At 40.8% G+C, this 72,089-nt stretch overlaps 1 protein-coding gene across 3 annotated transcripts; it reads left to right on the top strand.

Moving 5' to 3' along the window:
* The first annotated feature begins 37,464 nt into the window (after positions 1 to 37,464).
* On the top strand, positions 37,465 to 71,241 carry PGAP6 (post-GPI attachment to proteins 6). 3 transcript variants are annotated; one of them, XM_063430700.1, is made up of 14 exons: positions 37,465 to 37,487; positions 42,508 to 42,661; positions 56,278 to 56,455; positions 57,068 to 57,275; positions 57,623 to 57,756; positions 60,697 to 60,965; positions 61,164 to 61,486; positions 62,131 to 62,224; positions 63,363 to 63,486; positions 63,952 to 64,088; positions 65,261 to 65,439; positions 66,129 to 66,275; positions 67,863 to 67,979; positions 70,566 to 71,241. In XM_063430700.1, exons 2-14 carry the CDS (start codon positions 42,589 to 42,591, stop codon positions 70,860 to 70,862), a joined length of 2,280 nt encoding a protein of 759 aa, XP_063286770.1. In that variant the 5' UTR covers positions 37,465 to 37,487; positions 42,508 to 42,588; the 3' UTR covers positions 70,863 to 71,241. The 3 variants fall into 3 exon arrangements, with proteins under 3 accessions (XP_063286770.1, XP_063286769.1, XP_063286768.1); XM_063430699.1 differs by lacking the exon at positions 37,465 to 37,487 and adding an exon at positions 38,719 to 38,789; XM_063430698.1 differs by lacking the exon at positions 37,465 to 37,487 and adding an exon at positions 41,193 to 41,228.
* The last annotated feature ends 848 nt before the right edge of the window (positions 71,242 to 72,089 follow it).

The following is a 72,089-nucleotide window of genomic DNA, read 5'->3' as shown; positions in this document are numbered from 1 at the left end:
AAATAAAATAAACTTGGGGTCATACTGCCCAGAAACTCTTATTCCTAGTCTGTGTCTAACAAACTCAGGGAAATCATAAAACAACTTATAACAACGTATTCATTGGATACCGTCATATCCAGAAACCTAGTCTCCCTAGTCCATACCTTTATAGACTTGGGTCAAATATAATTGTGTACTATACTCTTAACTAAACTCAATTCAATTCCTCTTGTATCTCTGAACTCTTATATCCAATGCATTCTTAATGTATACCATTACTTAATATTAATCAATATAAATTATCCTTCCTTAGTTTTCTTCCTTATGTTACCATTGTTTGTTTTACTTCACCTCGATATAAACAAATTACTCATTATAGTTAATCTATGAAATACTATTGAACTCAATCTTTGTAGTATTAAGTAACCAGAAAGAAAAAATGAAAAACACAGAATGATACAGCCGCACAAAAGACGGGTGTATCTGACTGCATTAGTCTGGAAAAAATAAAGTAGTCACACAAACATAAATGGATGAAGTAATCTTAATCTCCTTGTAATGAAGAAAGATAAATAGATAGGCCACGTCTATCCCGATTCACCAGTATGGAATCTAGGTATATAGCATAAGACACCAAGGGTGAGCTTTAATAAATAGTGCTCAAAGGTGTCTCTAGCAAAACCAATACCTCAATGTCAATAAGGTAAGGAATAGATATAGGGGTATAAATCCCATTAGAGTACCACTATGTAAATCCTCAGAGAAATATAGATATAAAGTATCAGATATATGGAATAAATAGGAGGATATAGATATCGTGGAGCTTAGAATGCCCACGGCATAGCTATAGACAGGACAGGTTAGTATACATGTATATGCAGAGAAAAAGTAGCATAAAAATTGCAAAGCTAACTTGGTAGCAGTCCAAATGTCAACAAAGTTTAAATATAAATATGTTTGCAAGAGATCTATGAGCCAATAGGTGTCGTCCAAACCGTGTGGGGCGTGCCTGAGTATTTCCCGCGCAAATCTAATCAGATCCACTCCGTCGGCAGGAGTGGGACGGACATGACACGTCATCAGGACAAGACTCCTCCCACTTTACCTCCGTGATCGGAGAAGTTGTATTTAAATATACAACAGGTTATATGAACTTAAAAAACGCGGTATAACAAAAAATAAGTATGTAAACACATGGTATAAGGGTATGTAGATTACCTAGTGTGTTTATACATGTAAGTATTAGCCCTAAGATTAATCAGGTAAAGGTAGACACAAAATGCCTATATATCATTAATAGGCTATACAGATACTATCATGTTATAGCCAACCCCTTGAATTGTGTCATCATAAATTTAGCCATACAGTGACAGTAGACATATAGTATGGATCAAAGGGATGTATTAAGCTGGAAGATACACTATGATTAGTATTTAAACTCATAGACCGAGATATAGTGAATATATATATACGGTACACATATGCACTGCTCCTTCCAAAATAGACAATTGTAATAGTAGATAGCCAAAAATGTATTTGGCCATATTTAGTACTTAGTCTATTACAGGTTACCGCAAAGTAAAGGAAAAGTATTCTCTTGCGGGAACTGAGATGGCAAGTTTAAAGATTAAGTATCTCAGTAATATAAAAGGGTATGCTCAGATGTTAAAGACAAGCAAAATCGGATCAAGTTAGTGATCCATAAAGTAAAGGAGAAAGAAAACATAAATCAAAAGTAAATAGAATAATAAATAGTAATATATAAAATTAAAAAAGAGACTACTATAATATAATGAATAGTGAATCATGGCAAGAAGTTTCTAATCAGAGATAAAAGGTGTGAATGAGAACCCCTCATTCAGTCCCACAGGGGAGAGTGTTTTTAATCTGTATATCCAAACACTCTCTCTTTGTAGGAGTTTTTTATCTAGGTCACCTCCCCTCGGACCGAGTGTGACGTTTTCAATACCGCAGAAACGTATATTTTCTGTGGACCCTCCATGATGGAGTTTTAAATGCTTAGAAATAGGAGTGTCAATTAATCTCCTCGGGTTTACAGATGTAATGTGTTCTCGGATCCTCTGTTTGAATGCACGGATCGTCTTTCCTACGTACATTTTTTTACACGAACAGGTTAATAGGTAAACTAAACCAGTGGTTTGACAATTAAAGAAAGTTTTAATGTCAAACTCTTGTGTATTAGTATTAAGTAACCATGATCCTTATTTTATCAACTTCCTATTTTATCTACCTCTGATACTTCTCATTCTATGTATAGGTAATAATGTAATAGTTATCTTCATAATACTATCCTTTCATACACATTTATAAGTACTCTCTTTTGGTATTAATACTCATAACTGTTATATAACTTTTCATTGTCCGTTTTCTTTTCCGTTAATATTTAGGAATTGATATGTATGTTAGTGTCAATCTTTTATTTCTTTGTAAGTCTGTTAATCTTCTGTATCAAATTAACTCTGTAGAATCTTCCATCACAGTTTGCAGATCAGATGAAAAGTCTCTTTCCAACAGTCGATGTCAAGTTGTCTGAAGGAATTCTTTCCTAATTTACTGCCACAAGGATCTGTCACGCTTTACCAGATCAGTTATTTCTGTCTAATTCGTTGCTTCATCCAAACAGCTGCGTAGTTCTGGGTTCGAATCTGGACGCTTGCCAATCTCTGCCACGTGCTTGCTTCTAGAATTCACGTTGTATCTTGTGCTGTCTCAGTTGTAGAAAATAGTCTTGTACAGTCTTTATGTTTTGAAAACTTTCTTTTTCTTACAAACCACAGTTCTTCTGTGACAGTCTAGATTATTTTTTTCTCTTCAAGTTTGTTTTCCCACTTCCAAAACAGCTTTGTATCTCGATTCTTCTCTCTCCCCCCTTGAAGTGGGAACAAAACTTGAATAGAAAACTGGCTGGCTAGCCAATGTTAAATGTAGCTTGGAATCGATCGTCAACATTAAATATTCTTAATTTCTTCTTCTCTTCAGTTGATTGATATACACGTCTTTTGTATATATAGTCTTGGGCCAAATTTGCTCGCCATAATTAATATATGTCTATATTAATGAAAAGTACTAATACGCAATCTGACTTACGGTTTCTTCAGGTTTATTCTTAGTTACTGATACATAATAAAAAACCAAACGATCTTACAGGATAATGGACATTTAACAGCAGATGGTAATTGCTGGACTCCTGACGGGAGAGTTACATCCTTACATCTGTACATCGAGAGAGAGACAGAGAGCCAAGAGGGAGAGAGACCTCGTGTCCCTCTGTTACTATATAGATGTGCCCATACTGACGTCAGAGTTTAACTCTAGCCATATAAGGACAAGACCCCCAAATCCACATCCCAGAGCTCTCAGACAAAGAAAGCCTTGTGACTTAGACCATCTGTTACTTATGCCAATCCAGACATCCATAAATAATCAATAGAAACATAGAATATGCAATATTCTACATCTGCTAACTACATGCAAAATTCATGATGTTTCATGAGAACAGTCTGTGGGACTTGTGCTAAGAATGTCAGATTTTAAAATCTGGCGCCTTAATGAGTGCATGAGAAGTTTCCATAATGAATTTAAAAATGGCACCAACCTTTAGCTTCTTTTTAGTTTGCACCTGTCTAGAAAATGACATTTGTCTGATTTTTTTTTTGTATTGTTATTTTTTTTATTCCATTTTTTTATGAATAACTGTGGCATTTGGCACTCCTTGTCTTGGACGTTGGTGTACGGCCTTGGGGATTATCTTCCGCATACTTTCGCATTTTGTCATATCTCTACATCTTGTGAAAATAAGATGTTGTTGCTTTGTTGACTGGTTACAGACATTTTTTTTTCTGCTCATGTAGATTATGGTTTATTTGCTAAACTGAATTTTAAAGAAATAGCAAGAGGAAATACAAATAGAAATGAACTGATCAAGAAATCATACATTCTCTAATTGCTTTATTATTGATGTTACCATTAATAACTACCCCAGCTTACCCTTTCTGCTCATCACAATATCATGATGAGTTGGGCTTTGGGGTTTTGTTAAAATACTACAACAAGCTGTAGGGGATATGGTGTTTATAATGTCTACCGTACATCACTCGGCTTATCCCCTTGTATTCCACAGTATACTTCTGTGATCAAGTAATATATTTTAAAGAAATCTTTAATAGGAGTGAAATCCTTTGCTGTGTACCAAGCTGTAGATCTCTCCTAATAATATTGTTCAATGCAAAAGTAAAACATAGTTGAGATTAGTTTACGTGGTTAGAACGGGAGTGTTGAATTCCTCAAATACTGGATGACTACAATCCTCATCAGACTTCGTCAGTCGTTAGGTTGCAGATAAACTGTTTGGGGATGCAGATCATCACCATGGGGCTAGAATGATGTTTTTTTTTTTGTTCCAACGAGCTTGAGGCTGTTGATTGTGTTGACAACAGTAAATTACAGGTAGTCACGCATATGGACTCTTGTGGGCAGTGAATAGTATGAGAGGTAACTGTACATTTTAGAGAACAGGTTTGTGTACGTGGTTATCTAATTCAAATTTTTAAAAAATGCAGGAAGCCCTCAAAATAAATAGAGGTGTGGGTAAATGTATTTTGACAGGGCATTCAGACTGACAGGTTATGCAGCAGAAATACCTGATTGACAGGTATTGTTTTTGTGTTGTTGGGCAGTCGCTGCCTATATATATATATAAACCTAGTTTATTCTCACTGGTACATGACAGTTGGAATGAAGAATAGATTCGACTCGTTTGTGTTCATCAAATGCGTAATCCGAAGGTGAAAATCCCCGAGTTCAAGCTCTAAAGAAATTACCGAGAAGAACTCTTTTTCTGACCCAGAATTACTTCATTTCTGTTATTTTGTTGTCACTATTTGTTTTCTTTCATCCTTTCTGGGAGTTAGTTTAAGGTAGCCATAGAATGGGTGATAAACTAAGAGTTAAGGGAAATAGAATGAAGAGTGAGATTCTACCTGTGGCAACTTTATGGAATCAGAAGGTACAGTGAGCCAAGGCTATTCTAGAAGGTTCATGTTAAGGTGCCTTGAAAGAAGGCATTTTACGTTCTAATATGGAGGGTTATGATTCAGGGAAGTTTTTTTCTAGATACACTTTAACTTTTTGTAGTCATTAAAAGGAGCTTTGAACAAGGTGCCCAACTAGCTTACATTTCTACTCAGTCGTCGGCTGATTTACAGCTGATCGAGGTGGGTAATCTAGTATTGGTCAGTAGGGAAAAGCAGGGTGATCAGACAGAACAGCAGTTTAAAAAGGTGTTATCCATTCTATATTTTTCAATCTATTTGCAGCAGATTGTATGTAAAAATATATGTACATATGGTCTGTAAATTATGTTAGAGCAGAGATAAGTATGTTTATTTTTATGTCAGTATACATAACCTCTATCAGAAGGGAATGTGTTTTCTTATTCAATATCAGCTGGTAAGCTTTGATTGAGAGAGAGGAAATATGAAATAGCCCCTTCCTTCAATGTCTTCAATAATTTACTAACATATCGAAGTCGGTAAATTATTGGGCAACGGTTTCATTGAAATATATAAATACAGTTATTAAGGAGTAAACTACACATTTTTACCGGATTTTAGTTACATGTGTTTTATTAGTTAAATTTAGTGTTACTAGATTAGGCAACCTCTGTCTTATCTGTCTTGTGTTGGTCTGTTATTGGTCTATCTGTCTACATATAGAATATGTGTCTGTCTATCTGTCTTCTATTTGTCTGTAATTGGTTGTCCTGTCTATCTAAAATGTATCTGTCTGTTTAATCTTACCTATCTATCTGTCTGTCTAATATATCTATCCGACTGTCTAGTATGTATATATGTATCAATTTAATATATATCTTTATAGATAGTTTCTTTTAGATTGTAATATTTTCACCTACTGTTCCTATATGTCAGGCATGTTTTGCTAGTATTAAATGTTTCAATTGTTTACCTATTGTACAACGCTATGGAATATGTAAAAATCATTGTATCTATCAGATGTGATGTATGTAGAAAATCTTTCTCCCTTCATGTTGCTTCATTTTTACTTACCAGACTATGACACGGTTCTCTATGTCCATTTATTTGTGTCCTATCTATCGTATATCTCTTCTTTCTCCACTATCTCTTATAGCTCTCAATCTCTCCATATCATAGCTATCCATCTGTGTGGTCACATATTTGTAATTTATTTATTTATTTATTATTTCTCTCGCTCAGTTTATAAAATGCAATATATACACTCAAATACGTTTTTATAAATAAGATATCGCTGTGTTTAAAAATTAAAATCTTTGTTCACAAATAAAAGTCTAATATTGTTTATTTGGCCTTTTGCATTTATTTGTTTTTGGAAGGCGCCATGAATTAATAAGTATGTGACCACTTGACTCTAGTAGCAAAAAAAATAATAAAACTATGGATTTAAGTGCTGATTATAATATATATAGAGTGTATACATACACCTTACAAATGTTAAATCATTCCAACAAATGATATTTGTTTTGTGTTTCTTTTTTTGTCTCTGAGACGTTTTTAAATAAAAGTGGGAAATCCAAGAACTCTCTTATTTGAGCAGACACATACACTATAGATATTTGCAGTGCAGCCCAAATGATTGTTAAATATGTTATACAGAACTTCACTAATCATTAACTTCAACCTAACAGAAAAGGGATGTTTCAACCGTCTATGTGTCTTCTTTAAGGTTCTAGAACACTTGTGCAGTGTTAACATGTTGCCATTTTTTTTTTGGCCTGAATATGAAAGTATGTGCTGTAACTTTAGTTTCTGGTTTTAAACACGTGTGGGGAGGAGTCATAATAGTTGTCTATTTCCGACTTGAGTTCATACAGCTCATTTATTATTACTTAGAAAAAGGAGTTGGGAGAGATTGGTTCGTACCTAGTAAATCCACACTCCATCCTAAATGGCTATCAGATTTGGAAACGGGTATATCACCTATGCCAGAAGGGTCTTCCAGATGTCCCCCTCATCACAACAAACCGAGGTAAATGGACCAGGAGGTTTCCAGCGTACTGTAAAAAGGCTATTAATGGGAGTGTTAACAAGGTTTAGAGATCGGGGGAACAATAAGTGCCTGCGTAAAACCCTTCTGCACCACCTGAAATGAGATCTATCATTTAGATTGCTCCTGACTGTTCGAAAAGTATTTAATTATGATTTGATATGGCTGAATAATAAGGTTCACTAGCAATATTTTACTTACGCTGATTTGCAGAAAGAGAGGCTGTGTCTGTAATTAAAGGGGGTGGGTCCTGCCACGAGGTCAGATATTATAGTCAGACACACATCTTATAAATGGTTTAGTTTATATTGAATATAGATTTTCTTGCATAATGATGAGTTAACGAGCGACCGTACAGTACTTATAACATATGGTCATTGTTTTGCTGCATGTGTGGAAGATATATGAGAGTTTCTATCATCGGCCATTGTATGTCTGAGCATGAGTATTGCAGCCACTCCCATTCAGCCATTTTAGATCTAAACAGTCATTAAAATGTCCTTAAATGGTTGTCTGGTTGTCAACATGCCTTTATTTACCGGCATTTAGGTGACAAAAACATTATTAAAAATAACTGTATTTATATATCATGTGTTTTTTTTTAACAGATATGCCTGTTTATTTACACTTACTGGCAAGATAAATACAATGTTCATATGTATAAACCGTATAACCATGGTGTTTCTTTATGGTAATGGGCTTGTCTAATTAGAGATCTTTAACAATGATCATATCGCTTTTTCCATAAAATAATAAAAGTGGAGCAGAAATATACTACTATTTTTAAAATAAAAAAAAGACAACATGATACTCTATTTGGATGTATTATTTAGTTTATTATATATTTGGGATGGTAGCAATGTGAGAAAGTTACTGTTATTTGGCCCCTTGAATGGCCACATAATAACTAAGAAAAGAGTGGTATGAAGAGATTCTAATGTGGTGCTTCACCGATCTCTCCTCCACCCTTCCTATAAACAGACTGTTCCGTTGGAACACACCGGTCAAATTCATGTATCACCATTGTTCTAACCTGGGTAAATCATTGGGAGGAACAGATATCTCTACGTGTATTAGTTTCAATGATCCCAGTCCCAGATACCCTTCCTACATACACAGTCCAGCATCCTACATATAAAATTATTATTTATTGTATGTCCTGCAATAAAACTACAGTGAACATATACTTAACATTTGATGACTGGAAGACAGCCACTAGATGTGCATTCAGAACTGCAATAAAAAAATGTGCAGGTCTAAACCTTGGTACCTTTAGTTATTTAAAACAATAAAAATAAATTATTCATCAGAGATTGGTATTCAATGTTTTGCACTTGCTTATCCATCCAGGAATAAAATAGAGTACCAAAACCACCATTTGTTATTTTCTATTCTTTTATAACTTACAGTACTATCAATATTAACCACTCATTTATAAAGTACACCTTACTGTTCATCCGGGGAAGATTGAAGTTTTTGTCAAAATAATATTGATTATTATTTAGATACTTTTTCCCCATCCTTCATTCCTCTCATTCTAAAACCATTTGAATATTTCAAATTATATTAGATGTACATAGGGTTTCTACAACATTCATTCAAACATATACTCCATAGAGCACTTCCATTGGGGGACACACCTAACAGGGGCAAGGGGGGTAATAGTCTCTAGGCCACCGACATACGAAGTTCAGTCTCCCAGGGGTTCCAAATCCTATAGAACAACTCTAGATTTTTCTCCATTAGTTGCTGGAAATCTACCTGAATTTGGATTTCAGTCCAACAAGGATTAACTGTTGTCTTCCAGCGTCTAGCAATGCATGTTTTTGTGGCCGTTAAGATCTGCATCAGTAGCATTTGAAAGGGTTTATTTAATCTGGGAATGTCCAAATGCAAAAAGGAAATTCTGCAGGGTTAAATCGTAAGAAGAACACATCTTATTTCCTATTATAGTTTCTAGCTTATCTTTTGGTGGTAATAGTTTTATACAGTCCAACCATATATGTTTAAAAGTACTGGTAGGTATTTTGAGTATTATTTTGAACTTTAGAGATTGTAGCAGGGACTAAATATAATCTATATCAGTGTTTCCCAACCCAGTCCTCAAGGCACACCTACCAGTCCAGGATTTAAGGATTACCCAGTTTTGTCTAAGGTGTTTTTAGAAAAAAAAAGAAAAAACACCTTAGACAAAACTGGGTAATCCTTAAATCCTGGACTGGTAGGTGTGCCTTGAGGACTGGGTTGGGAAACACTGATCTATATAATATCTTGATGCAATTCTCGTATATATTTATATTGGGAATTGTGTTTTTTGGAAGTTTACATATCATTTCCCACTCTTCCTCTGGGAATTCAACCCCAATTTCCTGTTCCCATTTTGCAATACTGTTTAATTTCCCATTAGATTTATATTAATTATTGAATTGAGATTGTTATTCCCCTCCAATGAGGGAATAGTATCAAAGATACTAATACCTACCTTTTAATGACTTAATAATTTTTTTATTTTTAAATATGTTAAGAATTGCGGTTTTGAAAGGACTTCCCTTTCGGCATTTTTTTTTACGGGGTGAATGGCTGGTCTATCTGGAGTACAAAGCTATGAGCACATGCTGACTGCAGTTTATTAACTCTGTGAAGGTTAGCGTCGGTTACAAACCTTGCTAGTACTAATGCATTGGCATATTATTTTATTTGTAAATGTATGATCTCACCTAGAAAATGGAAAAGTCATGTTTTAGACCATCGTATTACACAAAAGGGCATGTCATCTATGCCCACAATGCAGTACGGGAACTTTTAATCTTTGTCAGATGGGGACTTATATGTTTTAGTCTGATTACTGGGAGATACATTCCTTCATGACAGCTGCTCCTTACAGCTATTTGTGTCTTAACTATCGTATATTTCTTCTTTCTCTGCCAATCTACCAGTAAGGGGTGAATTAATGGAGGCGGTGTATTTTACAATACTCTCAAGCAGACTGGGAGATGTATGTACTGCCCTGAGTTTAAAGGCACACTCCGGGCATCATAACCACACAACTACAGCCCATGTCTTTATTAAACTGTGCTCATCTGACACAACCTACTATCACAGCCAGATATTATTATTATTATTATTTTATTATTTATATAGCGCCAACAAATTCCGTAGCGCTGTACAATGGGTGGACTAACAGACACATAATTGAGATCAGACCACTGGACGTACAGGAACAGAGGGGGTTGAGAGCCCTGCTCAATGAGCTTACATGCTAGAGGGAGTGGGGTATAGTGACACAAAGGGTTAGAGTAGGGGAATTAAATAGTTTGTTAGAGAAGGGTTTATTGAGTGCTTGGTAGGTCATTTTTGACAGTTGCAGGAAAGGAGTCATGGGGTGGGGGATGAGAAGCCTGCTGACAGTGTAATTGATACGCTTTAATGAAGAAGTGAGTTTTCAAAGATTTTTTTGAAGGAGTGGAGGCTGGGTGAAAGTCTGATTGTGGAGGGAAGGGAGTTCCACAGAATAGGTGCAGCCCTGGAGAAGTCTTGAAGGCGAGCATCAGAGGTGGGGATCCGGGCAAAGGATAGGCGTAGGTCTTGGGCTGAGCGCAGGGGTCTCGACGGGACATACTTGTGTATGAGGGAGGATAGGTATGTTGGAGCAGCATCATGTAGGGATTTGTAAGCAAGCGCCAGAATTTTGAATTGGGCCCTGTATCTAACTGGAAGCCAATGCAGGGACTGACAGAGCGTGGAGGCGTGGGAGGTGCGACCGGACAGGAAAATAAGCCTCGCAGCCGCATTCATTATAGATTGCAAGCTGGGAACATGTAAGACCGGTGAGAAGGGGATTGCAGTAGTCGAGGCGAGAGAGAACAACAGCATGAACCAGTACGTTAGCCGCGTCCGGCGTTAGATATGGGCGGATGCGCGCTATGTTCTTGAGTTGGAAGCGACAGGATTTGGCTATCGATTGGACATGAGGAGTAAAAGAGAGGTCAGAATAAAAAAAGAACCCCTAGGCAGCGAGCCTGCGAGGTAGAGGTGATAGTAGCGCCGTTGATTTGGATGGAGACAGACACAGGAGTAGCAGCACTTGAGGGAGGAAAAACTAGAAGGAGGCGGTGTATCTTACAATACTCTCAAGCAGATATCACTGGTATTATTTCATATGACACAAGGTTTGTAAATGGTTTCACAATGAAACTAGGGGTGGCTGTTGCAGTGGTTGTGGTGCCTAGAGTATCCCTTTTAAATACTAACCCAATCACAAATTATTTTCCCGTAATCAAGACGTCACCTTTCAACCCTGTCTGAAAATAATAGCACGGCTTGGACTGATTAAATGATGTCCGCTAATTCCTAGACTGGGTAGTGCATATTGCAAGAAGCTACAAACCATGAGGATTTTCACTTACATATTTTTACTGCAATATCTATACAATACAATTAATATAATGGTCAGCTCTAATCTGGAGTGTCCCTTCGAAGCATCTAATTAAGTAAAAGTATGTCCTGTATAAACTTTTACAGATCAGAGGAAACTGCTGATTTTTTGTTTTGTTTTATTTTGCAGGGAAGATCATACGTCATAGAGAAAATGGGCAATATTGTCTCTTCTTTGCAAAGTAAGTATTTGATTGCATTTTGCCGTTAAGACCTAGTTTTTAATATACTTCCCTCCACCTCTGGCAGAGTCATTGTGGTGTCATTAGCCAGCCCAGAACAAAAGCCTCTGTGAAGTTCAAGAACAACATGCCAAGATCGCAGGGCTAACAGCAAACAAAATAACCAGTTTGCATAAATGTAAAAAATAATATACCAAAAATAAAAACACCAGAAGCCTTATTAGCAGCAACCTTAAAGGGACACTATAGTCACCAGAACAACTAGAGCTTAATGTAGTTGTTCTGGTGAGTATAATAGCTCCCTTCAGGCATTTTCATGTAAACACTGCTTTTTCAGAGAAAAGGCAGTGTTTACATTGCCCCTAGGGACACCTCCAAGTGGCCACTCCTCAGATGGCAGCCCTGCCGTTCAGCGTCCCCACGCTCTGCATGGGGATGCTGAATTTTTCTGTTTAGAGATGCATTGATTCAATGCATCTCTATGAGGAGGTGCTGATTGGCCAAAACGGCGTTTGGCCTTGCCCCCTTGCCGATTTTAGCCAATCCAATGCTTTCAAAGCATTGGATGGCTAAAAATCTGCTATTTTGATGATGTCTCTGAACTGAAACAGAACTGAAAATAAGGTGAGTTTTAACCCATTCTGAGGGGGGGGGGGGGGGGGGGGAGCAAGGGAGGACAGCCACCTAAACTGTGTGTTTTTACTATAGGGTCAGGAATACATGTTTGTGTTTCTGACCCTATAGTGATCCTTTAATAAGTGTCTGTATACAAAATTAACAGATCCAGGCACAGCGTAGCAAAATCATTTTCAGGCTCCCATGAGCCCCTTTATTAAAGATTAGTCAAGAAGCCACAACTGACACGTTTTGCCCCAGAAAATAATGACACAATCATAGACACTCTCCATGGCTGGTGAGTCCATGTAAGCTGCAGACATTTTTTTTTTTTTAATTTTACTATAATTTCTTTGCAACTGGAGTGATGTGGAATTCCCTATAGCATGGCTAACCTTAATAAGTGCAATAGCTCAAAAGCACTCTAAAACAAATATTATACATATAAGGTGCACTGTGCCTTTAGACCAAAATATTCAGTGTTTGTGCAACACAATATATAATATTCACAAACATCTATACTTATGAAATGCTTTTAAATTTATGAATATAGTGCACTGTGACTTTAACACACAATACCAACCAAACTACGCGTTTCGCTGAGTCTATGATTTCATCATAGCTTTGTGTCTTTTCCATTGCTTCATATTTATGTCCACCTACGGGTGCATGCATAAATTATAATTCCGAAAAACATATTTTTTCCAAACCTCATCTATATCAAATACAGACATAAATAATCATACACCTAATGACTAGACAAAATAATAGACTATTCTATCTACAACTGAAATTGCATGTAAACCAATTCGCTAAATATATTACTAATACAATACAAAACTTGTCACAAATTATTTATATTTAAAAAAACATTAATGAGTTATTAAAACCTACTCTTAAGAGGAAGGAATAGATAGAAATATTAATACATATATAATTACATATATAATTACTGTACAAAATTGAACAAATCAAATTCTATAGTTAATCCATAAGGTTCCAAAGTCCTCAATTTATGTATCGATCTGATTTCTTTCCTGCCAATATTAATAATATGATCACCCCATCTCCAATATTCAGTATTTGGATAACTTAAAGGGACACTCCAGACACCCAGACCACTTCTGCCCATTGGAGTGGTCTGGGTGCCAACTCCCACTACTCTTTTATAAACTGCAATAATTACCTTGCAGGGTTAACTTCCTGGTTTCTAGCACAGGAAACCTGTGCTAGAGTGTCGCTGGACGTCCTCACGCTGTGTAAGGACCTCCACTCATTTCCCTATAGGAAAGCATTGAAATGCATTTTCAATGCTTTCCTATGGGGAGCGCTAATGCACATGCGAGGCACTGCCGCGCATGCGCATTAGGTCTCCCCGGCCAGTGGGCAGGATCAGTCTCGCCCACCGGCCGACGCAATCAGAGGGAGGAGCGGCGCAGAGGAAGAAGCAGCGACGTGGGACATCGTCGCTGCCTCTGGTAAGTAACTGAAGGGGTTTTCACCCCTTCAGCAACCAGGGATTGGGAGGTGGGAGGGAGAGGGGACCTGCAGTGCCAGGAAAACGGATTGTTTTCCTGGCACTGGAGTTTCCCTTTAACAAACAAGTCCTCTAGGACTAAACTGTTTATTCCTGAAGCTATAGTGCCCTAGTTACATTTAGGTCCCCCTCCTCCCCCCACCTTGCAAGTGTTTAAAGTTAACTCCTCAAGAGTTAACTTACTTTTGATTTCATGCTGAACTGCTGTGTCTGCAGCTGGTCCCGCCTCCTTGGCTGAGATCTTCGAAATCAATTATCTCAGTCATCCCATTGCTTTCTTTGTAGTAGTTTTTTTTTGCTCATGCACATTTTTTAAATTTGATAATATTGGGGCTATTTGTTACCTTGTTTTAAAATGTTGTCAGAGGGTTATCAATCTTTTTGATTGTTGAGTTCTGTATGGTCAATACAGCTTTCTTACTAGAAATTAAAAGGTAGGAAACAGCTGTTAATGTGTAGATAATTGTGAAACAATAGATTGTCAGCTAGAGTCCTGTAGTAATTCCAGAAAAGCAATTATAGCAGAATAATCAACTATGTGAATTGATGATATTCATTAGGAACCTGGTGGCATTTGTTGGGAATGCAGCATCCTAAATAGGCCACCAGATTTTAAAGGAATATTTTAAGCACCATAATTACTACAGCTTACTGTAGTGATTTGTGATGCCAAGGATTTGTTGTGTCTTGTCACCTTGTCTTCTTTCAAATTGCTTTTGATAGTGGAACTTGATAAATTGGCACCTGATTTGAATCATTAAGACAAAAATATCAGACTGGAAAATCGTGATTGTAGCCTTTGTCTGAGAGCGTTCCTACATCGGTTTTCTTTGCTATATAGAGCACAACCATGCTAAAACAAATCTTAACGTGGGATGGTGCCTGGGGTCAGGGGCCCCTGTTACCATAACTCATACAACAGACTATAGTGGTTATGTCACTTGGAGGGTACTTTTAAGTAGGACGGCTTTTTATGTTTCCATATTATGTAATGTAAGCAATATAAACATGATATTGAGTGATCCTTGTACATCAGTAGGGTGTGCTGAAATTTATTATATTTTCTTTCCATAGATCGTGTATGCGGTTTTATCCGGAAGAGAAGTAAGTATTTGATGTAAAGCTTAACTGACTGTGTATATCACTGTCTGCCAGGACGCATGGTGTTTAATTTCACTTGGTACCATACCTGTTTTTCAGCTTGTGGGTATTTTGTGTTAACATTTTAAAATTGTATTAGCAACAGCTTCTTATCAATAAATATAAAAAAACAACATATAAATTCTAGCTAGCTTTTCCTTTTCCTTAGACACACTATACATTCACGCTTCTCAGAGAGTTCAAAGAACTGTTTCCTGTTTCCCATGCAGTGGAAGGCTGAGAGCTGCTATTTTCAGATTCTGATCACATGCTGTCAGCAGCCTTGTTTATATCTGTTACTGAGGCTTTGAAAACTGTGATGCAATTCCAAGATGGCCACCTCCATGCTGATGCACAGACAGGTTTTCACGTGGTAAATACAGTAAAGCCTACTATAACGTGGACAAATCAAAATAATCTAGTGTTGCATGTTTTGATTCGCACAAACAAATCTTTTAGTGACAGTGTTGCTTTAAGTGTATCAAGTTCAAAGTTTCATGCAACCTAAGTGAATCATTTTTAAGTGGAGAAAGGGGGGAAATTATCATTGGATTAATAATTCCATTCAGAGCCATCCAATAATCAATGAGCTACTATTGCTTATATTAATATTTATATTGTGGTATTAGAGACTAATGTTTTTGTTTTCACAGCTGGAAAAAAAACAGGAGTGCCCATTCAAGATACCGAAACCCAAGACTGCAAACACGCAAGGACTCAAGGACGCACTCATACATGCAATCTCTGTAAAGGCTACAAGCATGAGTAGACTATGGTCATCATCATTTTTTCTGACCTTGTTGAGGTTGTTTCAAACTGAAAGCTACACATACAGGCTCCAAGCACCATGACTACATCAAGTCTTTGAAGAAAGATTAAAATACTTGGAATCATAGACCTGTTGCTTTTAGAAGAATTGAAAGAACTCTAAATTATGGAGGAGCAACTCCTATACAGAGCAATACTGTAACTGTAAATTGTGTTATGGTTGCTTCCTTGGAATGTAAGCATGTTTGCACAGAACCATCCTCAAGTCTTGTTTATGTTTCCCTTAACCCCTTCCCGCCGTTATGACGTGCTATGCCGTCACGCATTTAGTGGGCTTTAAAGCCGTTGTGACGGCATAGCACGCCGTAACGGCTTTAAGCCCTGGAGCGCCCGGGATACTTACCTTCCCGGCGCTCCGCTTCGGGAGGACTGCCTCGCAGCCCTCCCACGGCAAATCAGGCCCCCGGGGGCCATGTGATCGCTCTCAAAGAGCGATCACATGGCCCCCTATAGCTGGCTGTGGATCTGCCAGCAGGGGGACTGTCTAAAATATCAGACAGTCCCCCTGCTGGTAGGTAGTGTAAAAAAAAAAGATTAAACGTGTTTAAAAATAAAATAAATATATTTATATATATATATATATATAATATATGTATATATATTATATATATAATATATATTATATTATATATATTTAACGTCATACATAGTGTATTTTAATACTAATATAAGTACATATATTAGTATTAAAATACACTTAGAATGACGTTACATATATAGAATATACATATATTATATATATATAATAGATATATACACATATATTATATATATAAATACGTATAATTACAATAATAAATAAATAAAATAATAAAATTAATAAATAAAATATTGAAACAAAATGTAATATAAATTATATATCCATATGTAATTTCATTCTAACTGTATTTTGTTATTAATATATATATATTGGTAACAAAATACACTTAGAATTACATTCTATATATATCTATCTATATATAAAATGCAAATAACCGCAAATATATATATATATATATAGATAAATATAAATACATAAAAGATTACATTAGTATACACGTAGAATTTAAATACCTATAAATGCATATATATTAAAATTCTACATGTATATTTAAGTAATCTTTTAACATAATTAGGTGATTTGATTAATTAAAATTTGATTGACATACCTGACAACACAGGGAGAAAGTGCAGAGAATTTAATTCGCATGCACTATATTTGACCCTGTAACTCTCCAAGACACCATAAAACCTGTACATGGGGGGTACTGTTTTACTCGGGAGACTTCGCTGAACTCACATATTAGTGTTTCAAATTGGTCAATTGTATTACAACGATGCTATTTTAAGTAAAAGTGACATTTTTTGCATTTTTTACAAACGAACGGCACTTCTATGGACTATATTATTGTTGTAATATGTTTTACTGTTTTAAAACACTAATATTTGTGTTTAGTGAAGTCTCCCGAGAATAACAGTACCCCCATGTACAGGTTTCATGGTGTTTTGGAAAGTTAGAGAGTCACATATAAGGCTTGCATTTCATTTTTTTGACATTGAAATTTGCCAGATTGGTTATGTTGCCTTTGAGAGCGTATGGTAGCCCAGGAATGAGAATTACCCCCATGATGGCATACCATTTGCAAAAGTAGACAACCCAAGGTATTGCAAGTGGGGTATGTCCAGTCTTTCTTAGTAGCCACTTAGTCACAAACACTGGCCAAATATTCGTTTTTTGCTTTTTTAACACAAAAACAAATATGAACGCTAACTTTGGCCAGTGTTTGTGACTAAGTGGCTACTAAAAAAGACTGGACATACCCCACTTGCAATACCTTTGGTTGTCTACTTTTTCAAATGGTATGCCATTATGGGGGTAATTCTCATTCCTGGCTACCACACCGTCTCAAAGGTAACATTACCAATCTGGCAAATTTCTATTTGAAAATGGAACGTTCTATATTTGACCCTGTAACTTTCCAAAACACCATAAAACCTGTTAATGGGGGATACTGTTGTACTCGTGAGACATCGCTGATTACAAATATGTGCATTTTTGTGCAGTAAAACCGTATTATGACATTCACAGGTAAAATGTCAGACGGAAATACAAATTTAAAAAAAAATCTTATTTTCTCACAATTTTTTTAAATTTTATTCATAATGAATTATGTTCCATATATGAATAGTTAATGATAAATTAAAGCCCTGTTTCTCCTGAACAAAATTATATATAATAAGAGTGGGTGCATATAATATGAAAGAGGGGAACTACGGGTGAACAGACATATAGCGAAAATTCCAGTTTTTGTTTACGTTTTGTTTTGATTAGAACGTGCACTATTGACTCCGTCCTGAAGGGGTTAATTTGTTCATTTATTTGTTTTGGTTTTTATGTTTCCCTTGTACTGCCCTGCATTTTTTCACAGCATTTCTTTCTCTTGGATAGTTAGAAAGGGATATATAAAGGTTTGATCTTAGCCTACCTGTGTCATCATATCAGGAACATTGTTCAGCACATGGTAAGCAATGTTGCCTTACGCTGCAGAAATTGAAGGACAGCACCATGAGATTTCAGAAACTATAACCACTTTATTGATGTGAAGAAGTAAAAGTGCCTGCAGGGTTCCTTTAATAGTATTTTATTTATTCTCTTTATTTAACAAATCTGTATTTTTCTGATGTAAAAAATAAAATGACATGAAGAATTACATACTGTTACATGTACAATTAGGCTCCGCCATCTTAACTCCCTGCAAATCATTGTTTTGAGCTCTGTCCTTTCACGTGGCTGTCAGCGTAGTGAGTGCATAAAGACAAGATGAGAAATTAAACAATGTTTGTTTTTGCACCTTGTTTTCAATGTGTTGCCTGTCTGTGCTGGGATTGAACTGGACAGAGATGTTAATTTATTACATCTTACATTTACATTTTAAAATTGGCCTCTTTAATGAAATGTCAATAGCAAAAGCTTGTCGCTTTCAAGATTTTTCTAAAACAGCAACATTTATACGAAAATCCTTTAACCAGTTATTTGCACTTGTGTCCAATCACCATTTTCTTAGAGAACCGTTGGGACACACCAACCATGCTTCTCATAGATAAGCATTGAACCCAAGCACTTTTCACTTTGAACTATAGTTCAAATTAAGTGAAGAAGGACACGTTCCTGACAGTCTGCTTCTCTTAAAATTTGCACTAATTATCCCCGCTGGGAGAAGCAGCCAACCCATAAAGCACTTCAGGCTTTAGAGGACTTGAGTGTCCCTTTAAGAAAGCCTAAAAAATCGACTTCTTTAGGAAGTGTCAATTAACCCCATTAACCTTTTTCAGTTTCTTATTATAAGGTTGTCCATGTTTGTTAGCAGTTATGTACAACAGATAAAAGGTCACCCACAGAGACTGCAAGCAATGCATTTTTGCTTATAGCAGAGGAAAAGGTCTTTGCAGTAAAACAACGATGATATAGAATATATATATAGATTATCTTATCAGATTCTGTAGATATTTTTAAAATAGGCTGTATGTTATTTTTGGAAAAACAGAATAATGGATATAATTAATATGTACGTGAACAGTTTGTTAATCCAAAGAGAAATGATTGAATACATACACAACCATTTATATTAGTTTTTCTCTAGTCATTCTAATAAGAAGCAGAATTATGACGCAACATAGTATTAGCAAAAACAATGCATTGAGACATCTGTGAGAAATTTCTACTAAAATTCTCATATTTACTAAAGCCAAATACGGTTGGAATTCGGTCTCCCCAAGCAAATATGTAGCAATCACCCAGATGCATTTTGTGTACGAATTCAAATTAATGCTTTTCCTTCAAGATCCTATACAAAGGAGTATTGAAGCATTAGCATGTAGTAGTGATTATATGGTTCAAGTTTATATCTCAAGCCAAAATTAGTGGAAAAAGGTGTCTCGATGCTCGGGAGACAAGAAACACGTGGGGGTTTCCTTTAGCTTGTAAGCTAATTTGAGCAGGACCTTTAGTAACTCGTTTCTGTCATTAATACTCATGTTATTGAATTTTACTTGTATGTATTTTAACGAATGTTGAATATGTATTTATAGAACCACAAAACAATGTAAATAAATTAAATTAATATAAAATGTAATTTTTAAACAGTGATATTCTGTGTTCCTTATTTTGGGAATTAAAATGTTAAGTGACAATGTAGGAAATATTTTTTAATGGTAATATTTTATATATTTTTTAGATGTTTGTGTCACATACACAGACACTTTTTACACATGAATAGAAAAAGTGAAATCAACATAAAACATAAAAAAGAACAATTGCCACATTAACTAAGTAGTTTATTTTAGGTGCAACACAGTCAAAAAAAAGTTAGACACTTATAAGAGGACATTAGGCAGGACAGTACATGATGGAGGAAAAGAAGGGGAGGGCTCTTGCGCCAATCAACACCATCAGCTACAAATCCGATGACCATATGTGAGGGCAGACATCATTTCATAAGTAGTGATGTCGCGAACACGGAATTTTCGGTTCGCGAACGGCGAGCGGGAACTTCCGCAAACGTTCGCGAACCGCCATTGACTTCAATGGGCAGGCGAATTTTAAAACCCACAGGGACTCTTTCTGGCCACAAAAGTAATGGAAAAGTTGTTTCAAGGGGACTAACACCTGGACTGTGGCATGCCGGAGGGGGATCCATGGCAAAACTCCCATGGAAAATTACACAGTTGATGCAGAGTCTGGTTTTAATCCATAAAGGGCAGAAATCACCTAATATTCCTAAATCACAATGGATATGGATTGACACCTGACATATGACATATTGACACCTTGACATATGGATGGACACCTGTCCTCAGAGACCCTGATACACACTGACACAGAGCAGAATAGGGACTATTCCCCCTACATAGGGTCACTTGGCAGATATGGATTGACACCTATCCTAAGGATCCCTGATACACACTGACACAGAGCAGAATAGGGACTGTTCCCCCTACATAGGGTCACTTGGCAGATATGGATTGACACCTGTCCTCAGAGATCATGATACACACTGACACAGCAGAATAGGGACTGTTCCCCCTACATAGGGTCACTTGGCAGATATGGATTGACACCTGTCCTCAGAGATCATGATACACACTGACACAGAGCAGAATAGGGACTGTTCCCCCTACATAGGGTCACTTGGCAGATATGGATTGACACCTGTCCTCAGAGACCATGATACACACTGACACAGAGCAGAATAGGGACTGTTCCCCCTACATAGGGTCACTTGGCAGATATGGATTGACACCTATCCTAAGGATCCCTGATACACACTGACACAGAGCAGAATAGGGACTGTTCCCCCTATATAGGGTCAATTTGCAGATATGGATTGACACCTATCCTAAGGATCCCTGATACACACTGACACAGAGCAGAATAGGGACTGTTCCTCCTACATAGGGTCACTTGGCAGATATGGATTGACACCTATCCTAAGGATCCCTGATACACACTGACACAGCAGAATAGGGACTGTTCCCCCTACATAGGGTCACTTGGCAGATATGGATTGACACCTATCCTAAGGATTCCTGATACACACTGACACAGAGCAGAATAGGGACTGTTCCCCTTACATAGGGTCACTTGGCAGATATGGATTGACACCTGTCCTCAGGGACCCTGATACACACTGGGGGGACCTACTGTCCTCCCCCCGCCCCCACCCCTGCGCGGTGGGTGGGGGCCATAAAAATAATGAGGGGGGGACCTACTGTCCTCCCCCCCGGCCCCCACCCCTGCGCGGTGGGTGGGGGCCATGAATCACAATGGGGGGAGGACCTACTGTCCTCCCCCCACCCCTGCGCGGTGGGTGGGGGCCATAAAAATAATGAGGGGGGGACCTACTGTCATCCCCCACTGGCCCCCACCCCTGAGTGGTGGTTGGGGGGCCCTAAAAAAAAACAATAAGGGGGGAACCTACTGTCCGCCCCCACCCCTGAGTGGTGTGTGGGGGCCCTAAATAAAAATTCCCCACCCCAATCAAAGGTGACTAGGGGTCCCCAATCCCCTAGTCACCCACCCCCAAAAATGTTACCCCCTACCTACCCCCCTCACCCTAAAAAATAGTGAGGGGGGAATAAAAAAACTAACCTGTAAAGAAAAATTCAGCTTACCATTTGACATCATCTTTTTTCTAAAATCTTATTTTTTCAGCCCCCAAAAAAGGCCAAATAAAAAGCCATAAGAACCGACACAATTAAAAAAAAAATTAAAAAAAAAAATCCATCTTCACCCATGGAGGGCTCCGCGCAGACTGAGCTCTGCAGGGGGGGGAAAGGCTTATAAAGCCTTGCCACGCCCTGCAATTAGGCTAAGAACACTCTGATTGGCTGGTTTAAGCCAATCAGAGTGCTCTTTGTCATTTTACACAGCGTGGGAAAATTCCAAAGAACTTTCCCACGCTGTGTAAAATGACACAGAGCACTATGATTGGTGGGCTTGGAATCTAACCAATCACAGTGCTCTGTGTCATTTTACACAGCGTGGGAAAGTTCTTTGGAATTTTCCCACGCTGTGTAAAATGACACAGAACACTCTTATTGGTTAGATTCCAAGCCCACCAATCAGAGTGCTCTTTGTCAATTTACACAGCGTGGGGAAATTCCAAAAAACTTTCCCACGCTGTGTAAAATGACACAAAGCACTGTGATTGGTGGGCTTGGAATCTAACCAATCAGGGTGCTCTGTGTCATTTTACACAGCGTGGGAAAGTTCTTTGGAATTTTCCCACGCTGTGTAAAATGACAAAGAGCACTCTGATTGGCTTAAACCAGCCAATCAGAGTGTTCTTAGCCTAATTGCATGGCGTGGCAAGGCTTTATAAGCCTTCCTCGCCCTGCAGAGCTCAGTCTGCGCATAGCCCTCCATGGGTGAAGATGGATAAAATTGTTTTGCGCTCGTTTTTTTTGTTTTTTTTTAAATTGCGTCGGTTCTTATGGCTTTTTATTTGGCCTTTTTTGGGGCTGAAAAAAGAAGATTTTAGAAAAAAGAAGACGTCAAATGGTAAGCTGAATTTTTCTTTACAGGTTAGTTATTTTATTTCCCCTTCACTATTTTTTAGGGTGAGGGGGGTAGGTAGGGGGTAACTTTTTTGGGGGTGGGGGTGTGGGTGACTAGGGGCATGGGGACCCCTAGTCACCTTTGATTGGGGGGGGTTATTTAGGGCCTCCACCCACCACTAAGGAGTGGGGGCTGGGGGGGGGGAACAGTAGGTCCCCCCCTTATTGTTTTTTTAGGGCCCCCACCCACCGCTCAGGGGGAGGACAGTAGGTCCCCCCTCATTATTTTTATGGCCCCCACCCACCGCGCAGGGGTGGGGGCCGGGGAGAGGACAGTAGGTCCCCCCTCATTATTTTTATGGCCCCCACCAACCACGCAGGGGTGGGGGCCAGGGGGGAGGACAGTAGGTCCCCCCCCTCATTATTTTTACGGCCCCCACCCATTGCGCAGGGGTGGGGGGAGGACAGTAGGGCCTCCCCCCATTGTGATATATGGCCCCCATCCAATGTGCAGGGGTGGGGGCCGGGGGGGAGGACAGTAGGTCCCCCCTCATTATTTTTATGGCCCCCACCCACCACACAGGGGTGGGGGCGGGGGGAGGACAGTAGGTTCCCCCCCAGTGTGTATCAGGGTCCCTGAGGACAGGTGTCAATCCATATCTGCCAAGTGACCCTATGTAGGGGGAACAGTCCCTATTCTGCTCTGTGTCAGGGTGTATCATGATCTCTGAGGACAGGTGTCAATCCATATCTGCCAAGTGACCCTATGTAGGGGGAACAGTCCCTATTCTGCTCTGTGTCAGTGTGGATCAGGGATCCTTAGGATAGGTGTCAATCCATATCTGCCAAGTGACCCTATGTAGGGGGAACAGTCCCTATTCTGCTCTGTGTCAGTGTCTGGGGGAAGTATCTGCAGTAACACAGGGTGTCTGGAGGGAGTATCTGCAGTAACACCGGGTGTCTGGAGGGAGTATCTGCAGTAACACCGGGTGTCTGGAGGGAGTATCTGCAGTAACACAGAGTGTCTGGAGGGAGTATCTGCAGTAACACAGGGTGTCTGGGGGGAGTATCTGCAGTAAAACCGAGGGTCTGGAGGGAGTATCTGCAGTAATACATGGTGTCTGGAGGGAGTATCTGCAGTAATACAGAGTGTCTGGAGGAAGTATCTGCAGTAACACAGGGTGTCTGGAGGGAGTATCTGCAGTAACACATGGTGTCTGGAGGGAGTATCTGCAGTAACACAGGGTGTCTGGAGGAAGTATCTGCAGTAACACAGAGTGTCTGGAGGGAGTATCTGCAGTAATACAGAGTGTCTGGAGGGAGTATCTGCAGTAATACAGAGTGTCTGGGGGGAGTATCTGCTTTTAACATTTATATGCACAAAAAAAAATAATACATTGAAAAAATAAAATGGTTGCAGCTTCCGAATGAATCTAAAATGGATGCTGTCCAGTAGGTGGGAGGGTCTGCTAGGGAGGGTGTGCTGCTGATTGGCCGGAGTGTGTCTGCTGACTGTGAGGTACAGGGTCAAAGTTTACTCAATGATAAAGAATAGGGGGCGGACCGAACACCGCATGTGTTCGCCCGCGGTGGCGAACGCGAACATGCTATGTTCGCCAGGAACTATTCGCCAGCGAACCGTTCGGGACATCACTATTCATAAGTATAAATGAGTGGTGGGACAACAGTTACTCTTCCAATTTCAAGCTATTTAGGACGTGGCTGCCAGGAGGACATGGAATGCCAGAGACCTTCTATTGGAAGCTTTGAAGTCCAGCCAAAGGTCTGTAGCACCTCCCATGCCTCACCCTTCTGTCAGTCCCTACATTGGCTTCCTATAAAATATAGAGCTCAATTTAAAATTCTGGTTCTTGCTTTCAAATCTCTACATAATGCTGCTCCCACCTATCTATCCTCCCTTATACACAAGTATGTCCCGTCTAGGCCCTTACGATCTGCTGAAGACTTGCGTCTATATTCTGTCCGTACTCCCACCTCTGATGCTCGTCTTCAAGATTTCTCGAGGGCTGCACCGTTCCTGTGGAACTCGCTTCCCTCCTCCGTTAGATGCTCACCCAGTCTCCACTCCCTCAAAAAATCCTTAAAAACCCACTTCTTCCTAAAAGTGTATCAATTAAACTGTTAATAGCTCCAAACTGATTCCTCTTCTGCAACTGTCACTAGTCTAATACTATCCTTACCTTTTGTGTAATTTTACCCCACTCCCTCTATCATGTAAGCTCATTGAGCAGGGCCCTCAACCCCTCTGTTCCTGTGTGTCCAACTTGTCTGGTTACAACTACATGTCTGTTCGTCCACCCATTGTAAAGCGCTGCAGAATTTGACGGCGCTCTATAAATATCATAATAATAATAATAGAAAAATCTGATCTGCTCCAGTGTACCCAACATTGCTTTAAATTTGGTTCGCCAACCGAGCTTGTCAACTAAAGAATCCCAAATGGTTAGCGAGGCCTGTGTAGTGGGGAGTAGCAAGGAATATGATTTCCGCAGTGATGAAGAGGTCCTCATGTAGTCTGTAAAAGTGGTATCAGGAATCTGTATAAGCTCCATACTTAGCCATACAGAGGATCATCAAGGTGCATGCAAATGAGTCACATGTGTGATTAGTGCTGCTCTATAGTACATCAGTCGCTGCAACAGGATCTTGGTCAACCTAGCTTTCCCTTGTAAAATACAATTTAGATATTGTAATTGGGAACACTATAAAAAAATGTAAGAGCTTCGGGAGAGGCATCATTTTGTCTGTGTTTATGGGGCCAGCCCAGGTAAGGCTAACATCCTATCAGTTTGAGAGTACTTCCCTAATAGTTCCCAATAATGGGATAAAGGAAATCAAAACCATTATGAAAATAATTTCACACTTAGGTCCAACACAAACATATATAAAAAAAAAAACAATAAACTTTGTCGTCCTTTGCTTATTGTAAATATTCGTTGGTTCATACATGAATAGCATTGGATCCATGCATCCAGCTATGTGTCTCAGATATTTTCTTAAAGGGAAACTATAGGCACCCAGATCACTTCATCTCATTGAAGTTGTCTGGCTGAAGTGTCCCTGTTCTCTTAATACTGCAATGTAAAACATTTCAGTTTTCGAGTTTCAATCCCGTCGCGGAGTCTGCCCATATGGATACAGTGTATGTGTGTAGAGTGGATGCAGAGTGTGTGTATAGTGAATGCAGAGTGTGTGTGTATAGTGGATGCAGAGTGTGTTGTGGATGCAGTGTGAGTAGTGGATGCATAGTGTGTGTGTAGGGGAAAGTTTTTTTTGTTTTATACCCCCCTCCATTCCTCATTACATTACACACCCTGGTGGTCTGGTGGCATAGTGCAGGCTGCCAGGTGCTCTGTAGTGAAGAGCACACCATCTTCCGCTTCCAGAAACGGTCTCCAACTCTTGCAAGCCTGGGTTCTGCTGAGAGTTGCCAAGGTAACCTGATAGAGTTAGAGAGAGCTTCAGGAAGCTATATATGGCTTGTGTGCTGGGCTCCCTCTTCACTGTACAGGCTGCCGGGGTCCGCATGGGCTCACATATATAGCGATAATCACTATGTCTATATGCACACAGTGAGAATGTGGGGTCTGGGCCATCCCGACTGTCAGGCCCACGACACCCATCATTGTTGTAACGCCCTGATGGCGGCCCTGAATGTTAACACTGCCTTTTCTCTGAGGTAGTTCTGGTGTTAATAGTGTATATGTTGGGAATGTATGGGTGTGATCCGTGCTATTAAAAAAAAAAAAAAAGTGGTGGGATTTTAACTTGACTTGGTATGGTCTGAGAAGGAATGCCACCGAAGTGACTCAGTGGTGTAGAGTGAATAGTGGCACCTGTGATCTAAATACATTATTCCATCATGGTTTCTTCATCCCCGAAGACACAAGTCCCAAATGTGTTTACTGACAAAAAAGAGAGTCAAACAGTGTGTGTTGCACTAATAGGGGATACCTGTGCATCATAAGGAAATGCTGCCTCATCCATTGGTACCAATGCTATAGTATATATAGGAATACTAGCTATTACTTCTGAATTCCAAAGACTATTAAGAAATAACTTGTAATTCCAAATAGTAACCTTTATATTAGAATTCACCACTAGAGGGCACAAGTACACTATTTGTGAATGTATTTCTCTTTTTCTATCTTCCTTTGTATAACCCCTCCTCCTTCTCATGGAAATTATCATTATGAACAGAGCATTCCTACAGTATTAGTCAATTACTCTGTTATATTATAGACAAACATATTAAATGTTGGGTTAAAATGGGAAATTATTCATATGTGATTTAATGAATAGAACACCATATTGAGATATACAGGGACCAGCGGAAGAGAGATGAGTCCCTTTCATAGTTCATGGTCAATGGTGTCGGATCCAGTGGGATATTCACAAATTTTAGCCCCTGTCCCGCCAACCTGTTTTTGACCTCAATAGTACTTGTCACATAGATTGCCCTGAGTGGCGCTAGCCAGGGGAGCTAACAGTCAGCCTGACATGCAATAATGACCAACTCTAATTAGATTGTGAGCTCGTTTGGGCAGTATCCTCTTCAGCCACTGTTCTCGTATGTCATACATGCTTTGTTAGAATTAAATGTTTGTCTTGTTTCCTATTGCACAGCACTGCAGAATATGTTGGCGCAATATAAATAAATGTAATTTTAATCATGTCACAACCTTCTTACTCCCTTTGGACCAGCTCCCTGTCCTGAGTTCATACCTCTCATTGTTGAGAGGTATCCTATAGGTAACAAAGGGTACTTAAAGAGAGAGTTGTAATGGTTGATAGTTGCTTGGAAATGCCTTCCAGTAGAGGTGGCAAAGACTAATAATGTTCAGAAAACGCTTGTGAACGACACAAAGGTGTCCTGAGCAAAAACACAGCCACTAAAACGGGGCCTTTAGGTAGAAAAAGAACCTGCCTGTTTTTATTTGCAGGGTACAGACCGTAAAGATGTGTAGACGGGACGTGCATTAGGTTACTGTAAGAGCTGTCCCATTAATCTATTACCTGAGAGGAAATATCATACCGATAGCTGGAGGACTGGGCTTTATTGAACCTATTCTGGAGACAAGCCTGTATGTTTCCTGCACTGCAGATCCCTCTGGGCTCTTTACAAAGCCAGGTTACAAGATTAGCTTGGAGCCATCATCGTTCAATACAATTTTTATTAAAGGACCACTATAGTGCCAGGAAAACATACTCGTTTTCCTGGCTCTATAGGGTCCTTGGGTCCCCTTCACTCTCGGGGGCCCCCTCCCGCCGGGCTCTAGGGTGAGGAAGGGGTTAATCCCTTATTCGGCGCTAGCGACTCTCCTCCTTTCCCTGTCATCGACTGAATGCGCATGCTCGGCAAGAGCCGCGCGCACATTCAGCCAGTCTCAGGACAGCATTCTCAATGCTTTCCTATGGACGCTGGCATCTTCTCACTGTGAAAATCACAGTGAGAAGCGCGGAAGCGCCTCTTGCGGCTGTCAATGAGACAACCACTAGAGGCTGGATTAACCCATTTGTAAACATAGCAGTTTCTCTGAAACTGCTATGTTCACAGCAGAAAGGGTTAATCCTAGATGGACCTGGCGCCCAGACCACTTCATTAAGCTGAAGTGGTCTGGGTGCCTATAGTGGTCCTTTAAGATCAACCTCCTGTAGACATTATTTGTTCACAAAGCCAAACTATAGTCTGTTCAGGTCACTGAATGTTCCCTTAACGGTTACAATGCAAAAAGCAACACTGTATTCCTACCGACAGAGAATGAATTGAAGAGTACCCCAACTGGCCCACAAGGTACAGTTTCGATAATCAGCATCTTCTGAAGACCCAGAGCTCCCTCCATAGTTGTCGCACCACAACCATGATTCACAGTTCAGCAACTCAGGAATGAATTAGCCAATAGGCATCTCCCTATTTGTGTTTGCCTAGTGGGGGTATATTCCACGATTACAAACTGTAGAATGTAAGATCATTTGAGTAGGGCCTTCGACCCCATCTGTTTCTGTGCGTCCAACTAGTCTTGTTACAAATACTTGTCTGTTAGGCCACCTATTGTAATGGTGGCACTTTATAAATATAAATAACAATTACAAATGTGTATTTCTTTTCTTTTTTCTATTTGCTCTTGACTTACTTTTTATATTATAATGAGTAGATAGTCCTTTCTTTTCCCTTGTGGCTTTCTTGTGTGTCATCCAAGTCACGGAGCAAGTGACATAATGCTCTGGAGCAAAGAGAATTGAACTTCTTGTGGTTGGTAGGGCAACTGAGTTGTAAAGTTGGCCCTGAATTAAAACAATAAATAAAGAAGGTTTTTTTATTTGTCTGGGCGCCAGCTAGCTGGTTAGATATGTGACTGAGAAGGTAATTCATTAACCTTGATATAGTGTCTGCAAGTGAGCAGTGATTGCACATTTAAAGCCAAAACAAGCCAAGCAGGAAAAACGGCTAATTTTATTCTCGAAACAGTAAACCGAGACAAGCTAAAACAGAACTTGCTAAATTTAAGATCAAACAGGTAAGATGAAAACAGGAAAAGAAAGAAAGCACAAAGCTACCTGTGAACAATCACGATGTGCCAGAAACGTAGCTGCTGTCTAATAATTTATATATATATTTATTCTATGTAGATTTGATTGCTCGTCAATGATGTTTGTACTATAAAAGCACAATTTGTTTTTAGATTGTTGTGTCAACTAAAACTAAATGGTGAGCAGGGCCGGCGCCACCTGTAAGGTGACCTAGGCGGCCGCCTAGGGCGCAACTTAGCAGGGGGCGCCGGATCCCTGCACCCGGAATCACCGGTGCGTCTCCTCATGCTGCGCCACCTGAGCGCTTTAGCAAGCCCCAGGCAGGAGGATGGAGGGGGGGACACTAAGGACCACTGGGGGAGGAGGAGGGGGGACAAAGGACCACTGGGGGGGAGAAGGGGGGACAAAGGACCACTGGGGGAGGAGGAGGGGGGGACAAAGGACCACTGGGGGAGGAGGAGGGGGGGACTAAGGACCACTGGGGGAAAAGGGGGGACTAAGGACCACAAGGGGGGGGTGGAGGGGACTATGGACCACTGGGGGAGGGGACACTAAGGATCACTGGGGGATGAGAGGGGGGACACTAAGGACCACTGGGGGAGGAGGGGGGGAGTAAGGACCACTGGGGGAGGAGGAGGGGGGGACTAAGGACCACTGGGGGAGGAGGGAGGGGGGACACTAAGGACCACTGGGGGAGGAGGAGGGGGGGGCAAAGGACCACTGGGGGAGGGGGGGGAACTAAGGACCACTGGGGGAGGAGGAGGGGGGACTAAGGACCACTGGGGGAAAAGGGGGGGACTAAGGACCACTGGGGGAAAAGGGGGACTAAGGACCACTGGGGGGAAAGGGGGGACTAAGGACCACTGGGGGGAAAGGGGGGACTAAGGACCACAAGGGGGGTGGAGGGGACTAATGACCACTGGGGGAGGGGACACTAAGGATCACTGGGGGGATAAGGGGGGTGGAGGGGACTAATGACCACTGGGGGAGGGGACACTAAGGATCACTGGGGGGATGAGGGGGGGGACTAAGAACCACTGGGGGAAGAGAGTGGGGACTAAGGACCACTAAGGGGGGAGGGGACTAAGGACCACTGGGGGAGGAGGGGTAGGGGACACTAAGGATCACTGGGTGAGGAGGGGGAGACACTAAGGACCACTGGGGGAGGAGGGGGGGAGTAAGGACCACTGGGGAAGAGGGGGGGTAGTAAGGACCACTGGGGAAGAGGGGGGGGGTAAGGACCACTGGGGAAGAGGGGGGGGGGTAAGGACCACTGGGGAAGAGGGGGGGGGGTAAGGACCACTGAGGGAGGAGAGGGAAGGTCCACTAGGGGTTTGCCAGAGGGAGGACCACTAAGGGGGGAAGAGGGGAAGGACCACCAAAGGGGGGGGAGGGAGGACCACTGAGGGAGGGAGGGTGGACCACTAAGAGGGGGAAGGGGGGGGTTAGAAGACCACCAAGGGGGGGCTGCAGAGGGACAGGGGGCCAAGGGAGAACACTGAGGGACAGGAGGGAAGGGGAAATCACTAATTGACAGGAGGGGAGAGCACTATAAAAAATGTTTTTTAAAATAAAGAACTGCTCCCCTCTCAGTCCCTATCCTACCCCACAAACCCTCTCTTTTACACTACACACATACACAATTCATCCCCCCCCACACACACACACAGAAACATACAATGCATCCTTACACACAGACACACCCGAAACACACAATGAATCCCTTACGCTCACACAAACACTCATTCTCTTACACACAGAAACAAAATGCATCTCTTACACACTCAATGCACCCCTTACAGACACACACTGTATTCAATTACATACACAGAAACACACCTTGCATCCCTTACACACACACACACACACAGAAACATACAATGCATTCCTTACACGCAAACACACACTGCATCCACTATACACACACTACATCCCTTACACAAATTGGTATCCCTATACACTACATTCTATAAGAACACACACATTACATCCTCTACAATAACACATACAACATCCCCTACACACATACACTCCACTACCTGTGAGAGAACTCATGGGTGGGCCATGTAGGTGGATTTATGTGTGGGTATTGTAGGCATACTCACGGTCAAGCACTGGGGGCCCAGACTTGAGCTGTGTAAGGGGCCCCAAAAAATGGCGCTGCTTCCTGTTCTACACCAGACCTGTGGAGCCAGACTGAGCCCATCATCAGCCTATTGTCCTCATCTGGTGGTCAGGGCTGGATTAAGAGCCCAGTGGGCCTGGTGCTGATAATTATGATGGGCCTAATTACAAAATCTCTTTGACCAAAAACACTAAAACAGTCCTACCTCCTAAGCGTCATGTATCTGATGGAGATGATGCTGTAGGGAAACTCATAGGATGCAACTATGAGAAAACACATACCCTTTGCTAATCTCATGCTTTCATCTTTCAAGTAAACCCATACCCCCTAACAGCAGTGTCCAGTAAAGCAGGAAGTCTATGGATGCGGTAGAAGGGTGGGCTACTGACACAAATCACATAACCAGAACGGCCGAAAGGGCGAACATACACAAGAAGGGGGAATGTCTGTGTCCCTATGTCTCCCAGTCCCTAAGTGTTTGTGTCCTCATGTTTCCCAGTGTCCCCATGTCCCTAGGGGACATTGAGAGACATTGGGACACTGGGAGACATGGGGACACAGATACTAGGGAACACTAGGAGACCTGGGAAATCTGAGACTCTTGGGGACACTGGGTGACAGACACGAGGGGACACGGGGAGACATGGGGCACTGAGACACTGTGATATATAGGGGACACTGGAGGGTTAATAAAAACCTGGGTACAGGTCAAAATGTTGCGGTATCCAATAAACCTGCTTAAAGCTATCACAGTGAGTGCCTGAGATTTTTTTCTTTTATACTAGGGGACACTGAGACACTACGGGCACAGACACACTACGGGCACAGAGACACTATGGGCACTGAGAGACATGGGGCACTGAGAGACATGGGGCACTGAAACACTGATACATAGGGGACACTGATACATAGGGGACACTGATACATAGGGGACATTGGAGACTTGATAAAGACCTGGGTACAGGTTGAAACGTTGCGGTGTCCAATAAACCTGCCTAAATCTATCACAGTGAGTGCCTGAGATTTTTTCTTTTATACTAGGGGACACTGAGACACTAGGAGACATGGGGACACAGAGACATTGGGAGACTAGGGGACTTTGGGAGTCTAGGGAACACTGAGACACTAGGGACACTGGCACACTACAGACACTGAGAGACACCAGGGACACATGGGGATACTGAGATACTAGGGACACTGGTTGGGAGACATGGGGACACTGCCATGTCTCCTATGTCTCAAAGTCGCCCAGTCTCCCCATGTCTTCCTGTGTCTCCATGCCTCTCAGTGTCCCCATGTCGCCCAGTGTCCCCTAGTGTTTGTATCCCCATGTCTCCCAGTGTCCCTTAGAGTCTGTGTCCTCATGTCTCCCAGTGTCCTGATGTCACTAGGACACTAGGGGATACTTAGAGACATGGGGACACTGGGAGACATGGGGCCACTGAGACACTAGGGACAGTGGCTGGGAGACATGGGGACACAGACTAGGGGCCACTGGGAGACATGGGACCACTGTGTCCCTAGTGTCTCAGGGTCATGGGCGTCCAAATGGGGGGGTAAAGGGGGGTACTTGGCCTCCCCCCTCCCCCCGGATATTTCAGCTTGTGCTGCTATTTTTCATTTTAGTGTGAGAATACAGTGCGATACCAGCGCTGGCCAGTAGGTGGCGCTGTGAATGGAGAAAGGCAGGAAGCTACAGCTTATCCCTGCCTCTCTCTCATGACTGAAACCGCAGGGGAGCAGCACAGAGGCAGCCTACAGAGCAGGTAAGTGAGGGATGGGGGGTGGGGGAGACCGCATAGAGGAAGGTAAAGTAGGAGCAGAAAGGTTCTGCAAGGGGCAGGAGGGGTCAGCAAGGAATAGAAAGGGACAGCAAGAAGCAGGAAGGGGTAGAAAGGTTTTCAAGGAGCAGGAGGGTAAAGTAGAAGGAGCAGCAAGGAGCAGGAGGGGTCAGCAAGGAGCAGGAGGGGTCAGCAAGGAGTAGAAAGGGTCTGCAAGAGGCAGGAGGGGTCAGCAAGGGGCAGCATGGAGTAGGAAGGGGCAGCATGGAGTAGGAAGAGGCAGCAAGGAGCAGGAGGGGTCAGCAAGGAGTAGAAAGGGTCTGCAAGGGGCAGGAGGGGTCTGCTAGGAGTAGTAAGGGTCTGCTAGGAGTAGGAAGGGGCAGCAAGGAGAAAGAAGGGGCAGAAAGGAGTAGGAAGGGTCTGCAAAAAGCAGGAAGGGTCTGCAAAAAGCAGGAAGGGTCTGCAAGGAGCAGGAAGGGGCAGCAAGGAGCAGGAAGGGGCAGCAAGGAGCAGGAAGGGACAGGAAGAATCAGAAGGAACAGAAAGGATCAGCAAGGGGCTGCAAGAAGCTGGAAGGGGCAGAAAGAAGCAGGAAGGGCAGTAAGAAGCAGGAAGGGTCTGCAAGAAGCAGGAAGGGCCATCAAGGAGCAGGAAGAGCCATCAAGGAGCAGAAAGGGATCAGAAAGAGAAAGGAGCAGAAGGGCGCAAAATAAGCAGAAAGTAGCAGAAAGGTAAAGGAGCAGAAGGAGTCTCAGAAGACAAAGAAGACTGTGTCAAATAAAGGAGAAGAAAATTAGATTGGAGCACTTCATTCTGGACACCACATCATAAGGCGTTGGTACCTGGGCCTGGCAGGGAAACTTTGGACCTTCTCATCTCCCCAGGTAAAAACAAAGAATATCAGTGTTAATGTGTTCACTTTTATTTACTGAGTGTCAGGAAACACAGAGGGCCGCTGGGTAGGGGTGCCGCTGATTGGCTAGATGGGTCAGCTAGCACTCTAAGCCAATCAGTAGCTCCCCATTCATAAAAACGTAAAACATTTTTATGAATTGGGAACTAGCGATTGGCTTAGAGTGTCAGCTGACCACTCTAGCCAATCAGAGGCACCCCTACCCAGCGTCCCTCTGTGTTTCCTGACACTCAGTAAATAATAAACACTCAGCACGTCAATCTGCACTTTCTGACACTCTGTTTCAGAAGTCGAATACCACTGAGGGACCTGGAGATCTGCAGCTAAAGGAAGCCTTTGGGGGTAAACCATTTGAGAGCGGTTTCACCCCTTCAAAAGAAAGAGCACCCAGGGGCCTCCTTGCATCACAGCATTTTCATTTAGATAAAGTTGTTATGGTGACCAGAATGTTCCTGTAATTTGATGAAAGGAACACTATAGTGTCAGGAATACAAACATATATTCCTGACACCATAGTTGTGAAAACGCTATTCATCCTTGCTTTATGTGAAAATGACTATGCTCCTTCCCTTTCATGACACTGTCAAAAAGGGGCCAAGCATGGATGTCATTACAATTATGCCCCCCCCGGAAAAATTCCTGCGGACGTCCATGCTCAGGGTCCCCATGTTGCCCAGTGTCCCAATGTCTCAGCGTCCCCATGTCTCGGAGCTGCTGTCTGGACTCTCTGTGCAGAGCTGCTCCCCCGTGGATCAGTGAGTAGACAGGCAGGGAGGGAGATGCCGTAACTTCTTATCACTGCCTCTCTCCACACAAACAGCGACCCCTACTGGCCGGCGCTGGTATTGCAGAATAATCTATGTTTATATTGAGACAGACATTTGTATTGCTGGTATTACTGCAATACCGGCACCGGCTAGGCAGCCTCAAATACCTGAGAAATACTTCTAAGAAATACCTGGCAACCCTAAGAAATACATGAGAAATACCTGGCAACCCTAAGAGTAGTGTGTAAAAAAAAAAAAAAAAAATGTCAAAAAAAAAAATTTTTTTTTTTTTTTTTTAAACCAATGGGCCTATTCCATGGGCCTGGGCCTGGAGCTGCAGCTCCATCAGCCCCTATGTTAATCCGGCCCTGCTGGTGGTAAGTAGGCAATCCAATATATTATTAGTGGCACTAATTTTTAATTTACCTCACATTAAATGGATACTATAGTTACCAGAAGCACTACAGCATAATGTAGTGGTTCTGGTGTATATAGCCTGTGCCTGTAGGCTTTTTAATGTAAACACACTGTCTTTTCAGATAAAAGACACTTTGTGCAGACTGACGTTGGCCCATATGGCAGAGCATATGAGCGGGGCATTGTGATGTCACATGGTGGGCAGGACATATGGGGGGGGGGGTGGCAAAAATCCTTGCACCGGCCCTGATGGTGAGTTGCGGTGAGCTGTCAAAAATAAAAATAAAATCTACTTGTTAGCAAAGTTGACGATTTTTAACAGTTAGGCTATATAGGTCTAAACATTTCAATTTATTTGTAAATTCACTGGTTAGTGAATAGCCCACATAAGAGCTAAATAAAATAAACACGCAGAAAGTGAGCTTTTGATGCAATAAATTTAGGTAGAAATAATATTTTACATGATTTGCAGCCCCCCAGCTATATTCCTGCTGTTAAAGAAACACGGGTGATTCTCTGCAAACTAGGAGAATAGGTTTCTCATTGTCTGGTGGGGTGAATGTTTGGGGGAGACAGGCACTTTTGGAGAAACAGAGACCCTGTAGATTAGAGCAATGTTTATATAGGGAGGGAGAGATTAAAAAAAAAAAGCGGTTTTGGAGAAACTGATTCATGTAGGTTTTTGGTAGAGATGTTTGGACGGTGACCGTTTTGTCTCCAAGGTCAGGGTTTCTTTGTGTTATGCTGGGTAAAAAGGTTCTCTGGAAGTGAATAGGACAGGTCCGTGGGGGACTGGCAAGGGTGGGTATTGTCCTGCTGGGCAACCAGTTTACAAAGTTTGTGGGCTCCATCCAAAGAGCACCATTCTTCTACTGATTAAAAGAAGAACAGGCCTCCCAATCAATGCGAAATGGGCCATCCCAGATTTTTTTTTTACCAGGTGTCCCGCTGGGGTTACCGGTGTGATTGGCAGGCAGACTGGCGTGCATTCATGGCAGGCTGACATGCCAGTTCTTCAGGTGCACCCACCCCCATTCTGTCCGGGTTTGCCCCATTTGAGTAGTGCCAGAGATGCAATTCAGGAAACTGGCACAGATATCCAGATTCACTGGATACCAATAATGGGGGGTATGGAAGCGAGAGATGTTTTTGGGATGTCTTTTTCGGCACACATTTTAGAGGACGTTTGCCATCCTGGCCATGTGAGGGTTTAAATACAAAGAAACTAGTCCTGCGCTCAAGCTCCCATTACTCCTGGGCGGCAGCAATGACCATAGTACACATCAGCCAAAATACATATTGTATAAACCAAAGAAAAAAAAGTTACCTGCGCTCTTTCCACATCCCTATGTATTTTTTGTGTGGGTTTGTGCATGGGCTGGTGGCCCATGCACTCAATGCTCTCCAGGTCTTGACTGGCCCACAGAGATATCTGCCATCGGATTGCATGGTCTGGAGTTTGTAGTGCTGCCAGACTATGATATGTGTGTACGGTGTCCCTGGTGTCTGCCTGGTGAGATGAGCCAGTGACCATGACACACGCTGGTGTCTATGAGTGGTCACTCATGTCACAGTGATGGAGGGTGCAATGATTTAGGAGTTTGCATATGCAGTGTCAACACCATCCACACATCTGGGAATTAAGCACAAGGTATCTAGCAGTTTATACTTGGAGGGTCTCGTTTCCGATCAGATGGGGGGTTCAGTTAGTCTTGCATGACCTCTATTCCTCAATGATTGTTGGGGGATTCAGTGTTGGATAGTAAATCTTTAGAAGGAGTGACGACGGGGCATCCTGAGTGAGTGTTAGAGGACTAGAGTTGAGTATTTAAGAAGTAATTGATTTTCAGGTGAAGGAGAGAAGCATGGCAAATGTGGATTGATAAGGAAAGGATGGGATCAATGAGTGTTATTTTTCTGGAGAGAGGTGCTTCCTAAGTATTTTGTGGGGATTATGTGACTGAAAGAGGTTCAGTGAGTGTTTAACCCCAGCACAACATTCCACATTATCCAGCTGGCTAGTTAAGGATTACGGGAATTGTTATCCACCTTCAGCTGATGGTCAAAGTTGGTGAGAGAGGGACACTCAGTGTTTGGAGTTACCTGTTCACCTAAGAGTGAGTGAAGAAGACTCAGGGAGTGTTTGGTGAGGGATGTACACTCACTGTTTGGATGAGTGGCCTGTTTACCTGTAAGTGAGTGAAGAACACTGAGTTTGGTGGGGAGGAAGGAGAGACACTCCATTTTTGGAGGAGTAATCTCTTTACCTGTTAGTGTTTGAGGAAGAGGGGACACATAGTGATGTGAAGGCTCTGAGTGTTTGGTGGGTGAGGGAGGGAAGAGGACACTTAATGTTTGGAGGAGTGATCTTTTACTTGTGAGTGAGGAGCATACTCCATGTTTGGAGGGGTAACCTGTTTACCTGTGATTGAATGCTCAGTGAGGGAGGAGGATATTCAGTGGAGGGGTAACCTGTTTACCTGTGAGTGAGGGAGGACATTCAGTGACCTGTTTACCTGTGAGTGAATGCTCAGTGAGGGAGAAGGACACTCAGTGTATGGAGGGGCGTCCTGTTTACCTGTGAGTGAGGGAGGAGGACACTCAGTGTTTGGAGGGGTGACCTGTTTACCTGTGAGTGAATACTCAGTGAGGGAGAAGGACACTCAGTGTTTGGAGGGGTGACCTGTTTACCTGTGAGTGAGAGAGGAGGACATTCAGTGTTTGGAGGAGTGACCTGTTAGTCAGTGAGTGTCTGGGTTAGGCTGTGAGTGAGACTCAGTAAGAGAGGAGTGACCTGTTAGTCAGTGAGTGGCTGGGTTATGCTGTGAGTGAGACTCAGTGAGAGAGGAGTGACCTGTTAGTGAGTGGCTGGGTTAGGCTGTGTGTGAGACTCAGTGAGAGGGGAGTGACCTGTTAGTCACTGGGTTAGGCTGTGAGTGAGACTCAGTGAGTGGCTGGGTTAGGCTGTGAGTGAGACTCAGTGAGAGGGGAGTGACCTGTTAGTCACTGGGTTAGGCTGTGAGTGAGACTCAGTGAGTGGCTGGGTTAGGCTGTGAGTGAGACTCAGTGAGTGGCTGGGTTAGGCTGTGAGTGAGACTCAGTGAGTGGCTGGGTTGGGCTGTGAGTGAGACTCAGTGAGTGGCTGGGTTAGGCTGTGAGTGAGACTCAGTGAGTGGGAGGGTTAGGCTGTGAGTGAGACTCGGTGAGTGGGAGGGTTAGGCTGTGAGTGAGACTCAGTGAGTGGCTGGATTGGGCTGTGAGTGGCTGGGTTAGGCTGTGAGTGGCTGGGTTGGGGAGGGTCAGGCTGGGATAGGGAGGGGCCGAGCTCCATGTGCATCCTCGGGGTTTCCTGCTGAGTTGGTCCGGAGAGGGGGAGGTGCTGCCGGGTACAGTGTGTGTGAGCTGCTGACAGCGAGCAGGTCTGTGTGTACCAGTCTTACTATAATGGCTATTAATGATATATTATCTGTATGTACTGTGCATTAACTATGTATACTATGTATTGACTGTTTGTGTGTCTGTACTGTGTATTAACTATGTATACTGTGTGTTGTGCATTAACTATTTATACTGTGTGTGTGTGTGTTGTGCATTAACTATTTATACTGCGTGTGTCTTGTCTATTTACTATATATAATATGTGTGTGTGTACTATGTATTTACTGTATGGTGGGATCTATATAGACTGTGTGTCTGTACTGTTATTAACTATGTATACTGTGTGTGTGTGTGTCCTGTGTATTAACTATGTATACTGTGTATTAACTATGTATACTGTGTATTAACTATGTATACTGTGTCTGTACTGTGTATTAACTATGTATACTGTGTATTAACTATGTATACTGTGTCTGTACTGTGTATTAACTATATAGACTGTGTGTGTACTGTATATTCACTATATAGACTGTGTGTGTACTGTGCATTAACTATATAGACTGTGTGTGTGTGTGTACTGTGCATTAACTATATAGACTGTGTGTGTGTGTGTGTGTACTGTGTATTAACTATATAGACTGTGTGTGTGTGTGTGTGTGTGTGTGTGTACTGTGTATTAACTATATAGACTGTGTGTGTGTGTGTGTGTGTACTGTGTATTAACTATATAGACTGTGTGTGTGTGTGTGTGTGTGTGTGTGTGTGTGTGTGTACTGTGTATTAACTATATAGACTGTGTGTGTGTGTGTGTGTGTGTGTGTGTGTGTACTGTGTATTAACTATATAGACTGTGTGTGTGTGTGTGTGTGTGTGTGTGTGTGTACTGTGTATTAACTATATAGACTGTGTGTGTGTGTGTGTGTGTGTGTGTGTGTGTACTGTGTATTAACTATATAGACTGTGTGTGTGTGTGTGTGTGTGTGTGTGTGTGTACTGTGTATTAACTATATAGACTGTGTGTGTGTGTGTACTGTGTATTAACTATATAGACTGTGTGTGTGTGTGTGTGTGTGTGTGTGTGTACTGTGTATTAACTATATAGACTGTGTGTGTGTGTGTGTGTGTGTGTGTGTGTACTGTGTATTAACTATATAGACTGTGTGTGTGTGTGTGTGTGTGTGTGTGTGTGTGTGTGTGTGTGTACTGTGTATTAACTATATAGACTGTGTGTGTGTGTGTGTGTGTGTGTGTACTGTGTATTAACTATATAGACTGTGTGTGTGTGTGTGTGTGTGTACTGTGTATTAACTATATAGACTGTGTGTGTGTGTGTGTGTGTGTGTGTGTGTGTGTACTGTGTATTAACTATATAGACTGTGTGTGTACTGTGTATTAACTATATAGACTGTGTGTGTGTGTGTGTGTGTGTGTGTGTACTGTGTATTAACTATATAGACTGTGTGTGTGTGTGTGTGTGTGTGTGTGTACTGTGTATTAACTATATAGACTGTGTGTGTGTGTGTGTGTGTGTGTGTGTACTGTGTATTAACTATATAGACTGTGTGTGTGTACTGTGTATTAACTATATAGACTGTGTGTGTGTACTGTGTATTAACTATATAGACTGTGTGTGTGTACTGTGTATTAACTATATAGACTGTGTGTGTGTGTACTGTGTATTAACTATATAGACTGTGTGTGTGTGTACTGTGTATTAACTATATAGACTGTGTGTGTGTGTGTACTGTGTATTAACTATATAGACTGTGTGTGTGTGTGTACTGTGTATTAACTATATAGACTGTGTGTGTGTGTACTGTGTATTAACTATATAGACTGTGTGTACTGTGTATTAACTATATAGACTGTGTGTACTGTGTATTAACTATATAGACTGTGTGTACTCTGTATTAACTATATAGACTGTGTGTGTGTGTGTGTACTGTGTATTAACTATATAGACTGTGTGTGTGTGTGTACTCTGTATTCACTGTGTATACTGTGTGTGTGTGTACTGTGTATTCACTGTGTATACTGTGTGTGTGCCGGGTACAGTGTGCGTGAGCTGCTGACAGCGAGCAGGTCTGTGTGTACCAGTCTTACTATAATGGTTATTAATGATATATTATATGTATGTGTATTAACTATATATTACCTGTATATACTGTGCATTAACTATGTATTACCTGTATATACTGTGTATTAACTACATATTACCTGTATATACTGTGCATTAACTATATATACTGTATGTGCTGTGTATTAACTACATATTACCTGTATATACTGTGTATGTATATACTGTGTATTAACTATATATTACCTGTATGTGCTGTGTATTAACTATGTATACTGTGTGTGTGTGTGTGTGTGTGTACTGTGTATTAACTATGTATATTGTGTGTGTCTGTACTGTGTATTCACTATTTATACTGTGTTTGTGCCGGGTACAGTGTGTGTGAGCTGCTGACAGCGAGCAGGTCTGTGTGTACCAGTCTTACTATAATGGTTATTAATGATATATTATATGTATGTACTGTGTATTACCAAATATTACCTGTATGTACTGTGTATTAACTATTTATACTGTGTGTGTCTTGTCTATTTACTATATAATATATATATGTGTGTGTGTGTGTGTACTATGTATTTACTGTGATTTATACATACTGTGTGTGTGTGCTGTGTATTATAACTATGTATACTGTGTGTGTACTGTGTATTAACTATTTATACTGTGTGTGTCTTGTCTATTTACTATATATAATATGTGTGTGTGTACACTATGTATTTACTGTATGGTGGGATCTATATAGACTGTGTGTGTCTGTACTGTGTATTAACCATGTATACTGTGTGTGTCTGTACTGTGTATTAACTATTTATACTGCGTGTGTCTTGTCTATTTACTATATATAATATGTGTGTGTGTACTATGTATTTACTGTGATCTATACATACTGTGTGTGTGTGTGTACTGTGTATTAACTATGTATACTGTGTGTGTACTGTGTATTAACTATGTATACTGTGTGTGTACTGTGTATTAACTATGTATACTGTGTGTGTACTGTGTATTAACTATGTATAGTGTGTGTGTACTGTGTATTAACTATAAAGACTGTGTGTGTCTGTACTGTGTATTCACTATGTATACTGTGTGTGTGTGTCTCTGTACTGTGTATTAACTATGTATACTGTGTGTGTGTGTCTCTGTACTGTGTATTAACTATGTATACTGTGTGTGTGTGTCTCTGTACTGTGTATTAACTATGTATACTGTGTGTGTGTGTCTCTGTACTGTGTATTAACTATGTATACTGTGTGTGTCTCTGTACTGTGTATTAACTATGTATACTGTGTGTGTGTGTCTCTGTACTGTGTATTAACTATGTATACTGTGTGTGTCTCTGTACTGTGTATTAACTATGTATACTGTGTGTGTGTGTCTCTGTACTGTGTATTAACTATGTATACTGTGTGTGTCTCTGTACTGTGTATTAACTATGTATACTGCGATACTTGTTAGTGTGTGTAAAATAGCACTGGTGGTGCGATACTCTGTTAGTGTGTGTGTGATTTTGCTGGGTATACAGTCTGTCAGTGCTGGTAGTGAGATACTATGCTATTATGGTGTTTACATGTCCTTATACAGGGTAGGATACACCTCTTGTGTATCTGTGTACCGTGGTAGTTGGTGAGGGAGTCAGTATTTACTTTCTGAGCTGCTGTGTGATATCACACTGTATGTCTTTCTAGGAGGTGCCAGTAAGGAGGACGACGATATGCCCGGAGTGAGTTAGTGTCAGCAGTTCCTGATTATCACCCACGTAATACAATATGGGGCTTCCTACAGCCTTGCTCTCCCTGGGACTGTTCAGCTTTCTCACACCAGCTTCAGGGGTTCCTAATGGTGAGTCCACCCCAAACGTTATTGTACAACGCATTCAATTTTTCATGTTGCTACATGTGGTTGAAAGGAGTGTACAGCCTTTGTTTTAATGTTTAAATTGTGAGCAATTTAGCAATCACTATATTTTTGGGGGGCCTTTTGTTTTATTTATGTTTATTATAAAAGCATTTCGATTCACATTTGTGTTACAGATTTAAAACAAAACAAAAAGATCTCATCAAATTATTTAAAGGGACACGATAGTCACCTGAACAACTATAGCTTAATGTATAATACAGCTTATTGTACAGTATACAGCTTATTGTATAATACAGCTTATTGTACAGTATACAGCTTATTGTACAGTATACAGCTTATTGTACAGTATACAGCTTATTGTACAGTATACAGCTTGATGTAGTTGTTCTGGTGAGTATAATAGCTCCCTTCAGGCATTTTCATTCGAACACGGTCATTTCAGAGAAAAGGCCGTGTTTACATTGCCCCTAGGGACACCTCCAAGTGACCCCTCCTTATATGGCCACTGGAGGGGCTTCCTGGCTCAGGGCTGCACAGTAAGCAGCCCTGCCATTCAGCGTCTCCACGATTGATTCAATGCATCTCAATGAGTAGGTGTTGATTGGCCAAAATGGTGCTTGGCCCCGACCCCTTGCTGATTTTAGCCAATCCAATGGTTTCCCTATGGGTTTCCCTATGTCACCAAGGGGCCGGTGCTAGCGTCAGCGGACCTGTGCGCTCTGGAAATAAGGTGAGTTTTAATTCCTTTTAAGGGGGCTAAGGGGGTGGGGCAAGCCAACTAAATGGTGTGTTTAACACTATATGGTGAGGAATACATGTTTGTGTTCCTGAGCCAATAGTGTTCCTTTAACATGATGGTTGGTGTGATGACATCTGGATGCTTAAAAGCAGGTTCCAATGCAATACTAATGCTGTAAATTATAGTTTAAAATACCATAACCACCGCTGCGTACTATAGTGGTTATGATGCCAAGAGTGTCCTTGTGCCCTCTCTTTGAAAGTAGTCTGCAGTGCAGTTCATTGGCTACTACCATAGCAACTTTAGAGGAATTATGCTTGAAGTGTTCCTTTAAGGGACTGTGCGGAGATCTCAGCTGGAAATTGCAATTTTTATGCAAAAATATCCATATTTGGGAAAACTTCTCTAGTTAAGCTTTTGTTTTTTTTTCCCTCTCTCTCTCTCTCTCTCTCTCTTTCCCCCCAGATTGGCTATTTTTGGCTAACAGTAACAATTTCTTGCCAAATCCCTTCTATTTTTCACAGTTTAGAAAACAAACCTCTTAAGTAATTAATTCACTGTTGTGCTTGGAAACCGTGTCATTCTTTTATTTTGATTGGTTTATTCATTAAACTGGTTAAAAGAATCCTCTTGCATACTCCTAGCGATGCACAGAATTTCTGCACTGTTTTTGGAAGAATAAAAGGCGATACATTTATATCAAAAAGTCAGTGTGGAAGTGAGGACAATGTTCATTAAAGGCTCTCTTACCTGTATTAAATTTTTTATAGTTTTTATTGTCTACATATTGAATTCATACAAAACTTTGTTTACATAATTGAGGCTCTGCACCCCCCCTCCCCCCTTTCTTTTCCTTTTTGGAAGGTTGTACTGTAAGAATTGGTAACTTTCTCTCAGTGAGCCTAACTAGTCCAAGGAGCCAGGGGACTGTTACTGCCAGTATCTTGTGTCGGGTTTTTAACCTGCGCATGGTACACGTACTCTTGTTGTATCAGAGTTTACCTGGTCTTTCTTGTGTGTTAGGACTCTAGTTTATATCTCAAATCTTAGAATCCATTTAATAAACCTCTAAAGGGTTAAAGCTTTGCAAAAACAAACAAGGATATGGGTACAGCCGGAAACTCTAACCTTTGAAAGGTAGGCATAACAAACGTTGATATCGCGTGTTTACTTAGGGTTAACATTTTCATCTGACGGGAAGCCAAACATAAATCAATTAATAAAAAACATTTTATAAACAATTTAACATTTTCTTCAGGGTCTTCAGGGTGCTATTAGTTTTCTGAAGACTACAGTATCTAATAAAACATTAACATTTTCCATAACTTGTGTTAAAGGTCCATGAAAGTCACCAAAGCCACTTCATCCCAACGCAGTGGTCCTTTGTTTTTAACTCCGTAATGTAAAATATTGCAAAAAAAAAAACCCCCAAACAAACGTGATGTTGATATTGCTGTGTTAAAGGGACTCTTTAGGCACCCAGACCACTTCAGCTCATTGAAGTGGAGGGGATGAGGGGCACCTGTCAGTTTAACCCTGCAATGGTAAAAATGCAATAATTACCTTCAAGGCTTAACTTCACCTCTAGCGGCTGTTCTCCAGATAGTCACTAGAGGCGCCTCCAGGTCTTTAGACGACTTTTGGCCGCCCGACTGACGCTGGACACCCTCACACTTTGGAAGAAGAAATCCGGCTTCAGCTAAAACCCCATAGGAAATAGGGGGTGTGAGGAGCACTATAGGGACTAATTTTGTATTTCTAGACGATATTTTCCCTTTAAGTTCACGTCAGGAACTATAGGCATTTCCCCAGCACTGACCAAGTAAAACTCTCTCGTCATGCAGAAGCCCCTATGGGTAAACATTGATTCAGTGCTTTCCTATGGGCGATCAGGTCCCCAGTGCCCCTCTATGAGGAGTATTGGATTTGAGCATTATTATTATTATTATTTTAAAGCAACATAAAGAATCATTGTTTATGTTTCTCCACTTTCAATACTACGTTCAGTAACCGAAAAGAGCTGAGCTTATAACAGTGATTGACTGGGAGTTAAGACGGAGGTGCCCATTCTCCCCATTCCTGAATTAAGAAAATAGACAGTATTACTACCTTTAATCCCACAGTGCACCGGTCTTGGCACAGCCGCCACTCCTACCCTGGCTGAGATTATCATTACTGATGATCACAGCCAACCCAATGCATTCGCTTAGAGAATCATGGGGGGGGGGGGGCCATGTTTATTAATCTCTACTCGGCACCAATCATCTTCTCTTAGAGGAGTGTTCAGTGTCTTCGTGCAGGAACCCATCCAGAACGTCCCTCTAGTGACTGATTGTCCAAGTGACAGCCATTAGAGATGGCCTTCGGAAGCGATGTAAACATTGCATTTTATTTACACCGGAACCACTTCATTAGGCTGTAGTGTTTCTCCTGCTTAGAGCGTCCCTTTTTAATATGTTTTGTGCCAAAGCAGGGAAAGGAAGTTTGTCTTGAGTAACGTTGCTCTTTGTATTCAGCCGTCTTACTTATAAAATGTGTTGAAATGCAGGAAAGACAAATAATTTTGCAATGTCACTGTGTACCTTGAATGTGGGTGCTTTGTTCTCTCAGTTAGTTTTGCACTTTATATCCCAGGAACATACTGACATTTAGATGTAACAAGTAGTAATGTCAGTGTAATGACAGGATGAGAGCTTCTGATTGCTGGTAGCTGGAATCATATAATGATTATAATTTAGTTATAGTTTTTTTTTTTTTTTCTTGCTATCAGGGTGACAGTGCCATCAAGTTGGAGTAGCTGACAGTGATGATATGGGGATATAGTTTCCTGGGGAGGGGTTTGGCTATGGGTTCATTGAGATAAAGTTGTTATGGTGCCTGGAGTGTAGCGATTGTACATTATGAAAATGTGTTGAACGTAAATTAAATGTTGGCTGAACTGAGGCAGACCTCAGCGGTCAACCAAGTTACATACACGTGGAAGCTAGCAAGTATCCAAATATTTATTGCAATATTGCAGAGATGCCCCCAAAATAGTAAATATTAAATCTATTCACTACATTTACACGACCTTTAATTTGATTTTGATTACTGATAATACATTTTATGAAAACCCATGCACACATACATAAACATTCTTAGTAAACCTGTATCGCCCAATAATTGACATTATCCCCCACATCTTCGGAACACATCCAAGTTATGATGCTTTAAGGCTGGCAATTCAGAGTTCTATAGCAATTAGGAGCTGCCGTTTGTGTGTCATGTTTTAATCTTGCGAACCTCCTAATATTGTTAAAAACGTATCTCTAATCTTTGGCTCTGGAATAATACTGCGCTCCTATGACTGCGGTGCCACTACAACTCTGTCATATTAATGCTTGACATTTTTGAAAGAACAAAACACTTGATTCTCTGAGTGCGCAGATATATTCTCCAAATTACCCGAAAACCACACCGGGCATTATTTTCAGTGTTTATTTTAATACGCCACAGTAGTCATAGCCCTATAAACTGCAGACTATACACATCCTTTGTTTCAGCCACGTAGATTGCAGGTATCGCTCCCTTTAGATTAAACCCGAGGTTCCTTGTTGCTGGCATACATGGGTGTTAATTTAACCACAACCTATGAACACATTTTAACGTAGTCTCATTGTTGTGCTCATGGAAAGTTCCATGGGATTCAGCTATGCGACTGCCAGTGAAGGGACCAACCATTTGCAGGGCTGTGTGCTCAAATGGCTGATGGCAGGATAGATAATTGCTATTTGCTGTGATTATTGCTTAGCCGATTCCAGTCTCGATTCTCCTTTTCTCAAGGAATCCTTCTGTTGCCGTGCTGCATTGTTCAATGAGAGCAGTGTCTCGGATGAGTCCACTCTGTCTATCTAGAGATAGCGGGTGAATGCTTTACCTTGAACAATAAGTCATTGTCGCACAGTAAACTGATCAGTCAGCGCTTTGCGTCTGGGCCTCGGAGTCTGTAACAAATGTCAAGCAGAGAGGAGTATGGCAAATCAGGAAAGAAAATATAAAAAATTATAATGTTATACCTTAAATGAATTTTTAAAAGTCACTAAGGTGTTAATTGCCGTCATTCAAAGTTCATTTAATTTTTAGATCAAAATAGCTGACCCACCCTCTATTCTAGTGCTCTAACTGCTTAGCTGTAACCAATCGACCTGAACACCCAATGGTTACTGTCTCGTGCAACTACCTGCACTTCTGTAGTTTTCTATTACCAGTCCCAATCTATGTCTGCTACTTCTAAAGGAAATATAATCTTACCGTTTCATTTATATTCTGCTATTACAAAAAGTGCAGCTCTCTCGACATTTTGTGTTTTGACAACTCTTCTTTAATGATACATATCTTCTCTTGTTTAATGTTTCTGCAAGCCTGTTTGTTTTCTACACTACAAAAAAATATATAATTATATATAATGTAAATAAAATAATTAAATCGCAGAACCACGGACATGGCTGACTGAGGGTTTTTCCAGTTCAGTTTAGGGGTGTGGACATTTTTCTATTTTAATTTCTTTTTAAATCTGCTTGTCCAAGGAACTAAAGCAGTAGCCCATCACAATGATGTATTTGTCATGATACACAAAATAATTTCTGTTTGGGGCCCTTTGCCTAGAGCCCTGGACATGGCTACTCACCAAGTTCTTGCGAATTAAATCCAAGTGGAGGAACGGACAAAAAGGCTGATTTGGAAAACATTCTCAAACTCCGCTATGGTCCCAAACCTTTGCCTTGGTTTTCCCATTGAGATTCAGTTTGTGAGAATTCAGAGTTTTTGGTGAATAACCCTGAGTGTCTCACCCAGTGTTCCACGCCAAAGTGTGCTTGGTGTGTACCGGCTGTCGCTAGTTATTAATTTGTTAAAACGATATCACACTAGTGTCATTTTAGACTTTTTAGAATTGAGGTGCACCCCCACCTTGTTTCATGTGTCTGTGTGTGCTCAATGCAAACCTCTTATACGTTTCTTGGGGGTGTTTAGTTACCTATAGGACGTCCCACAAGTCTGTTTCTGTGTGACTGTGGCTTTGTTTCTTCACTTTTTCTCACTATGAATACTGTAGTAACAATTAGAATGGAAACGTTTTGGATCTGTATGTTGTGGTCATTCTGACATCTTTCGCTGTCATTGCTCTCTACTTAAAGGACCACTATAGTGCCAGGAAAACATACTCGTTTTCCTGGCACTATAGGGACTCTAGGTCCCCCCCACCCTTAGGGTCCCCCTCCCGCCGGGCTCCCTCGCGGTGGGAACTCATCGCCTCCATTCCCCGTCTTCGGCTGAATGTGCAAGCGCCGCGCGCGCATTCAGCCAGTCTCATAGGAAAGCATTCTGAATGCTTTTCTATGGACGCTGGCATCTTCTCACTGTGAAAATCACAGTTAGAAGAGCGGAAGCGCCTCTAGCGGCTGTCAATAAGACAGCCGCTAGAGGCTGGATTAACCCATAGGTAAACATAGCAGTTTCTCTGAATGTTTACAGCAGAAAGGGTTAGTCCTAGATGGACCAGGCACCCAGACCACTTCATTAAGCTGAAGTGGTCTGGGTGCCTATAGTGGTCCTTTAAACCCTGTAAATATTGGTTAATGTTTTTTTTTTTAATGTTAATTGGTTGTTTGGGATTGTGATTATCACGGATGTTACTCACTGTACTGTAATAACCTCATGATTAATCAAATTGCTAATGGCTCACCACACCTTCCCTGTTTCTCATGTCCTTCTTCTCTTATTTTACTTGCATGTTTTCCCTTTCTCTGTTTTGTGGTCTTATTCCGAAACTGCACAGGGTTGAGAATGAGATTTATTTAGAAAAAAATTACAGCTAGGCCCAAAAGCTGAGAAGTAGCTCACAAAAACTCCATGTGAATGTACATCTCTGGTGACATCCTATCCCGAATGTTTTGACTTTTATTCTCATAAACATCGACAGAAACTTGTTAGCCCATAGGGTAAGGTTAAAGTAAAAATATTGATGTCCAAAGAACCTGTGGTTGTAGTGGTTTTGCTGTTTAGAGTGCCCTGCTCTGTCCCCTTATTTAATATAAAAACGTTTAGAAATTGTTTGATATGTTAATCAATGCCATTTGTTAAGAGTGCTTGGGATTAGTGATGTCGCGAACACAAAATTTTCGGTTCGCGAACGGCGAATGCGAACTTCCGCAAATGTTCGCGAACCGGGCTAACCGCCATAGACTTCAATGGGCAGGCGAATTTTAAAACCCACAGGGACTCTTTCTGGCCACAATAGTGATGGAAAAGTTGTTTCAAGGGGACTAACACCTGGACTGTGGCATGCCGGAGGGGGATCCATGGCAAAACTCCCATGGAAAATTACACAGTTGATGCAGAGTCTGGTTTTAATTCATAAAGGGCATAAATCACCTAACATTCCTAAATCACAATGGATATGGGTTGACACCTGACATATGACATATTGACACCTTGACATATGGATTGACAACTGTCCTCAGACCCTGATACACACTGACACAGAGCAGAATAGGGACTGTTCCCCCTACATAGGGTCACTTGGCAGATATAGATTGACACCTGTCCTAAGGATCCCTGATACACACTGACACAGAGCAGAATAGGGGCTGTTCCCCCTACATAGGGTCACTTGGCAGATATGGATTGACACCTGTCCTCAGAGACCCTGATACACACTGACACAGAGCAGAATGGGGACTGTTCCCCCTACATAGGGTCACTTGGCAGATATGGATTGACACCTATCCTAAGGATCCCTGATACACACTAGGGGGGGGGACACCTACTCTCCTCCCCCCGCCCCCACCCCTGCGTGGTGAGTGGGGGCCATAAAAATAATGAGGGGGGGGACCTACTGTCCTCCCTCCCGGCCCCCACCCCTGAGCGTTGGGTGGGGGCCCTAAAAAAAACAATAAGGGTGGGACCTACTGTCCCCCCCAGCCCCCACCCCTGAGTGGTGGGTGGGGGGCCCTAAATAAAAATCCCCCTCCCCCCAATCAAAGGTGACTAGGGGTCCCCAAGCCCCTAGTCACCCACCCCAAAAAAGTTACCCCCTACCTACCCCCCTCACCCTAAAAAAATAGTGAAGGGGGAATAAAATAACTAACCTGTAAAGAAAAATTCAACTTACCATTTGATGTCTTCTTTTTTCTAAAATCTTCTTTTTTCAACCCCAAAAAAGGCCAAATAAAAAGCCATAAGAACCGACGCAACCGACAGTAGGTCCTCCCCCCATTGTGATTTATGGCCCCCACCCACCACGCAGGGGTGACGTCCAGGGGGGAGGACAGTAGGTCCCCCCCCCCTCATTATTTTTATGGCCCCCACCCACCGCGCAGGGGTGGGGGTGGGGGGAGGACAGTAGGTCCTCCCCCCATTGTGATTTATGGCCCCCACCCACCGCGTAGTGGTGGGGGCGGGGGAGAGGACAGTAGGTGTCCCCCTTCAGTGTGTATCAGGGTCCCTGAGGACAGGTGTCAATCTATATCTGCCAAGTGACCCTATGTAGGGGGAACAGTCCCTATTCTGCTCTGTGTCAGTGTGTATCAGGGATCCTTAGGATAGGTGTCAATCCATATCTGCCAAGTGACCCTATGTAGGGGGAACAGTCCCTATTCTGCTCTGTGTCAGTGTGTATCAGGGATCCTTAGGATAGGTGTCAATCCATATCTGCCAAGTGACCCTATGTAGGTGGAACAGTCCCTATTCTGCTCTGTGTCAGTGTCTGGAGGGAGTATCTGCAGTAACACAGGGTGTCTGGAGGGAGTATCTGCAGTAACACAGGGTGTCTGGAGGGAGTATCTGCAGTAACACAGGGTGTCTGGAGGGAGTATCTGCAGTAACACAGGGTGTCTGGAGGGAGTATCTGCAGTAACACAGGGTGTCTGGAGGGAGTATCTGCAGTAACACAGGGTGTCTGGAGGGAGTATCTGCAGTAACACAGGGTGTCTGGAGGGAGTATCTGCAGTAACACAGGGTGTCTGGAGGGAGTATCTGCAGTAACACAGGGTGTCTGGAGGGAGTATCTGCAGTAACACAGGGTGTCTGGAGGGAGTATCTGCAGTAACACAGGGTGTCTGGAGGGAGTATCTGCAGTAACACAGAGTGTCTGGAGGGAGTATCTGCAGTAACACAGGGTGTCTGGAGGGAGTATCTGCAGTAACACAGGGTGTCTGGAGGGAGTATCTGCAGTAACACAGAGTGTCTGGAGGGAGTATCTGCAGTAACACAGGGTGTCTGGAGGGAGTATCTGCAGTAACACAGGGTGTCTGGAGGGAGTATCTGCAGTAACACAGAGTGTCTGGAGGGAGTATCTGCAGTAACACAGAGTGTCTGGGGAGTATCTGCAGTAACACAGTGTCTGGGGTGAGTATCTGCAGTAACACAGGGTGTCTGGAGGGAGTATCTGCAGTAACACAGGGTGTCTGGGGTGAGTATCTGCTTGTAACATTTATATGCACTAAAAATATATAATAAATTGAAAAAAATAAAAACAATGGTTGCAGCTTCCGAATGAATCTAAAATGGATGCTGTCCAGTAGGTGGGAGGGTCTGCTGCTGATTGGCTGGAATGTGTCTGCTGACTGTGAGGTAGAGGGTCAAAGTTTACTCGATGATAAAGAATAGGGGGCGGACCGAACACCGCATGTGTTCGCCCACGGGGCGAACGCGAACATGCTATGTTCGCCGGGAACTATTTGCCAGCGAACCGTTCGGGACATCTTGGGAAAGGTCAGCAGCTGAGATGGGACAGACTATGGGTGCCACCAAAAATGCTTTATTTTATACCAAGCTGTTCCTGAGTTCCTTCACATTAAAACTTTCCAATTTTCTTCTCCAGTGGTGTTTGGGGGAAATCATTTTATGTTCTTAACTCACAAATTGTGATGTGGACATCAGCCCTCATAACACATGCTTGCAATAAGGGAACCAAACTCAAAATTTATTTCTGGAGTTGGGAACACTTCAGCTGATCTGTATTGGCCTGTATTGTTAAGTATGGGGGGTGAAATGTGAAAATAAAGTGAGCCCTTAAAATACTCTCAATCTAGTGAATAAATCCATGTGATATTTATGGGACATCTCATCGGACTAATCCCTTTCTTTAAGAAATATGAAAAAAAAAGAATATTTAATATCCAAAAAGGCAGAATGGGATTTTAACGTATTCCAGGATTTATATTGCAGTATTTGCAATTCTGTATTTCCATAGTTTGGATGCAAATTATTTTTTATTATTATTTTTAATTTGTTTATAAGCAATGTGCCATTCTCCTTTTTTGTACATGCCCTTGTGATCATTTCCTGAATGGTTAAGATATGGCTTCAGAGAGGAGAAGAAAAGAGGATTCAAACACTGTTTAGTCAGATACACTTCGTTAATCTCAATGAACATTTACAACATTCCAAACATGGCATGTGCGTATTGTTTAATGTTTAAATTGGCACTGTGTCAAAATATGTCTTCATGTAAATGAATTCCTTACAATATTCCCAGCGGCTTCCCATTTGATCCAACTACCATATAGTAAATGTAGCTGTAGTTACCCCTGGAATTGTTAAATCCTCTGTTTGTTACTCATAATAGACTGTAAAGCAGGGGTCCTCAAACTCCGGCCCCCCAGATGTTGCTGAACTACAACTCCCATGATTCTTTGAATTACATAGATAGCCAGAGAATCATGGGAGTTGTAGTTCAGCAACATCTCGGGGGCCGGAGTTTGAGGACCCCTGCTGTAAAGTGTACATGATGCCATCTAGTCTCAAACAGCGTTAAATGTGCTCCATCATCCTGCTATGCAGCACCTGTCCGGTCTGTAGTGGAAATATATTTGGTCATAAATTCTACGTAAATTGGCAGCTTTTAGATTCAGAGAAAAAACATCTTGTAAATGTGCAGGTGTAGGTTCCAACATGCATAAATATTTCATATATACTTACCATCTGTACTTATAGGTAGCCACCTTTAGAGTCTGAGTCTAAATACCGTAAATGTTTTGTTTGGATCAATATGATAGTGTTTAAGGTATTGTAATAGTGGGAGCAGGTGTTATCCTTGTCTAGTTTCTGCAGTCGCTCACTGAAATCAGCCCATGTTTCCTCCATACCATGCCCTTTGTGCTGCTAGTGCCATGCCCTTTGTGCTGCTAGTGCCATGCCCTTTGTGCTAGTGCCATGCCCTTTGTGCTAGTGCCATGCCCTTTTTGCTTGTGTAAGTTTTGCCGTAGGCTGTTAATTGCTACATGCTCAGTGTTTAATCCTTATTGTTACAGGCTGAGTTATATGGACACATGCCCATTGTTGTAGCCCATATCGTCTATAAGTGTGCTCTTTGACCTTGTTTGCCCAGACAGTTGCTACAGAAGTCCGTCAGGATGGACAGATGTCGGGGGTCAGAGTGATCACTAATTAGCATCCTTGTTGTTGGTTGTCGCTTTGCGAGATAAACCCTGCAGCAAAAGCCTTTTGGAAATTGTGGAGACATGTGATGTTTTGCTCACATTATGTAGCAAAGAGCTGGTGATGGTGATCAGGGAGAGCAAGTTCTGCCGTAATACCGAAACTCTTTTTTTTTTTTTTTTTTTATATATGTAATTCTAGGTCTATTATGTGTGTCACACTTACATTGGCAACATGTTTGTTTGGTGTTAAGTTTTGTGTTTTTCGTGTGTGTGTGTTTGCACATATTACTTTTTTTTTTTTTTTTTCTTCCTTGTTCTGAGGCCTGGTTTGGTTAATAGAGGACTTCACAATGATATGCGTTTTAAGGATTACTCCAAGCATTATAACCACTGCAGCCTGCTAGGAGTTCCTTGGTCCCATTTTCCAACAGTTTACCCTCTTCTCTTACCTTTGTCTCCTCGGGTGCTGACTTGCATAATCCTTCTGCAAGGGTTAAACTTGGTATGTGCAATGTCTCGGAGCGTGTTTCACTGTACTGTCCTTAGATCAATCTCGATAATGTTTCTGCTAAGTCATGTTCCTTTTCTGAAGGAATAAAAAGGAGAAAATACAGAGTAATTTAAAAATATATATATATATATATATATATATATTCTGCTGCTACAACCCAGTGTAATGTAAAATAAACCTTTACATTCTCAGAAAACGGCAAATTTCATATGGACGATCGAAATGAATAAAAAAATTTTAGTTGTCACCTTCATTCCAGTGACCTTTCGTACTTCTATTCCACAATCGAACCTTGGCTTGCAGTCTGGATTGCATTTCTCTGCCTTGACGATTGTTTGAGCTGATTGCCGCTTGCCCAGAAATTTGGCTTGGGCTCAGACTGTGTTTTAATACCATTTTGCTTCCTTCCTGTAGAGAATTTCTGTTTTTTTGGTGGTCATTCAGAGCAACCTGAAGTGATTAGGGGACTGGAGTGTTCTTTTAAGATGAATTACAGAGTTCTAAGAAAGATGGGACATTTAAATTCAGTGTGCTGTAGTGGTTATGGTACCGTGGATGTTCCTTTCAACCAGCTATTAATAACCCGTGTTGTAAAGTGGAGTTTCAGTGAATCATTGAAGAACATTGTTCTATTGTTACATTGCAATACCTTTATCAGATGACCTGAGACTTGCCTTTTACAGTATCCCATTATACACAGACCAATCCCCCGTGTGCTGATTGTTTTGTGGCAGAGCCTAGTTGTGTAAATTCCTTACCCCCTCAAACCATCATTTCTAAAAAAGCTCTTTCCTGTTGGATTAAGCCCCACGAGTTCCATTGTTTGCCACAATGCAATGTGATAAGGAAATGCTATTTTTATCCAGCAAACAGAGCTAGGGTGAATGGTCACTGCACACAATGGGAGTGCTGAGCAGTCAAAATGCTGCCCGTCACGAAACATGCGAACATACGTGTATCTCAGACATGCTGCCCCTTCATGTAAAATATGTTGGACTTTGATCAAGCAAGGAGTGTGTCTCGCCCCTCCTCCAGGGAAGGCTGCACTATCTCAGTAATGTGGCTTCTACATTGATATTTCTTACTCTCTGGCTGTAGTGACTGTGTTCATGCATTAGGGGTACCCATTTTATCTCCTATACCTGTAAGATTGCACGGATGGGTACTGGCACAATTACAGTTCTTTATGCGTTGCCTACTTATTCTGCAGCGCTGTACAATTGTTAAACAAGGTAAATATTTAACTGTAACAAAACATATATTGCAAACGGGAGCAGTAAATGAGGAGGGCCCTAATGTGCTTACAATATAGAGAAAAAGACATTGGGAGGTGTTCCTGGCACTGTGTTTTTTCTGTAAACCATATGCTGTAGTTGCTTCATCTCATTGAAGTGGGTATAGTGTCTGGAGTCCCTTGTACCTGCCATTCAGCACTTAAAACATTTTTAAGCAGCTCATTAGCCATAGCAGCAAGGGTCGGCTGTGATTGGCTGAGAGTGTCGGCTGACGATTTTCAGCCTATATCAGTGCCCAATGCTGGAATTGTGTAATCTGTGCCTTAGCCATACTTCCAGTGGGGGCTGGGTTGTGGTTGGTCAGGGACCCTCATTCAGTGTCTATACTACTCAAAAATGGTTTAACATTGAGAGACGGCATTGGGGGTATCCAGGCACTATCATCACTTCAATTAAAAACGTTTTACTGCAATAGATTTTCAGTGCAGACTGCATCTACATTCGTGAGCTTAATTTTTTTTATTTATTTTTTTGTTTACTTGGAATAAGCGTGTGCATTGAACTATAAAAACTTTTGTTACTTAGTTGCCAACTATTGTCCAATTAACCGTCAAGATAACTATGGAAACAGTGAATGTACTATCCGTGATTTCTCCGTGCCATAAATAACGCAGTGTATTTAACTTTTCCAGATCTCATCTTCGTTTCTGAGGTTTACTCCCAGGTCCCTCAGAGGCTCGCCTTTTATAACTGGTATGGAAACGTCCGATTGTTCCGCTTCCAAGTGCCAACTGATACAGTATTTCTCCGGTGGATCCTGCAGGCATCTCGGCAGAATAAGCCACAATGCCAGAATATTGAAATTACAGTGTAAGTATTTATAATATCCTTGTAGCTGTGTACTGAAATTGACTTTTTAACGTTTCCGACATATGGCCATTCGTTATAGTAAATGCGTTTGGATTGTTTATTTTCATTAATTGAAGCTCGACCGCCATAATGATACCTGATATCTGTTAATAACGATGGGTAGGATACCTCCGACAAAGGATTTGCCACCAAGTACTAAATATGAAGTATTAGATTATGTTAATTTGCTCAATTAATTATGATCCCCTGACACTGATTCTCGTGTGTGTGTGTGTGTCTCTGTGTACACACACACACACACATATATACATTTTTATTTTATAAACACACTTAAACATCTCCATGGAAATATGATACAACTGTTCTGTTATTTAGTATACCCTTAAACCTTGCATAAGCTCTTTTGACAGATATTCTAAAATCTTGAAGATTTCTTTTTCCAGCTTCAAGTTACAGAAAAATGTTTTCAACACTTGGTGTTTAAGATTGTGGAGAACGATGTCCAGAAAGTGTTGTGAAGTGGTTTTAGATATTTGTTGCGTGCTAAAATGTTTAATAAAATGCAAGGAAAAAGAAACCTTTTAATTATTATTATTTTTTTCTTTCTTTTAGACACTTTAGATATGGAGCCCCTCCTGTTATCAACCCTCTGGGGGACAGCTTTGCCTCCAATACGAGTGTCCCCTTTTCTTTCAACAGAACACTGACTTTTGTAAACTCTGTGCAAAATAACACATTTTTAAATGTCTCCAACCCCATGCCCGGGCCATGGTTTATCGCTGCACACTTGCCAAAAGACCAACAAAATATTGAAATCCAGGTAAGCACCCATTACAAGTGAGAACAGAAAACAGCTTTTTAAAAAGGTATATTAATATATGGTCATAGTGTGATAGATAATAATAAAATGGGCAAAAACAAGGGTGGGGCTCACGGTTTGCCAGTTGTTTGATAATCGCTGTAAATCACTGCATTTACTCCTGGATGTTATTCTCAGTGTATGAACCCGTATTATCAGATTATGACATTTTCAGAATAGTGATGATGGCGCCCTTGTTTGAGACACTTGTTTAAAGCTCAGAAAACGTGGATATTTATACTCTGCTTTTAATCTGTTAAATATAATTTCCTGAATACTTTCTTCCTCTTTTCTTTCTTCTCTTTTAGGGTTTCACTGAATCATGTATGTACGTATTCCAGCCGGAATTATTTGTACTTCGAGAAGTCGACATGCCAACCTTACAAGTGAATGCGCCCAATCAATGCTCTGTAGGCCCCCCGAGGAACCAAGCTCGCTACAAGTAATACAGATTGTCCAAATTAATGTTACTGGGGCTTTAACCCCTTAAGGGCACAGCTTCAGAAGCTTGTCTTACCCTTAAGGACACAAGCCATTTTTGCATTTTTTGCTTTTTGTGTTCAAACGCAATTTGCATCTCTGTCATTTATTGCACATATTATACATTGTTTTTTAGAGGGCAAACAGGGCTTTAATTTGATGTCACATATACATAGATATATTCTCATTAATTATAAAAAAAATGCCAAAAATGTAAAAAATGTAAACTATTTTTTTCCCACAGTTTTGGCAATAATATCATGTGCATAGGTCCAGCTTAGAAAAAGTAATTCAAAATAAATTCATTTATGTGTCTTGATTTATAGAGTACATCATAGGTATATGATTTCAGCTTATTTTGAAAGTTACAGGTCACAAAATACAAGGACTAAAATAAAATGTAAATTTGCAACAATTCTAGAAGTTGGTATGTTTGTCTTGTAGGTTTAGTAGCCATCACGTAAAAAAATAAAAAATTGCTGCACAAAAGTATATATTTATATAAAGTAGACACCACAGGCTATTTACCTAAGGTTAGTTTGACACTTTTTACGTAGCCATTTCATCGCCAATCTCTGCTAAATATTAAAATATTAATGGGGTTTTTTTTTTTCTCTTACACATATAACAAGGTTTTTTTTTATGTGTATTTCGTAAAGCTGGTGTGTGCTATTCCTGTACAGAACCCCATATTGTGTTCAGCTACATCTGCTGATTATGACGATACCCCCATTGTATGCCTTTGGCACTATTCTGTAGAGCTACAATGCCATATAAGAGACAAGGCTGTTTCAGTTTCTATAGTTATAATTTTCGTGGATGGATTTGAAGGGCCCGTGTCTCATTTTAGAGTATGCGAGCAGTGACTGTTCAAATAACCCCACAAAGGGCTTTCATTTGATAAAGCAGACATCCCAGGGTATCTTATATGGTATATATGGTGCCTTAACTTGTCACCATTTTTTCACCAATTTATGTCAATGTTTGTGGTGTGGGGGAAAAATATGGCATTTTTACATATATGTTGCTGAGTATTTCTTACACTTGATATGTACCACTGTCATAAAAAAACCCAAATTATGCCAAGTTACATCTTCGGAGTAAAACAATATGCCAATGTATGACCTAGAAACTATTTTGTGAAGTTATAGTGCTATAAAAGAGACGTGCCAAGTTCAGGTTTTTAAGTGTGAATTTTCATGGAGGGTTTTGATGCTTCCGTTTCCCACTTTGGAGCACTTGAGCATGCTACATAATACAACTACATCATAAAGCCATACCATTTCTTAAAGAAGACATCCCAGGGTATTTCAAAAGGCATATTTTGAACCTTGGCGTGGGATCATTTTTACGCTAGCTTGTACCAAGTGTAGTGTTAATAAGCATTTTTTTTATGCCTTTTTGACACACAAAGTGAGTTTGCACAGTATATTTTGCAAACCTTATGTGTGCCACGACTGTATAATACTACATATGTTGCTCAGCTATGTGGTCTGAGTACAGCAATACCCCCGTATGTACCTTTGCCCGGTATATGTGGATGTTGAAGGGGCACATTTGAGACGCAGCCATTCAGTTTTTTTCTAACTTTGAAGTTTTACGCTGTGTCCATGTTCCATTTAGGAGTAGTTTAGATGGTTGGTTATTCAAACTTCCCCACAAACACATACTATTTATTAAAGAATACACCCTGGGGTAATTCAAAAGGCATATTTTGAACCTTAGCGTGGGATCATTTTTTCTCTAGTTTGTTCCAGGTATAGTGGTAATGAGCATTTTTTAATGTAATTTTTTACTTTTTTAAACTTTTTTTGCTTATTAAATTTTTTAAACTTTCTTAGAACATTTTTATAAACTTTTTTTTTACCGTTCACCCCTAACTAGCAGTAAGCAACACTAACAGTAAATTCTCAAATTTCCCATAACTCCCACCCACTCCAGCTAGCAAAATATATAATTTTAAAATAGTTAAATTAATTAATGAAATAAATTAAAATAAATAAAAAAAAGTTAACCCTAAGGGGTTAAAAAAACTGTAGGTAGTGATCAACTGTCAGGAAAGGGGTTGATTTTTATTAGGACTGGGTAAAGGGGGTGGGATTTATTTAACACTTTAAAAAAAAGTTATTAAAACTTTGTAAAACTTTTTTTTTTAACGTTAATCCCTAGCTAGCCTAACACCAAATCCCCCAATTCCCCACTAATTTCCACCCACCCAGCTAGCTAAATATATAATTTTTATATATTTAAATTAATTAATAAAATACATTTAACCCCTGAGAAAAATAAAAGTTGACCCTCAGGGGTTAAAAAAAAAAATCAGATCACAGTAAAATGTAGTCCCTGCCAATTGACCACTGTAGCCCGTGATCAATTGGCAGGAAAGGGGTTAATTTTTGTTTAAAATGGGTAAAGGGGGGGTGGGATTTTAAACTAACTTTATTTTTTTTTTTTGCACGGGAAGAAGATCACACGGAAGAACAGGGAGGAAGATCGGAAATCCCTGCAGCACATGTGCTCGCTCTGACAGCCTATCAGCGCAATCACTGCTCGCAACGTTCTGGGGTTAACTTTAGCGCATGACGGACCCGGTCCGTCATCCGGCATTAACTGCTTCCTCAGCAAGACGGACCAGATCCGTCATTCGTCACTAAGGGTTTAAGTAACCGATTCTGGTCTCCATTTGTTTACCCTGTAAAGCTATTGGCAGCTTTAGTTAAAGGCTGATCTATAAGATAATATTTTACAGGTGTAGCACAGCCAGCAATATTATATCAAAAGCTGTATTTGTAGCAAGCTTTGTAATATTAATTTCTTGGTTTTGTGACAATGTCCTGATTGACCTCTGTGGTTCTCGATGATACTTAACATCCATTCTACATTCTTCTTTCTCCGCCTATAGAATTTTTATCCCAGAATACACCCAAGAGCTTTTGCTTCAGCTGCTGAATTGCACTTTAGGTGGCATTCCAAGCCTGTGTCCTCTGCAGGTCACAGTAGGATACTCCACGCAACCGCAGTCCGTCCCATACACCATTAAGTGCACCGGAAGCTCAAGCTGCCGTGTTTTTTTAAATGCCCCTCCATGGAATAGGTGGATAGTCGTGATGGTGGAATCGTCTCCGAAGGTTAATGCCAACGTGTCCTTTGAAATTGTTTACAGTCTCCCAGGTGGGCTACTTTCTATTGTGCTTTATTACTGACACTTTAACTAGTGAAAAGGGTTTTTTAAAAGGGCAGTGACGCTGAAATATGTGTGTCTTACAGATGCTTTGCCAACACACAGGATCTCGCTAATGAACACTACTAGTTGTATTTGTTGTTTCCTTTACTTCTTTTATATTTGACTTTCCTCCGTTTTATTGTCAGTCTGCAAACCAGGAGCTATAGGACCTAGACAAATCTTCACAATCCTGAACTCCCTAAATACCACAGATAACTCCAGTTTAGCAACCGGCAACCAAGCATCACCCACCAACGCATCTCCTTCTTCCCCTGATGAGAGCAGCAACTCATGTCTCCATAAATACACCATGATTCGAGCAGACCTGGATGTGGTCTCAGTGCGGTTCCAGTCTGTCAGCAGTTCCTTTATTCCAGTGGTGCCGTCGCTCCCATCAATGATGCTCTTTAATCTCAACTCCGAAATGGACAGTGGAGGAATGTTTGTTGTAAATTTGCAGTTGAACACGGTACAGATTTTGTCGAGTTTTTGTATACATTTTATACAATTGTTCTTATTCAGCATGCTTCCTCACGTGATGTCATCGTTTTTTATTTTCATTTTTTTTTTTTATTTTTTTAAATGTTTTCCTAAAGTCTGAATTCTTGTAGAAAGCAGTGTATACCCAGACTTGTGCTGAATTTCACTGGCAGGAAGGAAGATCGCTTGCCTTACTAAATAGCAAGTTCGCCACTTACATCATAAAACTCAGTCCTTGTGCAATTCCATAGATTATCTCATATTTTTACTATTGAATTGTTTTAGAAGAGGTTTGTGTGTCTGTACATATAAAGTAATTGTAATATCATTACTGTTTTTTCCCCTCCCCATTTTTTCGACTTTAACTACTTTAAATTTTACAGCAGGGAGTGTAACTGGGGACAATGTTTTACCTATTTACAATGCTACTTAGAATGTTAATTATGGTTTGTAATGCCCTGAGCATTATACATCATGCCCACTCCCTTTTTTTTAGCTTTGAAATATTGTTAACAAATATAAAACTTACCTTGAGTTCCTCGTCCATCTGTTTTAAAACCATTCACATTTAAAGATGATTTTTACGGTGTTTTTTTTTTTTAATTATATATTTATTTTTTTATATTCGTTCAGACAACCCTGAAGAATAGAAATGCCACCGTAATGGCGTGTTTGAGTGCAGGCTCTCCTGTGCTGACGCTGAACACCTCGCTGAATTGTACAACAGGTACCGCATAGTTTGTTCCTGATTGCTCCGAGGCATTGGGTGTTGTGTTTAGCAGATTTGTCATTATTGGGTTTTTATTGCTATTGTGGTAGGTGTGTTATTGGTACATAATTGAGATGGTTAATAAACATAATCATGATTTCTTAATAAAGCTGCACCTGCAGCATTGACCAAAATATGTGTAACATGGGAAGGGAAGCTGTGAGATATTTGACAAGCTGGGTAACATAATGGTTCTGTTTGTCTAGGGAGTAGGTAGGTCATTTCAGAGTGTGTTTCTTTTCTTTTTTTTTTTTTTTTTTGGAGCCTTGTAGAATATGCAGGTCTTAAACGTTTACAGAGAAAGTGTGTATGTGTTTGTCTGTATATATATATATATATATATATATTCAATGTTAAACAAAAATCTGCACACCAGTCAAGCCATAAGATTCTCACCAAAATCACAAATTTGCAGTGATGTTATTACCGCAAAGGATTCTGGGTGGGCATATGCAAATGAGTTTAACAAAGAATCACATTTTGGCCTCATTCCATCTTAAACATGGATTCCTTTATAGTCTGTGTTTGCTGTATACAACAGCTTTGAAACACAACATAGGAAAAGATGCAAAGTCCATTGTATTAACTATCCGCAGACGTCAGGTGGAAGGGGTTTTCAATAACAATTTTTTCCCCACCATAACCTTTTTGGTTTTTGTTTCCCTATATATATTATATTATATGTGTGTGTACATAATAAATATATATATATATATATATATATATATATATATACACACCAAATTCAATAACTTGGTTCACTCTCTTTCCCAAATGTGCAAATTTTATATAAAGTTAAAAGCAAATAATTTACATCCCGATTCATGCCCCACCTGGGCCGTTTTCATGCCATTATGGCTTGATAAAGACTCACTGGAGTCGAAACATTGCCTTTCAGTGTCCTATAAAAGTCGGCAATGGATTTACCGCTGAGTGCTCGGACATTTGTTTTTCACCTTTATAGGATTAACACAGTAAAAAAAATCAAAAGGAGACGAAAGTCCTGTTCAAGTGAGCTTACAATCTAGGAGTAGTGTTGAATGAAATTTCCGGATTTTCCAATTCATTTTATGTTTTTTTTATCTTTTTTCTGAAGCTTTTTTTCAGGGCTTGTCGTTTGTAATGAACAGCAGTGTGTGGGAAGGCACAAGGAATATCCCCTACCCAGAAACAGACAACTGGTATCTGTCTATGCAGCTCGTATGTCCTGAGAACGACAGGTAAATGTTATCCTTTGATCATGTGAAATCACTTTACAGCAAGCTCTAGGCTTTGTAACTAGGAGGGAAGGCTGAACGGACAGGTTTATTCAGTTTCTTGGGCAAGCTGTCACTGGTCTTTACATTACGTATCTCTTTTTCTGTTGTTGCATTCCAAGTAGAGAGAAGAGCAAAAACAAATATTTATTTATATAACCCTCCACCCTCCCCAGCAGATAAAATATTTAGAACCCAGTGGTCAGACACCTTTCTGTCTAAATTCTGTGCCAGGTGTCCCATTGTTGTTACCTGTGAGAGGGACTGGGACAATACATGTCTATTAATAAGAGGCAATAGGCAGTATGTGAATATTCCAGAAATATCCCAATTTTAATTAGTAGCATTGTATAAATAGGTGTGATGCTCCGTCGCTGTGCCTCGGATAGAAATGGAAAATCTGTAATTGGTTTTACTGTTCCTTTGCAGTGTATGCCAGGGACTGAGCGCTAGAGTGTTGGTTTCAGCCTACCTGAACCCCTGCCTGAATGATTGTGGCAGCTATGGGGAGTGCAGGCTGCTGCGTAGAAATGGATACATGTTCGCTGCCTGCGTCTGCAAAGCAGGTGAGATTTGGAAGGGTGCAGTATACGTTTAGCAAATTAATTTATTTATACTGAAGAGAGCAATGAGTATGTTTAGTTAGGAGGAATCTAACTAGCTTAGTATTGTCTGCAGAGGAGCTGTCGAGTAGAAGTGATTGTGACACATCTGGTGGTTGTTTGCTAGGAGGGAGCTGTAGGGGAGTGCGACATCGGAATAACAAAAAGGTTGTGTCATTTGGATATAGAAGAAATGGGGAGGATATTGTGGCTAAACAAAAAAACAATTATGACCAAATGCTTGACAAAAACAACTCCTTTATGGGAAATTCATAGAAGAGACAAGACAGCTTCAAATACTGCCGCTTACATTTCATGATGAACGGGGTTGGCAAGGTCACGGCAGGCGTGTGATTGGGGACTTTGTTCTAGTGAATGAGGTTTGGAGGGAAAGTTAGTGTAATTGTAAATGAGTGAAGTGAGGGCGGCGGAGGGAAAGGAGCAAATATAGCAATATAATGGGAGATTAATTAAAAATAAGTAGAGGAGGGTTGTCGCAGGTGTGACAGAGCTCCTTGACCAGGTCAGCTTCCCAGCTGCTATCGGGGACACTGGAGCTCTTTGCTGAAGCTTGACTGGGGTCACTGTGGACTTCTTCCACCCTGGACCAGGCTGCAGCTTTCTCCTTGCAGGCAGGTAATGTCCCCTCTGCCTTTGCGCATGTGACTACTGCCTTTACAAACTAGATCTTTTTAACTTATCCTGGGAATCGGGGACCAAAGCAGCCATAATGGGCACAGGCTGACTAAGACATAAGAATAACCCGGGGACCTACATAAAGTGTTCTTCGTAAGCTCCTGGTGAGGATGTCTACCGTCACAGTAGGATTTGTATATATGAGAAAGAGGTTAATATGCATCATTGCTGGATAATAAGTCACTGCACATGTATAGAGTTAGCAGATTATTGTGTATTCGTGGGATAATGGGGATTGACTGGAAGGGAGAGAACTGGGAATGATGGGGTCCAACATCCAGGAAAAACAAATAAGTCATCATGTGCACCCTTAAATTTACGGTGACCCACCTGTCATCCCGTTTATCACACTCCATGCTCTGACTTCTCAGTACTACAATAACCCTCCCTACAGATCTTATGTATTCTTACAGCCAGTATCTTTGTTCATATTTGCACAGGCTGGACTGGGTGGAGTTGTACAGATGATACGAACGCGCTCTCTGTTGGACATCAGATAATGGCTACTCTTCTGCTGACCCTCAGTAATCTCATGTTTGTGCCCACCATCGCAGTCGCTCTATCCCATCTGTTTTTTGTGGAAGCCGCTGTCTATGTTTACACCATGTTTTTCTCTACGGTACGTTAAACACAGGTTTTAGGCACATATAGTGGCTGAAAATATTTTTAAGGACCGTTGCTAACTTGTGCTGCAGGTGATCTGTCTGCTTTGTCACACGCTGAGCACTGGCTCATTGCGTCTCTGTTGTTTCAGGGAAATGTGGGGCAGCAGGAATAAACACCAAGTTGCAGAACCTAGACCTTTTAATAATGTTCTGTAGTTCAACATCAGTTTTTTTTAGTTTTTGATACGCACAAAGTTTTTGATACGTCACAAAGTTTTAGTCATCCCCGCACAGGTGGCTCTTTTTAGCACTGGTGGTTTTGTCAGAATGACCATCTCAGACATAAATGTGTGCCACCAATTACTCGGCGAGGGCCATGTGTGTCTTTATATGTATAGTGTATTGGGGTATGACTTGATTTCCCTGAGTCCTCAGTCACCAGAATTAAAAAGTGGGGTGTTTATGGAACTCAAAATACAAGTACATTTAAGAGTGTCCTCTAGAGAATTGAAGAGGGGCTTCAATATTAGTGTAATTCTATCAAATGTTTGATAAGTGTAGCAATGCATTAAAACAATAAAAAAAATTTATCAATCCTAAGCTCATACAATCATTAATGATCGTGCTATAATACCCAATCGAATTTTGGGACTGCACGTACCCTTCTATCATGTACGCCCCTAATTCCCTTTTCTCATTTCAGTTCTATCACGCCTGCGACCAGCCTGGTGTGGCTGTAATGTGCATCATGGACTATGACACGTTGCAGTACTGCGATTTCTTTGGATCGGTGGTTGCCATTTGGGTAACCATACTCTGCATGGCGAGGCTGAAGACCATTCCGAAATATGTAAGGATCATGTCAACGCAGTATGGCAGATTTGTTTATGGGTTCAAATGGTGCAAAGTGCATTTCAGAGTGAACATATTTAAAGAATTCTTGGTGCCAACACTCTCTTTTATCTTGGAACAGCTTGCTGGAGTGCTTTATGTGTGTAAAATGTGTCCTCTTTATTCTATTTTACAAAAAGTGCAGATTTCTATAGAAATGTGTTACTGTGTGATCCCAAAAGGAACATTAAGCCACTGAGTTACATTGGTAATTTGCAGAGGAATGTACAGCATTCAAGTGGAATGTAGCCGAAGGTATCGGGTGTAACAGAAATGTAGCTCAGGGGTTAGATCCTACAACAAGGGCAGTGTTTACATTACAGCCTATGGATACCTCTAGTGGCCACTCCTCAGATGGCTACTAGAGGTGCTTTCTGGGGCAGTGCTGCACAGTGACTCCCATTCAGTGTCTTTACCCTCTGCATGCAGGCACTGAACTTTCCTCCTATAGATGCATTGATTTAATGCATCTCTATGAGGAGATGCTGATTGGCCAGTGGGGCGTTATGCCCCAGCCTGTCTACTTGTCAATCTCCGCTAATTCTTGGCTGAGATCATCAATTCTAATGATGTCAAACAAGTAGTCAGATTGGGGTTGGAGACAACCGCCGGTGCTGAAAATATGTTTTTCACCCTATCGTGTTCCTTCAAGAAAAGAACTAGGATATGCATGCCAGTTTGTAACTATTCAGTAGGACTGTGTGTTCCTGGATCCTCTGGTGTTGGAGATAAGGTGAACAAGAATGAACTAAAAATAATAAAATACACAAATAATAAATCTCCTGAAAGGCACAGCTAGGACGTGTATCCTGCCCTGAATAGGACTTGTTAAATCCAGACATAAGTGGGGTATCCATTCATTCCCTATAATTGGCTAGTATTGTATTATTAATGTACATATAAACCGGTCACTCTCAGCACCAGTGTAAAAAGTTTGCCATTACATGGGTTATGGTGACCAGAAGTCCCAGGTTTCTTCTTGCGCATGGTGATTTATTTTACAGGATTGTGTGGTATGTGCACCCTGTGAAGGTATGTGTACAAGGTCAGACACTCAGGAGCTCAATCATCCACCATGCTGGGGGAAATGGCACCAAGGGCTGAACTACTTATCCCTTACACCCTGCTGAGCAGGTTTTATAGGCCAAGTGTCCCCTTTCCATCATGCACTGCACATTTTTGTCAATAGCCTTGCGGCAATCTCTTTAACGTAGTTTGCACTGTACAAAAATGTGTCTAGTATAGTGAAGCTGTCATATTGAAAACAGCTTTTTATTTATCACATTAGCTCCAACGAATACACACGGTAATATATAAAGTGTGTTAATCCTACGTCCTAGGGTTGTTTGGTCATGCCCATGGTTCCAAACAGATAAGAACATAAACAAGAAACATAGACGTGGGAATTTTTCAAATTGAGCAGAATTGAGTAGATAGCGAACAGGTCTAAAAATCTCCCCCTACACGCCGAGAAGAGAACTATGCATTCATATGTTTCAAATCTGGCTTGTCTCACCTTATGTTTTTTTTTTTTTGGTTTTTTTAGGTCCTGTTTCTGCTAGGAACATTATTTATTGCGATGTCCATGCAGCTAAACCGGAGTGGAATATGGAATATGATGGGACCCTGTCTTTTTGCATTTATTGTCCTAGTGATTGCTTGGGTGAGAAAATTAAGATTTATTTTCATAGATCATTTTTATTTATTTTATTTTGTTTTACCTTTCTCTTCTGTTTTGTCCCCTTCCAACTACTAAACGCTATTAGGTTGTGGTACTGTGGTGTACAGAGAATACTAAAATTAGAAGACTATATAGAAATAGTTGAATTGAAATGATTTTACCATAGGAGTGTGCTTTAAAGGAACTTTCCATGTGAATTCATCTTATTGAAGTGGTTAGAGTTCTACAATATGATTCTTTTCTCATAAAATAAGTTGTTAAAGTAAAGCTTATAACTCCTACAAACCCTGTCAGTCAGGTAGCTGCAAGTCCCTCTAACTCACCAATGACATAGCAACGCACGGTTGGATCTATCAGGTCCACTTTAAATCCCTGTTTTGTGAAAAAAACAAACAAACAATGATATTTATCGTAGCGCCATAATCCCTGCAGTATGAAAAATAACTTTTATGTAAATTGCACTTTCTTGAAAAAATATTTTTAAAAAGAATTAGAACATGTTGTGGAAAATCTCTAATTTTCATTAATTGGTCTTAAATACATAGTGTCCCATAACATGTTCCAATAGAATGCTTAACATCTGCATCTAGTGACTTATAGTGACTTCCGTACAGCGCACCGGGCTTTGGCCAATTAATGACTGCGGTGGTGGCTAGATAATTGGATTAAAGTCCTAATCAAAAAATGTACAGTTAAACACAAGAACATAATTATGGAGAAGATTTGGAGCAAACATTTGGTAGTTCACTGAATTTACTATCCTCCCAGATTGGTTTGAAAACCTGTGATCCCCAGCCCATCCGAAACCATCTGATTGGCCCAGATAGTTCAGAAAAGGATTTGTAAACATTCCCCAGAATACTAAACCTAGTCCCACATGTTCTCACTCTTTATTATTAGTTTTTTGATAAATATCCTAATCCCTATTGTCTGTCTGTTCTCACTATATAGTGCACAGATTCTTATCGAATGCTGTTTCATTGGATTTCAATTCTCTGTAACACACCTCCCCTTAATCAGGCCCCAGGCAATGCACCACAAGCAGTAATTTTCCTGTGTCACGTTCCCAGTGCAGATCAATTTGACACTAGGAAAGATATAGTTAAAGTTCTGTGCAGAATTTATTTGACTATAAATCCGTTATTAAATGAGTCACAGACCTACTTTTAAAATTAAAGAATAGGTAACCAATCGTCACATGTACATAAATTCTATGTATACAGACTGAATCGCTGTCAGAAAAGATGGAGAACCACTAGTGTAGTATATTTATGATAACTCTTTTTATTTTGGTGGGGGGAGAAGAAAATAAAGTAAACATTATATTTGGTGTCACTTGGACGTAAATAGGCATTTAATTATATTTGCCAAACAAATGGGGAGATTTGGTAGTCACTGGCTATTCATTGCTTAATAGAGGGTGCTACTGAAATCCCCTTAAATTAATTCTATAGATATCCTAACTCCATGAACAGACTGAAGTGGTTTTGGTGCCAGGCTTGTGTGGACGCCGAGTCCTGCATTACTACTAATTGGTTTAGTCACAGTTTAGTTATCCATATCCAATCCAGTTTGGGTCCATGACAGCCTGCACCCTGGCCTCCAATGACAAAATAGCTGATGCAGAGCTATGCTCTACTGTACACCACACACAGAGTAGCGGTGATGATTGATTGGCTGAGAGCGTAGGCTGCAGACTCTCGGCCAATCACTGATATGAATTGTTTTGGTACAAGGATAATTCTGCCTCCTACATAATCGTCATTAGAGCCTGGCTTTGGGCTGCTGAGAATCTTCACTAATGGTGAGTAAACTGTTTTGTAATGAGGTTGAACCCAACACCCATGAACTCCATCCACCACAACCACTTCAATCCATTGAAGTGACTATGCTGCCTACAGTGCCTCTTTAAATTATACAAAATCCACCAAAAGAAAACAGGCTCAAAATACACAGTTCTGATCTTTCTAGGCTACTTACAATCACCTATCTCAATCTCAAGTGATAAATATGGGGACTACTGTGCTGTATCAATAATTTTAACACAGGAGATAAATGATGCCACTGGCTGCATTATGTCCAGCTACTACAGGAGGATCTCTATTCATTCATTTGCTTCTCGGGACATGTTTCATGGGTAACGTGTGTGTGTTTATCTCCCATGTAAGAAGCAAGGCATCAATTTAATATTCTTGAGTAAGATTTTCAAATGATTAAATATTTTTGGATAAACATTTAAAATGATTTAATATTCTAAAATGTATTTTAATAATTTTTTTAAAAATAAATTTGTATAATTTTTATGTTTTCAAATAAAAACTTTTTTTTTAAAAGGTTTATCCAAATATATAAAATTTGCCAAGCTTATCCCAAAATTGTAAATGAAGTTAGAACCTGCCATTATTGCGACACATATGATGTGTAATGTTTTGAAAGATTTGATACGAAAGTCTTTTTTTCAGATATTGCACAATATTTATTGTTCACGTTCTTCTGTAGATATGTTTACAATGAAGTCCAAATGTTCCTGAATACAAATGTCGACGTAATTTATTTTCTTACTTTCAGACTTACCGAGGAGTGAGACGTCGCCATTGCTACCCCCCAAGTTGGCGCCGTTGGGTGTTTTTTCTCATCCCTGGCATTGCACTGGCATTGATTGCCATCTCGATCTACGTCTTTGCAGAGACGCAGACTAATTATTTTTACACTCACAGCCTGTGGCACATTTTAGTAGCAGGTAGTGTGGCATTCCTCCTTCCTCCGCGTGAGAAGAAGAAGAAATCTTGGAGGTGGAGGGACATGGTGAACTGCCGGTACAAGATCTGTAAAGACGATCGAGAGGAACTGTATGTGGTCACATGAACCCGTGGAACATCAAAAACGGATCCCATAAAATCCTCTAGAACAGGGAGAAGACTTTAAAGCTGGCTTATACTCTAAAATCACTATTTTTAATTATTTTACTGTTTTGTAATGTGAATAGAAAATTTATAAGGTGCACACGGTTTATCTACTCCTGGAAGATAAGCATGGATCCTAACTAGGAAGCTGTATGGTTTTTATTGTTAACCTCCATGAGGGATAGGAAATGCAAACTACCTGTCTGTGAACTACTGTGGTCAACAAACTAGTGGTGCTCCAAGATATTCTGAAATTCATGTGAACATGTTGCCATCTTCAGGTCATTTTGAAGAATGCAGGTCTCAAGCTTATAGCATGAAAATACTATAGCAACAATTTTTTTTTAATTTTTTTTTTAGAACTCAAAATATATGTATATATATTCTTACTTTAATAAGTAATTGCAGTTATCCATGCCTTAAAATGCATCAAAACAAGATTGTTGAGAAAAGTGTGATCTACTTTCTCCACCAAACTTAGGCGTGTGCAGCTTTATTAGAGTGTGTTGTAGGACTTGGTTATATCAGAATCTTACAGTAAGGTGGGGAATAGAGACGTGGTTTGCATTCCCCACTATATCTAGAAGACCGCTCCTATTGCCTTGAATGCATCAAAGCCAAAATAGTTCCATTATTCGATTGTTTCATTATGTCATATTCTAGGACATTAAGTAGCTTTATTGTAAGAAGTCATTTGATCGTGGCTAGTTTTCAGGCATGCATGTGAGATATAAACAGCTGTGTTTACGGCTTGTTAGAGTGTAGTGTTCGTGGAATGCCTGAGTGGCTTGTAGCGTGTGTGGTGAGCAGCTTTTTTGGAATACCTGAAGAGGGCGTGCAGTGTTTGTGGTAGCCTAGGGGGAGGCGACCGTTCTTTCGATATGCGTGGGTGGTGGAATACTTGCAAAATCCCTGGGTGGCTTGAAGTGCTTGCGGGATGGCTGGGTGACGTGAAGCGTTTCGTGGGGTGCCTGGTTGGCGTGTGTTTTTATGGATTGCCTGACCTGTATGTTTACTAAAACACTTATCTTGTACTCGGCACCTGACACCTTTATAGTGGTAGATTGCATAAAAACAGAAAAGGTAAACACAAATAGCTCGTCAGTGAACACATCATAAAGCAGTATATGATGCTGACTACCAGCGTGTGTTGTCTGGTTGAGTGATTGGTAGGGATTTATAATCTTTG

The sequence above is a fragment of the Pelobates fuscus genome, chromosome 8 (genome assembly GCF_036172605.1).
Source record: "Pelobates fuscus isolate aPelFus1 chromosome 8, aPelFus1.pri, whole genome shotgun sequence".
Lineage (NCBI taxonomy): Eukaryota > Metazoa > Chordata > Amphibia > Anura > Pelobatidae > Pelobates > Pelobates fuscus.
This window is presented reverse-complemented; position numbering and strand designations above follow the sequence as displayed.

Excerpts from the sequence above, each read along its gene's own strand:
- PGAP6 (XM_063430700.1), top strand. The coding sequence starts at position 42,589 with ATGGGGCTTCCTACAGCCTTGCTCTCCCTGGGACTGTTCAGCTTTCTC. Across the intron at positions 60,966-61,163 it reads AATTGTTTACAGTCTCCCAG|TCTGCAAACCAGGAGCTATA; the intron begins GTGGGCTACTTT and ends TTTTATTGTCAG. Across the intron at positions 65,440-66,128 it reads ACACCATGTTTTTCTCTACG|TTCTATCACGCCTGCGACCA; the intron begins GTACGTTAAACA and ends TTCTCATTTCAG.